The 72089-nt window shown below is 41.5% G+C and overlaps 2 long non-coding RNA genes across 2 annotated transcripts; one reads left to right on the top strand and one right to left on the bottom strand.

Moving 5' to 3' along the window:
• Positions 1-24454: 24454 nt before the first annotated feature.
• LOC110367529 lies at positions 24455-29561 on the bottom strand. Its single transcript, XR_004929806.1, has 3 exons — positions 29401-29561; positions 29112-29264; positions 24455-25609 (listed from the first exon to the last, which is right to left on the bottom strand). It is a non-coding gene; the product is annotated as an uncharacterized LOC110367529 (long non-coding RNA).
• A 3160-nt stretch (positions 29562-32721) lies between these two features.
• On the top strand, positions 32722-52288 carry LOC110367528. The gene is made up of 3 exons (XR_002427529.2): positions 32722-33074; positions 51017-51176; positions 51934-52288. It is a non-coding gene; the product is annotated as an uncharacterized LOC110367528 (long non-coding RNA).
• The last annotated feature ends 19801 nt before the right edge of the window (positions 52289-72089 follow it).

Raw genomic sequence — 72089 nt, 5'->3', positions numbered from 1 at the left:
TCCAGCCTCCTCCAATAAACCTAAAAATATGAATGTTGGGTTCATTGGTTCCAAACTGACTGTAAGACTTGTTTTGTACTAAAGCATTAAGATGAAGACAGAAATGGTCTTAAAAGTCACAAACTAATGTCATAGCTGTCAAGGTACAATACAAACTTCTATTGTACTCCTAGAAAAATACACTCCATAAAAATCTTAACCAACCATGAAATTGGATTATATAATTACATAAACCACGTACCTGTTTCATCTAAGTAATGAGGTGAGTGGATAATAACTACAGTGTGAAATTATTTGTCAATGAGGTGTGTATGTTTGTTATACGTAAATGGACTTAATTTATGAAGTGCTTTTTTTAGTCATACTGACCAGTCAAACCACTTCACACTACAGCCACATTTGTCTAATCACACTCATCTAACATGCACACATGTTAGGCAATTTGGGGCTAAGTGCCTAATACACTGACACGTGAAAGGGGACGATTGAAACTGGACCCACAACCTTTCAATTGCAAGACAACTATGCTACCCACTGAGCCACTGTCATCCATATTAATGGCATGTTACTGAAAAAGAAGTTTGAAACAGCTGAGAACAGGTTTCTTTGAGAAAAGTAACAGATTTGCATTGCCTCTGTAAGAAATACTAAGAAGAGGGAAAGAAGAGAGATGAGGACTGGGTGAGATGAACGTGTGGTTATTTATGGGTGTTTGGTTGGAGGTGCTTAAGTCCAGGCCTGCTTCTTTGATTCAGTTCAAACTACGTCAGACACGCACTTCAAATCACTTTAAAATATGGACTGACAAATAAAGGGTAACAATAATCAAAACCCAAATGTACTTCTTTTATTTCTTGTCTGGTCCTTTATAAGACCAAGGAGGTAATAATAGATTACAGGAGGTCCAGGAGGACTGAACACGCTCCTCTCTGCATACAAGGGGAGGTGGTGGAGCGTGTGGACAGCATTAGGTTCCTAGGCATTTACATCTCCTCCGACCTCTCCTGGACTGTAAACACCTCCCACCTGGTGAAGAAGGCCCTACAAGGGTGCCTCTTCCTCAGGAAAATGAAATGGACTGGTCATTCCACTTAGCTGCTAAAGAACTTCTTTAGCTACCATAGAGAGTATGTTATGTGTCAGTATAACTGTGTGGTATGGAAGCTCCACAGTCGTGAGAACAGCGCAGGGAATTGTGGGATGCCACCATGCAAATTATGCATTTTATTGTAAATATAAAATACTTAAAAACAAGATAAACATACAGTATACAAATGTTTACAAATAATTATAAACATTGTTTTGCTTTGAGTCAAGCTCCAGAAAAATATTTTACAATTCTTTTTAAATCTTTATTGTGCTCTGCTCCGGCCTATTGGCCACCGCAGGGGTTCGCGCACCGCCAGCCGCCAGCCACGGCAGAAGCTGTCACGCATTTTCCCCGCCTGTCCACCGGGCAATACACACAAAGGCATTGAGCAGCGCTACCCCACGACTCGCAAAAAATCTGGTGCAGATCAGTTGATGCAGTGATGCATTTGGCCACCGGAGGCAGTGGCGACCCACCAGCTTAAAATCTATGTATTGACATCTTAAAAATGGTCTTATAGCTTAAAAGATCATCCTGTTTTGGTTGATTGTGTAGCCGAATAGAAGAGATATTCTCAAAGCATTAAATAAGCCCTTTGACTTTTAAAAATGTTGTCCTTTTAAGGTAATTTTAAGTTACTTTTTATTAAATTTGTCAATATCCTATGGAAGTCTGGACATATGGCAGCGGCGTTTAAGGTGACTTTGCCACGCCACCACGCTACCCCGCTCCATCAAATCCAGTTGATTTTGTAGCCGAATAGAAGAGATGTTCTCAAAGCATTAAATAAGCCTTTTGACTTTTAAAAATGTTGTCCTTTTAAGGTAATTTTAAGTTACTTTTTATTAAATTTGTCAATATCCTATGGAAGTCTGGACATATGGCATCGGCGTTTCAGGTGACTTCGCCACGCCACCACGCCGCACTGCTACATGGAATCCAGTTGGCCCTGGAATCCACAACACACTAACATGTCTTCTGTTTCTAAACACAGTCTCATGTTGATTAGCTCAGAGGGGTAACATAGCGACTGTTAACAATAAAACATGACACTTCCTGTTGTCAGGGGGCGTGGCCTAAGCAATGTCATCATTTGACCATTGGATATTGTAGGAGACCCGATGATGATCAATCACAGAAAGTTTGGTGCCTCTGTGTGTGTCTGTGTAGGAGATATAACAGTTTTATTTTTTGTGGCGAGTAGGTGAACTTTGACCCCTGCTAACGCCCCTTCAAAATGCTCAAAAACTCACCGTTTTGATAACTTTTAATTGGGCATGCCTTATGATTAGACTGACCGAGTTTCAAGCCGCTCGCAAAAATCCCTAGGAGGAGTTCGGTCAAATACCAATGCTGTAAACGTCAAAAATGGGGTCAAAATACGACCTTCAATCTAAAATGGCCAACTTCCTGTGATACTTGCACTATGACATTAATTGTAAATTCTGAGCGTCTTGTTGAGTTCTACAACTATACCAAATTTCATGTCTCTACGATGAAGTAAGTGAATAGCAAAGGGTCCTTTGAAAATTGCTAGGTGGCGCCGTTGAGGCATTAGGTCACGCCCACCAAAGTTTGTTATGGATTCCTGTTGGGGGCTAGATAAGAATGCATCCAAGTGAGTTTTAAGCAGCTCGGCCGAAAAATGTGGAATTCAGAGCCAAACGTATGGCAGCGGCGTTTGAGGTGACTTCGCCACGCCGCCACGCTCCCCTGCTCCATCGAATCCACTCGGGGCTGGAATCCACAACACAACAACATGTCTTCTGTCTCTGGACACAGTTTCATGTTGATTAGCTCAGAGGGGTAACATAGCGACCGCTTACAGCAAAACATGACACTTCCTGTTGTCAGGGGGCGTGACCTAAGTGATGTCATCATTTGACCATTGGATATTAAAGAAGACCCAATGATGATCAATCACAGAAAGTTTGGTGCCTCTGTGTGTTTCTGTGTAGGAGATATAACAGTTTTATTTTTTGTGGCGAATAGGTGAACTTTGACCCCTGCTAATGCCCCTTCAACATGCTCAAAAACTCACCGTTTTGATAACTTTTAATTGGCCATGCCGTATGATCAGACTGACCGAGTTTCAAGCTGCTCGCTCAAAATCTCTAGGAGGAGTTCGATCAAATACCAATGCTGTAAACGTCAAAAATGGGGTCAAAATCATCTGCCAAGTTTGGTGAGTTTTTGAATATGATAAAGCCCTCAAAAAGGCCCCTCTTTGGGGTGGCAGATTAATAATAATAATAATTAAACACTACAGATACAATAGGCCTTCGCAGCGCTTAGCTGCTCGGGCCTAATGAATAATATTGATTGTTATAATAAAACAAGAAAAGAATAATGGTTAATCAAGTGTCACTATGAAATTGTATTGGTCAATGTAAATGCCCTAAGAGGCGTTGAGTTCTACTGATCAACTTAAAAATATTTCATGGCTGTGTGAAAGAGAAATGTTTGACTGAGCTATATTCTGCAAGAGAAATTACATTTATATTAAGGTATATGTATTACTCATCTTGGGAAGCTATTGATAAAAGTTTTTTTTGTTTGTTTTTTTCCAGTTGATATATCATGATTGTTAAAGTGATCTTGTGTATTATTTGGTTGACTGATTGTACATTTTGTGTACATTGTGGCATGTTCTCATGTGTTTAATACTTCTGTGCTTTTAACATAAGAGAGTTTGAGATTTGGGCTTGTTTTTTTCTTTTTAGTTGGGCTGGTTTTATGCTGGGTTTGGGATGGAAACTAACACTGAAATACAGCAACCTGTAGAGCTGTGTCTTGACTCAAAAGTCAAGCATTAGCATACATAAACATGAGCACTGGTGTCAGGCTGAACACTGACTGAAATAAAAATTCACACTAGAAGAGGTTCTGTAATTACAGCAGCTAGGGCGCACAAGGATCAGAACAAAGCAGAGTTCCCTTTTACCTGAAGTAACCCAAGTTTCTTCAGTTTGGCTGTGTTTTACCGCTTGGTTCTGCTCCTTGTGCTCCTAGCTGTCTAGCTAACCCTCCTAGCGTCAATGTTTACTCCAGTGTTGACTTCAATGCTGATGTTTCAAACAGAAATTAATAGCTGCTTCCAGGTCACTCTTGCTTGCTTCTTTGTCTCTTCTTGTAATTATTTGGTAATCAGACTGAATATCCATCCCACACTACCGACACTGACGGTGACCACAGCCGAACCGCGGCTTCTCTCTGAAGGCTATTTGTATGACCAAACGACCCGCCCCTCTCCAGCTGTAATTGGCTAGCATGATGCGAGGATCATCGCATCAAGAGAATAACAGACACTCTTGTATGAACTAAGTTGATACAAGAGACAGAATTCAATACTGTATTGTATTTCAGAGGTGTATGAAAAGACGAGGGAAGTGTATCGTTTGAGACAACTCGTTTGAGACAACTCTACTAAATCGCTGAGAGCTACTGTTAAACACTGTAAACCACTGAATAAAATTGTTCTCACCCAACATGATTGTGTCATTATTTAAGCAGTAAATAAATTAAATATTTATTAATTGATCAGGTCTATCAAACTTGGATACTAGGAGTCACTTGGATATCAGGAGGTTCTAAACAACACTATATATTTCATTAGAAATAGAGGTTTTACTCCTCCAAAATCCTACTGCCTGTCTGTTTCTCATTCCTCCATCAAAATCCTTTTGTATGGGACTCTGTCACTGCTGTGGCCCAGCTGACTCCTTCATGATGGGGGAACAGGCTCTCGCGTAACAGGATGTGGAATTTCTTTGCTTACATATATAAACATATATGGTCCAAACTGGGATGATGAGGACTTTTTAAAAAAAAAAATTCTTCTCACTTCCTGATCCAAAGTCAGCTCATTCTTGGGGGTGACTTTAACTGCTGCCTTGACCCTTTACTTGACCGTTCCTCAAGCAAGTCACATTCAGTCTCTAAGTCATCCAAAGTTCTACATACATTTATGCAGCAATACGCAGTCTCAGACGTTTGGTGATATTTTAACCCTAACACCAGAAAATTTTCCTTTTTTTCTCCAGTGCATTCTACTTTCTCTAGAATTGACTTCTTTCTTCTTGATAACAAACTGCTCTCCTCAGTTAGGTCATGTTGCTATAATCCCATCGTAATCTCAGACCACTCTCCTGTCATCTTGGACCTCTCTCTCCCAGGCAGACCTGCTTCACGGCCACCGTGGCGTTTTAAATCCGTTTTACTCAATGATACTGTTTTTGTCAAAACTATGAATGACCGTTTAGACCTGTTTGTTTCCTCTAATGTTACCCCAGATGTATCAGCTGCAACAATTTGGGAGGCATGTAAGGCATATTTATGGGGGGAGATAATAGCTTACTCAGCATATCTTAGAAGAACAACCACACAAAAAAGTCTTACCCTATCTAATGCTATATCTGACTGTTATAAGAATTATTATTTTGAAGTCACTATGGCCTCACACCACTCGGACAGAGGAGGCCTGGAGACCTGAATGCATGTGTATAAGATCCACTATTTGCTGATTGCAAGGCCAAATGCTGCAGCTGCTGAGGGATACTGATTGTTTACGATAGACTGTCTTTGTTTTGTCTCATGGGAAGGCCACGGTGCAGTATTAGGGGAAGCTCGAAAAGCGAGGCAGGCAGAGACAGGGCAGACGCAGACCGCAGCGGAACCGTGGGGTGCGATTACTTTCCATCTATGTGAATCTCTGCTCTGTTTCTCAATAAAAGTGCTGGAACGTTATACCACCGTCTCGTCATTTAGTAAAGATGGGAACTAAGTTACTATTGTTTAATATTCCACCCAAAACTCCCATAACACTGACCTGCAAACAAAATGTGCAGAGTCCCCTGCTCCAGATCTTATAAAAAGTCTGTTGATAAAAAAGGCTGAATTTGACACTCTAGCCTCTGACACAGCTGTGGCACTATTATTAAAATCCCGTTATAGGTATTACGAGTTTGGGGACAAGCCCAGCAAAATTCTTGCTCATCAGATCCGACAGAGAGCTTCAAACCAGCACATCGCTGAGATTAACATCTCCAATGGGACTTCTATTAATCCACAAATTATCAACAATCAGTTTAGAGACTTCTATTCTGCTTTATACACCTCAGAGTGTTCACCCGATCAAGCTCAATATGAATGTTTCTTTGATAGTTTTACTATCCCTACGATTGATCCAGAAACTGCCTCTGATTTAGACAAGCTCTTTACACTCGCTGAGGTCAAGAGTGCTATATTATCAATGCAGAGTGGAAAATGCCCTGGACCTGATGGCTTCCCATCAGAGTTCTATAAGGTCTTTTCTGACAAGCTATCTCCCCTTCTGCTTAACATGCTTAAGGAAGCAGGTGAATTTGGTGCTCTCCCTCTCACAATGCGACAAGCTACTATCTCACTTATCCTAAAGAAAGATTAAGACCCACGAGTCTGCAACAACTACCGGCCAATTTCATTGCTCTGTACAGATGTCAAGATTTTGGCAAAAATGTTGGCAAAACGTCTGGAAGTAATCATGACCAAAATCATCGACTCTGACCAGACAGGCTTCATTAAAAACAGACACTCCTTTCATAATATTAGGCGGTTGCTAAATATAATGTATTCACCTACATCAGCTGATACCCCTGAAGTGATTATCTCAATGGATGCCGAAAAGGCTTTTGACCGAGTAGAATGGTCCTATTTGTTTTACACCTTACGACACTTTGGGTTTGGCTGTTCATTTATTTCTTGGATCAAATTGCTATATACTTCTCCATTAGCCAGTGTTCGCACAAATTATGACCACTCAGAATATTTTCATCTAGGCCGTGGAACCCGTCAAGGCTGCCCACTCTCCCCTCTTCTGTTTGCAATTGCTATAGAGCCTTTAGCTGCAGCCCTCAGATCCAGTCCCATGTGCGGCATCGCGAGAAGTGGGGTAGACCATAAAGTCTCTTTATATGCTGATGACCTCTTACTCTTTCTCTCAGACCCAGAGACCTCCATGCCTCTGGTATTAGACCTGCTTGAGAAGTTTGGACAAATATCTGGATATAAACTGAACTTTAATAAAAGTGAATTATTTCCAATTAATGATGCAGCTACAACCTATCCTCTCACCAGTTTACCATTCAAGATCTCGCTGCAAGCATTTAAGTACTTAGGAATTTATGTAACTAAGAATTACTCTCAACTCTTTAAAGTTAATTCTACTCCCTTACTTGACCAGCTGAATCAGGACTTACAGCGCTGGTCCATCCTGCCACTTTCTTTAGCAGGCAGGATCAGCTGTATCAAGATGAATGTTTTGCCGAAATTCTTGTACCTTTTTCAGTGCTTACCAGTATTTATCCCAAAAAAATTTTTCAGGACACTCGATGCCTCAGTTTTTTACTTCATATGGAACAAAAAACCTCCTAGAATACGAAAGAGTATCCTGCAGAAATGGAAAGAAATGAAATGGGAGGGCTTGCCATGCCAAATTTCTTGTGCTATTATTGGTCTGTTAATATTCGTACAATGCTATTCTGGAGCAATGTGAGCTGTGAGACTCCCAAATGGCTACCAATAGAGGAGGTCTCATGTAGCTCTGCTTCCTTGTACTCTCTTTTATGCCTCCCTCTTGCAACTTCTCCTATAACTTACACTAACAATATAATTGTTAAGAACTACCTCAGAATATGGGCTCAGATTAGGCAACATTTATGGATCCAGAGAATACCTCTTCTATCACCACTAAATTCTAATCCTCTTTTTCCACCTTCGCTCATTGATGATACTTTTTCAGTGTGGAAAAGCCATGGGGTTTTTTCTGTGAAAGATCTGTACTTAGATGGTACCTTTGCCTCATTTGCTCAATTATCTTCAAATTTGAACTTACCTGCTGCCCACTTTTTTAGATTTCTACAAGTTAGAGACTTTATTTGTCATCGTGTCCCAGGTTTTCCAATAATCCCTGCCCCCAACATGGTCAATCAACTGCTAGAAATCAGTCCCACTCCAAAGGGTACAATATCAAAAATATACATTCTCTTAATGTCCGATCTGTCCCCTGGGCTTGGCCACCTTCAGGCTACTTGGTCTGATGAGCTTAACATAGAAATTGACAATGAAATATGGGAAACTATTCTAGAACGCATTCACACCTCCTCAATTTGTGCCCGACACAGAATAATTCAGTGCAAAGTCGTCCATGGAGCACACTGGTCCAAAAGCAAACTGGCTCAAATCTTTCTGGACGTGGATTCAAGTTGTGTGAAGTGTGGTTTGGGTCCAGCCACTCTCAGCCATATGTTTTGGACCTGTTCCTCCTTATCTCAATTTTGGAAATCTGTTTTTGATTCACTTTCTGTAATCACCTCGACCACAGTACAGCCCTCTCCACTCATTGCTTTATTTGGGGTCCTCCCCAAAAACCAGTTACTGTCACCCCACTGTTCCTCACACTACTCGCTAGGCACCTTGTACTGATCCATTGGAAGAACCCTCTCCCACCCACACACTCTCATTGGATAAAAGACGCCCTTTCATTCATAAAACTGGAAAAAATTAGGCATACTCTCAAAGGCTCTGAAATCACATTATCAAGAATTTGGTCACCATTTCTGGACCATTTTAAGTCTTTGACATTCGATGTGACCCTATGAGTGATGCTCCCCTTACTTCTAAGTTGGCAAACACCCATTATAGAAGTTTTATTACAATTTTAGTAGCAGAGAATATATTAAGCCACTTAGGTGCCCCGTCTTAGTTGTTTTCTGGTTAATTTATATTTTATTTACTTTATGGTACCTCTGTTTGTTTATTTTATTATTATTATTTTTTTTTGTTTTGTTTTCTACCCTTTATCCACGTACTTATGGAACTAATTGCTAGGTTTTGTTTGTGTGCCTTGTTTTATTCTTGGTTCTTGTTTTGTCATTTATTGGTTTGTGCTTATTCTCAAAAGTACTGTCTCAAGTATGACTTGAATGTCTATGTATATTGCTCATTGTTTTGTAAAAATCAGTAATAAAAAAAAAGTCCACAGTGGATCAAAATGCAATAGTAAAAACATGCAGTAAAACAAGAGAAATCATGCACAAACAAATATTTACATAATCATCCTTTCAGAATAAAACAAATTTCCAGTGTGTGACATAGAAATGATGGACATTGGAAAAGAAAGTATATTGCTTACTGTTAGCACAGGGGTGTCAAACTCATTTTGGTTGAGGGGCCGCATACAGCTTGATCTGATCTCGAGAGGGCCACACAAGTAAACTCATTGCAAGATTAAATAGAACTAATAAAAGTGGACTTGTTGTTGATTTTTATATTAAATGAATTTCACTTTTACACAATATATTATGAATAACTGCAGCATTTTTAAGAAAAGTATGTGCAATTTTAACAATACTTTTACTCAGTCAAACATTTACTTAAGTGCATTATGCATAAGAATTCATCACAGTGATTATACAAAGTTGAAAAACATTTATTCACATTTTTGGAACTTAAAAACACTGTCCTGCATGACAAAATACATCAAACAGATAAAAATTAAGAAATGATTTAAAATCAATTTTCCACATCTGACGCTCAGGGCTACCATCTGCTGATTAAAACACAGCACCCCTCGTGGGCTATATAGGAACTGCATATTTTCAATTAAACGAAGTACATGTTTTTTTCAATAATTGTTTTATCATTCTCTCCCTTTTATCTCCTCTTTCTTTCACCTTTTCTTTTTTTCTTCATGTTCTTCCTTTTCTCTCCTACTTTCCCATTGTAGTGTCCATATCATTTGAGATATTCCCCGCATGAATCATAATAAAACTATTCACATTCACTATGGCAAAAGCAGTGCTGCTCCACTTGTGAAAGTCAAATCTGACGAGCTCTTTTTGGCATTAAGACAACAATTCTTATTGCCACATTGCCAGACAGGACACTGGGGGGAGGAGGAGGGGGTTCTTTCTTTTTTTTTTTTTTTCCATAATGATAATCTATTTGGCCAGCGGACCCTAACCCTAAGCTCCATGCACATTACATGTCACAGGGAGGGAGAAAAAATGTAAAGCGACTAAGATGTTATGTTTGTTAAATTCTTTGATATCTTAACTTAAAAAATGTAGACTTATATATAACTTAAAGATCCAAATAAGTATTTTTTGAGAAATGTAATGGTGGGAAAGGATTGGATAAAGGCAGTCTGTCTTCAACTACTATTCAATTCAATATAAATAACATTTTATTTATATAGTGCCAACTCATTAAACATGTCATCTCAAGGCACTTTCCAAAGTCAAATTCAATTAGATTATACAGTTTGAATTTGTAATTTGTCTATGTAAGATTGAGATTTTGCATGCTTTCCAGCAAAATATGTTTATTGTGTTAAGGAGCAGAAGCTGACTTCCTGGGCCATGTGACTCATGTAATTATCATGGTGCAAGGAAAATGTAGACTGTTTGTTTTCCAACACTTTTAAATTAGTCTTTATAGTGTTTAACATCACTATACAAAACCAATAAGACACCGAAACCTTTCCAGTCTCACAGTTTGGAAAGACCTGTAAGATAAGTCTAAAGTAAATTCACAAACACTGTCTCACATTTTACCTAGTCCCTTGTAAACAGGTTTTGGCAAAGTTTTTTGAAAACTTCTGTGTTTTTATCTTTCTTCGTTGTCGCAGTTGAGAAATTCAATTAGAGGACGTAACCGATTAGGCAGCATTCTCCGCCTCTGCTGATCCATTCTCCACGATTTCACCAGGTTGCATGTGTGATGGTGATGATGGTGCTAGCGATAAGGAGGTAGAGGACCAATGCAAGTAGAAGACCGGTGAAGGGTGGTGGTATGGTCCCAGATTATAGGGTTCAGAACCTGTATATTCGGACTCTGTATTCTAGTATGCAGGCATCATCTTGAAGAATTTAAAGTCTGTCTTTTCTCAAGTAGAAGAATGAGTGAAGAATCAGTGTAAAGGATCCTTGTTTCACCCGATTTAATGGGTAGAGGGGGTGAGTCTTAGAAGACGATTGGTGCTAGAGGCGGGTCCTGATATGTCAGTGTTTTTGTCATAGAGAAGGGGATATGTCAGCAACGTGAACTTCTAAAGAGCTGTAAACATGGCTTCAATTTCATACATTTCTATTGCAACTGGTCCAGTGACTGCTTCTCCAATTTGTGGTGAGTCTTTGATGTTTTTAAAAAGAATCTTTTATTGAACACAATTTTCAAGAGGTGGTGGTTAGACGGTTAAAAAAGACAGTAATGTGGTAAACATAAGGACGCCAATGTCTCAAAATGGCTGCTAGCATCTGGTCATCTTTATGTCAGTCATATGATACAGGTCTTAGATTACATGTCAAAAATGGTCATAGGTCTTAGGCTACAGGTCCTGCATCTGGTAGTCAAATCTTAAGTCACAGGTTACACATCTGCTAATCATAATTCATAAGTCATAGGTCACTCACCAAGAAAGCCCAGCAGATGATGTACTTCCTGCGGCAGCTGAAGAAATTCAGCCTGCCAAGGACAATGATGGTGCACTTCTACTCCTCTATCATTGAGTCCATCCTCACCTCCTCCATCACCATCTGGTACGCTGGTGCCACCGCTAAGGACCAGAGCAGACTGCAGCGTGTCATCAGGTCTGCAGAGAAGGTGATTGGCTGCAATCTTCCATCTCTCCAGGACCTGTACGCCTCCAGGACTCTGAGGCGTGCAGGAAGATTGTGGCTGATCCCTTCACCCCAGTCACAGACTATTTCAGTCACTTCTCTCTGGCAGGAGGCTGCGGTCCATCAGGACCAAAACCCCACGCCACAAGAACAGTTTTTTCCCATCTGCTACCAGCCTTATGAACAAGACCAAGAGACGCCCGTGACACTGGACACTGTCTCTCTCCCCTGTTCAAGACTTACAAGCTTCTGCGTTACATTAATGCACAGTTTACTGAGTGTATATAGCTTCTGTGTAAATATATATATCCATTTTATTTTAATTTTATTGTATTTTTATTTTTTGTCTGCACCATCAACACAAAGTCAAAGTCCTTGTAAGTGCCAACCTACTTGGCGATTAAACTTGATCAGACTTAGACTTAGACAACTTTGTTTGTCATTTTGTATGCACAGAGTGCATACAGAACAAAATTTCGTTGCATACAGCTTGTAAATTGCAGTAAAATTAAATTACAGTATAAGGTGCAGCAGTGATTTAAAAGTAAAACAATTGAAATGTAAACAGTGCAGGAGAAAGTCACAGTGTACAGGTGAGTATTTGTAAAAACCATTTATATGTACAGAATTTGACTGCGCAAAGGGCATTTGTGCAAGAATGCATTTAGAAACTAAGAGTTTGGCAGCATTTGTAATGCTAGATGGAGATGCAATGATGCAAAATGTGCAAATATGCGAATGTTGTGCAGAGTTTATGGGTTATAGTTCAGCAGTTCAACAGCAGTCTGATGGTAGCAGGGAAAAAGCTTTTGCAGAACCTGGTGGACCTGCAGCGGATGCTGTGGAACCTCTTCCCAAAGGGCAGCAGGGAGAACAGTCCATGGTGGGGGTGTGAGGGGTCCCTGATGATGTTACGGGCTTGGGCCACACAGCGCTGGGATGAAATGTCCTTAATGGAGGGAAGAGGAGCCCCGATGATCCCTTCTGCTGTCCTCACCACTCTCCTCACGTTCTTCCAGTCGGAGGCACTGCAGCCTCCACACCACACAGAGAGACAGCTGGTCAGAATTCTCTCTATGGTGCTTCTGTAGAAGGTTGTGAGGATGAGCGGGGGCAGGTGGGCTCTCCTCATCCTCTGCATGAAGTACAAGCACTTCTGTGCCCTCTTCACCGGTGACGTCATGTTCGCACACCAGGTGAGGTTGTCTGTGATGTGCACCCCCAGGAACTTGATGCTGCTGACCACCTACACAGCTGAGCTGTTGATGAGCAGTGGAGCATGGTGAGGCCGGTTCTTCCTGAAGTCGACGATGATCTCTTTCGTCTTCTCCACCTTCAGGATCAGGCTGTTTTCTCTGCACCAGCCCACCAGCTGCTCCACATCCTCTCTGTAGTCCTGGTCGTTGTCGTCACTGATCAGGCCCACCACCGTTGTGTCGTCTCCAAACTTCACGATCTGATTGATGGTGAACCTAGGGGCGCAGTCATGAGTCATCAGGGTGTACAGCAGGGGGCTCAGGACGCAGCCCTGGGGGGAGCCCGTGCTGAGGGTGATGACATCAGAGGTGTTCTGTCCGACCCGGACTGACTGAGGTCTGTTGGTGAGGAAGTCTAGCAGCCAGTTGCGAAGGGGTGTGCTGAAGCCCAGATGTTCCAGTTTTTCCACCAGGCACTGTGGGATGATGGTGTTAAACGCTGAACTGAAGTCCAGGAACAGCATCCGCACGTGCGTGTTCTTCTCCTCCAGGTGGGTCAGGCTCAGGTGAAGAGCGGAGGAGTTGGCATCCTCAGTGGAGCCGTACCGTTGGTAGGCAAACTGGAACGGGTCGAATGTTTGGGGGAGACTGTTCTTTCACCAGCCTTTCAAAGCACTTCATCATGATGGGAGTCAGTGCAAGAGGCCAGTAGTCATTGAAACAGGTGACTTGAGGTTTCTTCGGCACCGGAATGATGGAGGCAGACTTAAAGCATGCTGGCACTGTGGCTTGGTCCAGCGAGGTGTTAAAAATGTTTGTGAGGACACCAGCCAGCTGACCTGCACACTCCTTGAGAACCCGCCCAGGTATGTTGTCGAGACCTGGGGCCTTCCCCGGGTTGACTCTCCTCAAAGTCTTCCACACGTCAGCGGTGTCAAGGCGGAGGACTTCCTCTTCCTGATGGTGAATAGCTTTCACTGCTGGAGTGCTGTTTAGTGCCTCAAACCTCCCAAAGAAGTTTTTCAGTCCATTTAGGAAGTCAGCATCAACTTCACCCACCGCGGGGCAGGGCGTGTTGTATTCTGTTATTGCCCGTATGCCTTTCCACGTGCTCCTGGTGTTGCTGACGTCATGGAAAAGCTCCTTGATTTTCTGACTGTGGTTCCGCTTCGCTAACCTGATGGCACGGTTCAAGTTGGCTCTCAATGTCCTCAGTGCCTCCTTGTCACGAGACGTGAAGGCTAAGTTCCGAGCTTTTAGCGCTTGACGGACCTCTTCAGTAATCCAGGGTCGTTGATTCGCTTGGGTGATGATGGTCTTTGTGGTGCTGACGTCCTCAATGCATTCGTTGATGTAGGCTGACACAGTCATGGCGTACTTATAAATGTCAACCTTGTCCTCATAAGTTGCTACAGCTTTGAACATGTCCCAGTCAGAGCACTCAAAACAGTCCTGGGGCGCCTCCATTGCTCCCTCAGTCCACACCCTCACCTGCCTCACTACAGGTTTAGCTCTGATCAGCAGGGGCTTGTATGCAGGAATTAGCATAACAGAGAGATGGTCTGAAGAGCCCAGGTGGGAGCGGGGGGCTGCCTTGAATGTGCCTTTAATATTTTTGTATAAACTAAGCCTAGAGTGTTCTCTCCCCGAGTTGCAAAATCTGATCTGATTCTGACACATCTGGTAGTCATAAATCATAGTTAATACGTAGGTCACGCATTTTGTAATCATAAATCACCGGTCACGTGGTAATGTCATACCGGAAGTGGGAGGAGGCTAGGGGTGGTACTTCCGGGGTGGGGCTCCCGGGGGTGGGTCAAGGAGTGGGTGTGGCACCTGTCAATTTGGGAAGTGGGTGGGGTTTCAGTTTGAAGACTAAAGGTGGAGTTTACTACTCTCTCTTATTGGACTTGTAATATCATCATCCTTTAACTCTAAAGTGAGAGCAGTGGCCAGCTTGATGAATAAGAACACTCCCATAACAATTGGAGAAACTGCTGTTGATACAATGTTTTAGTGAATTGTCAAATTTACTCAGAGTCCTGGACACAATTTTTATGCACCCAAACATGAAGATGAGTCATTTGTTCAAGACATATTCTTGAAGGTGTCAGGAGGACGACCAAACATTCTTATAGGGGGTGACTTTAATCTCTGCCTCGATCCTGCTCTGGATAAGTCAGCTCTATCAGTATCCAAATCTAAAGCAGCCCAACTTACCATAGAATTCAAGAAGGAATTAAACTTTACTGATGTGTGGAGACAAACGCCCCCTCAAACCCAAGATTATTCCTTCAATTATTCCCTCGGATTCATATTTTCTGGCTGTCAAAACAGCTGGTTCACAGAGCAATAGACTCCTTATCAATTCTATTCAATTCTGAAAAAACTACTAATATGTTTAGGGGGTGTCAGAACACTGTTCTCCTTTGAAAACCACATTTGTGCAAATTTATAAAAGATCAGATTGGGTTTTTATGTGAGACAAACTGTGCTTCTTCCCCCAAACAGTTTTATATTATGGGACACACTAAACGCTTTTCTGAGGGGACAAATAACATCTTATACCAATGGTGTTAAAAATAAATGGTGGTGATGTTAGCTAGAAGCTTGTAATGATTTATACTACCGACGAGGTTTATCCGGCAGACTGTGAGAACCCCAATATAACTGCAATTAGAGTTTAAATCCTTATTCCTAATCACCAATCCAATAATAATGTCTCTGTATTAATATCAGATGTTAACTTCCAAAAGGAGGTAGCTCTGAATTCTGAATAACCATGCAACAGTGAATTGGATTGAACACAAAACAATGTCTATTCCGCAGTCGTTGGTTTTATTGAACCAAAAGCAATTCCCTGTTACAGTAATTCTCTGATTCAACAACCTTGGAAATCTTACTCACTACTAAAACTAAACATGCAAAATATATATGGAAATAAAAGAACAAAACAAAAAAAACAAATGGATTAAAATGAGCGGTTAGCGAATCTAAGTCCAGCTCACGGTTGTTTAACACCACCTTCAAAACATTGGCATTAGACGTAGCAGCATTGATAGACAGAACAGCTTTGAGAGTCCCACTGGACGCTTTGATGTCTTACACAACTAGTTCAGCTAAGCTGAACATCACCCTCCCAAGATGGCGACTATGATGATGTATGATCTACAAATTCGCGTGATGCGTGAGTGAAGGTCCTGATGATGCAGTCAGCGCTTACACTAAAGCAGGGCGGTGCCTCGGCCAGAGGGGGGGGCGGCTGACCAAGCAGTTTAAACAAACCGAGAACTGAGCTCTAACAAAGGGAATGCTGATAAGCGGGAAACAAAGATGGAAACCATTAGAGAGAGAGAAAAAAGATGGAAGAATTCGGAAAAAGAGTTACAGCAGGACCCACAGCGGGGTCTTTACGAACCACAAAATCAAACACAGCCAAAGTCGCTTTCACAAACGCATGCACATACAAAGAAAATATTCAGCGAAAATAAACACTCCGTCTTGGAGTAAAAAGCATTTACTAAGTCCCTAACACATGCCCAAGCACAGCTTTATCACCATAAGGCGAAAAAGAAATAAAAGGGGAGAACCCCGTTACTTTGAGGTGATTCAGGAGTCCCGGCTTCGGGGTCCACGAGTGTCCTGAAGCTCTTGGTGGTCGCAGGTGCGCGGTTGTAGGCAGGAGCAAGCAGCAGCGGGGACGGGGTGAAGAAGCTCCTTCGTCTCTTCCTCCGGGCTTACAGTCGCTTTGTTGGCCAGACAAAGCGGGGTCCTCTTTAGATCACTGGGAGATAAGGCGGCTCTCAGTCTTTTGATCAGAGGCAATTAAAAAGTACTTTTAAAGTCGACCTCCTGTGTCAGTAGGGAATAAAGTTTGCTTCAAAAAGTCTCGTTCCAGCAAGAAACTGGCGTGGGGGGAGGGGGGGGTTTGGAGTAGCAGCTGCGTGACTTCTCAGTTTGGTGGTGTGCCAGGGAAGAAGGGAGATTGTCGTGCGTGACCGCAATAAATACATTTTTCCTAGTAACGTTATCTCTCCGCTCCATTGTTAGAGCGGCGGCCATTTTTGGGCCGATTTGCATGATGGGAGTTGGTGGCCATTTTGACCACATTGCATCATGGGAAATGCAGTCTGTCACGTCCCGAATTAATGCAGTTTCATCACGTCTGAACTTGCATTACATTAGGGAACTTTACATGTATTTGCCATTTTCTAATCAATGCACAACTCAAGTCCATTGAAGTTGCTCTATGTGTAGATAAGAAGTGTGTTGCAGCTTCATGGAAATCTGTTGTTCTACTGTTAAAACAGTAAAACATTCCAAATTAAAGAAAATTATTACATCCACATTTCTTTAACATATCCCTTCTTTTAATCATTTTATTTACAATTGGAGCTAAACTTAACCTACTTTGAGCACTCATTTCTGGCATATTGCATTTTTAATGAGATTGTCATTTTGTTAAGCATTTAACATGGGAAAACTTAAAATACGGGTTGTATTTCTTTAAGAAGGATGCGTGAAAGCATTTGATATTGAAACATTATATTTTACATAGTTTTAGCGATCATAGATTTTAGGCATGGGATTACACAAGCAGTAAAAACACAAATAATAATAATAATAATAATATTGAGTGTCATTATTTTCAGCAAGAGGTGCCACCAAGATCCTGAAAAGAACCAGGAGAAGAAGTCCATACTTAGAGGAACAGCATCCTGGGACGTTGCTTGTTGCAGATTATTTAAAGCAGACATAGCTTCAGTAATATGAGTTTCATTTGCATTAGAAATATATGTACAGCAGGATGTTCCAATCATTACGCATACACCACCTTGGCTGGCAGTTTACATGTCCAAAACCATTCTGTTTTGCAGTACCATTAAATGTATTTCACTTAATTGTTTGTTTTGTCCTTTGTTGATGTCCCTCGTCATGTTCACAGGGGTTTTTATTCTGTAGCCCAGTGTCTCAATCATCAGCATAGATTTACCAACTCCAAACCACAGGAGAAGTGAAAGTCCTATTTTATTCGCTGTGCTCCAGTGCTTATGTTCAGAGGGAATGTTGGAACCCCATATGGGATAATGGGGTTGGAAACCTGAGCTGGAGCTGATCTCTCTTCTCCTCCTATTAGCGGAGTGATGGTCCTTAACAGCCTGAGCTGAGATGATGATAGTGTGGTCAGAAACAAACACAGGTGCACATGTACCTGTCCAGCTGAGGGGCAGTGATGGCTAAATGTTGTTTCCACCACACAGGAACCATCCTCCTTCTGTAGGTATAGATGCCCACGCTACGTAGTCCCGGGTTAACGTGGAGTTTGGAAACAGATCAGTGAGGTTAGCCAGGCACCCTTTTACCTGGCCTAGTTTCATGCAGCCATGTTTGATGGGTGACTGTATGCACACAGGATGTTTATCACTGCGATGCACCTGAGCCTTCAGGCTTCCTACGTAGTTTCTGACTTTCTTGGTGAAAGGGAAGATCCAGGTGGTGTTGTTGCAGGTGGAAAATAACTTCACATCACAGTATGATCCATTCAATGAGCATATGCATGCCGTGCGATTTTTTTTTATGTAGCCAGGTGCAAACACAGGTACGAGGGCAGTCCTCAGGAAACACGTTCCGTCTCCTGCCGGCATGCTCTTAGCATACAGGGTGGGTTGTCTGGTGGATTTTGGCATCATTGAGCATACGTAGCAGTTACTCATGTTCTTCTTTTCAGCCAACATCGTCACATTCATCTGCCACAAGGTCTCTGGGTGATGGTCTGGGAGATTTCCCAGCCAAATCTTCATGGCAGTGGAGGGGATGAACTTCTTTCCTCTCTCACTCAGCGGATCTGGACTCAAACAGATAATACGCAACAGCCACAATGCAAAAGAAGACCCATCTCCATGGGAACCCAATTTTTGCTAGGTTAGCAGAGATGTTAATTTTACCCAGGACTCTAAAGAACAGGGATCAGTTGGTTTCTTCACAGACGTTGAGACGAGTGGTCCTAAAAAACCAAACCCCTTTGTAAATCGGACTTCCCCACTGTTCCAACCTTTTAGGTATTTAACACTCTCTGTAACTTACAGTGGCTGAGGTGAATCCAGGAAGGTCTTTCAGCGATGTTCACAGCTGTTGGCATGGTCAGGAGCTCTTGGGATGGTCCTTCCCAACTTTGGCTCGCCCAGTTAACACCCAGTCTCCTGGTCTCACTGCTTGTGGATCCTGTGGAGACAAAGGTTCTCCTGGCAGTAAATTTGCATTGGACACTTATTTAGACTGCAACATGTCTCTTATGTAGTCTGCTTGAGTTTTTTACTCTTCCTGTATCTTTTTACCTTCTTCTGAGATAACATGGCCTGTAACTGTACTTGTTTCTGCACCCACTGGGCATGGTCTAATTATTCCTGCATCCTCCATCTAGTTTTTTTTTTTTTTTTTGATTTGGGCTGAAAGCCCCCTCGGTCGCTAGGACCACCCCTGCCTCCTCGTAAACCTTCTTGACACCGTTGAAGGGTCCGGTGGCATGGAAAGGAAATATTTCTTCTGAATCACACATAGGATCTGCCCAGAAAATGCGTGTCCCCCGTCCAGATGCACCAACTCCCTTTTTTGCATGTTTCTCTTTTTTGACGCACATATTCCATAACTGTGGTTACATTAGACCAGGGGTCGGCAACCTGCAGCTCCGGAGCCGCATGCGGCTCTTTGATGCATCTGATGCGGCTCAGCTGTTGAGACAATTATGTCGCGGAGCTGTGTACCTCTTGCAGGCAGTCGTCAATGCTGGCTGACGAACACTCCTCACCAGTTGGTGGCAGTAATGCGCACTGAAAAGATGTTTGCCAACTGCCAATAAACTCAAGAAGAAGAAATAATGCTTGCCGAGTATAAAACGAGAGTATGGATACCCAGTTTTAAAAGATGGACAAATAATAGCAGTGAGAGATGAGGAGAAGGCAGAGATGCTGGCTAAAACTTTTGTAAAAATTCACAGCTCAGATAATATTAGTGAAGAAGGAAAAAGAGGGAGAGAAAAAACTGTAAGGGAGAATGAAGAGTTACAACAAGAAGAAAATTATAATGATTTATTAAACAAACCTTTTACAATGATAGAACTTTAACGTGCTATCCAGAAATCTAAGACGTCAGCACCAGGAAAGGATCAAATTTGTTATGTAATGATAAATCAACTCAATGAAAAATCAAAGGAAGTATTACTAGAATTATATAATAAAGTATGGGAGGATGGGAAACTGCCACAGAGCTGGAAGGAGGCTGTGGTGGTGCCAATACGCAAACCAGGAAAAGATACTACTAATCCAGGAAATTATAGACCAATTGCTTTAACATCTAACATATGTAAGATAATGGAGAAAATGATAAATGAAAGGCTAACATATTATATGGAAAAGAAAGGATATATAGCTAAATACCAAAGTGGTTTTAGGAAAGGGAGAAATACAATGGATCCAGCTGTATGTTTAGAGCATGAAATTAGAAAAGCACAGGTTAACAAAGAAAGTGTGGTGGCTGTCTTCTTTGACATAGAGAAGGCGTATGATATGATGTGGAGAGAAGGATTGTTAATAAGACTGTGTCAATTAGGAATTAAAGGACGAATATTTAGATGGATTAAGGATTTTTTACAAGGGAGATTAATACAAGTTAGAATAGGGAAGAATTATTCGAGGAAATATAGGGTAGAGAACGGAACACCTCAAGGGAGTATAGTGAGTCCTTTATTATTTTCTATATTAATTAATGATGTTTTCAAGGAAATAGGGAATGGGATGGGGTTTTCTCTTTTTGCGGATGATGGGGCAATTTGGAAGAGGGGGAAAAATTTGAAATTTATTATTAAAAAGTTACAGGATGCAATAACAGAAATAGAACAGTGGTCATATAAATGGGGTTTCAAATTCTCAGTAGATAAGACAAAGACAATGTTTTTTACAAAGAAAAGAATTAGTACAGAGATAAAACTAAAAATGTATTATCAAGAATTAGAAAGAGTAAAACACTTTAAGTTTTTGGGGTTATGGTTTGACGAGGGGATAACATGGAGTGTACATATACAGAAAATACAGGACAAATGTAGGAAGGTGTTAAATGTTATGAGATGTTTGGTGGGAAGTGATTGGGGGGCTGATAGAAAAGCATTGAAGGCCATTTACTGCGGATTAATTAGGTCAGTATTGGATTATGGTTGTGTGGTGTATGGATCTGCATCGAGTTCATCTTTAAAAAAGTTAGACAACATCCAGTTTCAGGCTTTGAGATTATGTACAGGGGCATTTAAAACAACTCCAACAGCAGCACTCCAGGTGGAAATGGGAGAAATGCCATTAGAGCTGAGAAGAACTCAGTTGTCTTTAAATTATTGGGCTAATTTAAAAGGTCATAGTGATAATCATCCAGCACAAAGCACTTTAAAGTCTTGTTGGGAAATGGAGAAAAGGGAGAAAAATAGCTTTGGATGGACAGTTAAACAAAAAGCAACAGAGTTAGAATTAGTTGATTTAATTTTCAGTCCGACAGTACCAATGCCAGCAGTTCCACCTTGGTTAGTACCTGAAGCAAAAGTAGATTTGAAATTATTAAAAAAGAAAAACAAAGATAGGGAGTTTATTTTGAATTCAGATACAATACAGAAATATATTAACAGTTATTATAGTTTCATTCAGATATACACAGATGCATCAAAAAGTTTAGTTAATAAGATAGGAGTATCAGTTATTGTTCCAGAGTTTAAAATTACAATAGGAAAGAGGATCAGTGATAACATATCAGTATACACAGGAGAAATGGTAGCAATTCTGTTGGCAGTACAATGGGTAGAGGAAATAAGACCACTGAGAGTAATAATTTGTTCAGATTCATCTTCATCATTAATCAGTTTACAGAGAAGTCATTCAGATAGTAGACCAGATATTTTAATAGAAATCCAGCAAACATTGTTCAGAATTCAAATGATGGGAATTACAGTTATATTTTTGTGGGTACCAGCACATATGGGAATAAAAGGAAATGAAAAGGCAGACAAGGTTGCAAAGGAGGCTACAATTAGAGAAAACATTGATATCTCAATTAAAGTTAGTAAGATGGAAGTAAAGAGCATTATTAAACAGAAGATGAAGGAAAGGTGGCAAAAGCAATGGGAGGAAGAGAGGAAAGGACGGTGGCTGTACATGATTCAGAGGAGAGTGGGAGAAATGAGTTGTGCAGGGAGGAGCAGAAGGGAAGAAACAATCATATCAAGACTTAGATTTGGGCACACTGGATTAAATGGAACATTATTCAAAATAGGGAAGCATAACACTGGAAGATGTGAGTATTGTGGGGAACAAGAAACAGTTGAGCATATTATGATGTACTGTAAGAAATATGAAGAAGAAAGAAGGGAAATGGTTAAAAATTTAAAAAGGAAAAGAATAAAATTTGATTTAATAGAAATGCTTAGAAGTAATTCAAGAGATGAGTGTTATGGGATTATGTTTCATTATCTTAGACTAAGTAATGTAATTGATAGGATTTAATTTTTATTTTATTTATTTATTTATTTATTTATTTATTTTTTTTTTTTTTATTTTTTTTTATTTTTTTTTGGGTGTTTGTTTTATTTTGGTAGGTTGGTTTAATGTATTTTAGGTAGTATAAGTCATTCTGATCCACACTCCAAACCAGTTGGTGGCGGTAATGCACCGTTTCGTTGCGTGCCAACCGCCAGAAAAAAACATAAAGAATAAAGAAGAAATAATGCTTGCCGAGTGGCTGCAGAGCGAAGTAAACACAGTGAGCGCAGAGAAGGCGGTATTTTCAGTTGCTGTTTTTTGTAGTAAATTCTACAAATGACAAGGGGACCACAGTGACACGGGACCTAAAATAACACGGAGTCATTGATGAGGGTGAAGAGAGCTAAACAGCAGGGTAAGAGTCGTTTCTATATCTGACGTTTGTTCATTTTCAAAGTGGGGAAAAGCAAACTGCTTGGCTCGAGGCTGTGAGCGGAGTCCTGCGCAGCTGAAGTCTAATGCAGCTGTTAGCTTGTTAGCTGGTTAATGACAGGAGCTCATTTACATGTGTAACTTTCCCGGATGTGGTTAAAATGTGTACAGATTAAAAAAAAGTATTCCCAAAGTACCGTTTATATGGGATGAAAATCAAATAATCCAACCATGACGTGCATTTACTCGCACCAAGCTTTATTCAAAATAACAACTCTGACATTAGCAGATTTGATGATTTCCATAAAACAAAAGAAGTTTTGTACTTCTACAAAAAAAATAGAGGCAAAGATGCGTTGGTTCTGCTCCCAGTCCATTGTGTCGCAAAAAAATGTGTTATATGCAGTGTGATTTAATTTAAAATTTCAAAAGGGTTTTATGGCTCCCAGTGTTTTATTTACTGTGTGAAACGGGTCCAAATGGCTCTTTGAGTGGTAAAGGTTGCCGACCCCTGCAATAGACGTTGCCAGTGTAACTAAATGTTTTTTAACCCACGCATAGACATATGGCTGGAAACCTCCCATCAACATTTTTTTTAGCTGTTGCTGATATGGTGTTTCATCTCTGTCAGTGGGAGGGATGCCGCTGTGAAACCTATATTCTTTTTTAAAACGTATTTTGAACTCGTCTACGTCTTCCCCTATACGTCCATAATCCGCTCTCCTGCGGAAAACTGTACATGCTGCTTTTGCTAGAGCTGTCCATTTCTGCCTTTGTTCGATCCCCATTTGCACTCAATGTTCAAATGTTCCACCTTGTGGGGTTCTGCCTGTATAATTCGCCCTTACTTTTTCCCAATGTTTTCCCACTGACGACTGTAAGGCTTGTTTGAACTCATTTCCATTTAAACAATATGAGTTATAAATTCCCTCCATGCCTTGGGTCCATATTTCTGGATCTTCCTGTGGAGAAATGACACCTTCTACAGCCTTTCTGGTTTCCTCTAACGACCACGGACGGAAAACTGGGATTGTTTGAGGCTGCTGAGCTCCTACATTAGGATTTGCGGTCTGCACTATAGGATACAAGCCTTTGGACTGGTCTGTTGATAACGAATGATCTGATTTACTCAGTCCATCCAGGTCTGGGTACAGATTTGAAACATCCTTGGGGGGTTTAAGGGATTATATGGTGGTAGTCTGTTTTCTTCAGTTGCCACCATAGTTTGCGTTACTGACGTAATGTTCTTGTTCTTTTTGTTTAGAGCCTAAAATTGTCCATCCATCCATCCATCCATTTTCCAAACCGCTTAATCCCTCAGGGGGTCGCAGGGGTTGCTGGTGCCTATCTCCAGCGTTCACCGGGTGAGAGGCGGGGTACACCCTGGACAGGTCGCCAGTCTGTCGTGGGGCAACACAGAGAGACAAACAACCATTCACACCTAAGGACAATTTGGAGAAGCCAATTAACCTAACAGTCATGTTTTTGAACTGTGGGAGGAAGCTGGAGTACCCGGAGAGAACCCACGCATGCACAGGGAGAACATGCAAACTCCATGCAGAAAGACCCAGCGGTGTACTCGAACCCAGGACCTTCTTGCTGCAAGGCAACAGCGCTACCCACTGTGCCACTGTGCAGGCTGCACAGGCCTAAAATTGTAGGGGACCAAATAGGTGATGAAGTGGGGCTTTGACGCGCCGCTCCATCGGCCACCCCACCCCCTCCTGCTGGTCGGGGCTGTCTCTGCCTACGGCCGTGCGGTTGCGTTTCATTATCTTCAGGGTGCATGAACATTACAGTTGTCTGACGGTCTGCTTTATTTTTTGCTCACACATCCTGCCTTTTTTGTGCTTGATTTAACCAACAGCACGTAATTTCAAGCTCTTTTATTTTTTTCAGTTTTTTTCTTCCTGTTTTTGCACCAGTGCTTGTTTCTAGCCGACACACAACATTTTCCGATCTATTCACTTTCAACACACCATCTATATTATACTTCTTCTTCCACTTCTCCAAGTATTTTAAATTACTTGGATCAATCAGATACATAAATTTTTCATCCCCTTTGGGATTTCCCTTTCTACTTTGTCCTGAACCCCTATTTTACTTTTCTGTTGTGTTTATATAATTTCCAGGACCTTAATCCTCTTTTTTTTAGCTACCTTTTAGGACTTTAACCTGAGTTTCCCCTTTTTTTCAGGACTTTAACCTGAGTTTTCCCTTTTTTTCAGGACTTTAACCTGAGTTTCCCTTAACCCCCCTAGGGCCAAAACTAAAATTTTCAGAGCAGGCGGGCGTAACGCGACCCTCCAGTACGTACAGCCCCAATGCCAAATATGACGGACTTAAACCGTTTTGCTTCGAGGGACTCAGACTCTTGATTAACTTTTCGGAGAACTTTTAATCACCCGTAACAAGGGACTTAAAACGCTTGCACACCTGTGCGGGGAACTTTTAATCACCCGTAACCCTGAACGACGGACTTTAACCGATCGCTTTAAAATGGACTTGATTTGTTTGGCTTTCTTACCCGGTCGGATCCCGTCAATCCCTTGTTGTCGAAATGACGCTGGCCCAGCGAGGAAATTACCTCCTGGGACTTTCAACAGGTCCTTGACTCAGACCTCCAGGGGTTTTCAGCGCGTTGCTCCTCTCATCAGCGAGTCGATATGTTGGGATCCACATCACGGCACCAGCTGAGTTAAGTTTAATAACCCTTTTATCCTGGAAAGAAAACCAACACAAACACAAGTTTAGACTCTTCTCAAAGAAAGAGGGCAGAGGGCCAGAAATGTGAGGCCGATTTGATCACAGTCTCAGCTTCATCTGCAATGGGCTACCTCTGTCTCTTTGCCTTTATTGTCAGACATCAAAGAAGGGACAGGAGGAGTCAGGAGTTCACAACATGGGGGTTAAGAAACAAAAGTAAGGACAAGGAGGGTTTTATAACATGGGGTTGGCATACAAAGAGGTGTAGGATTAACATATACAGCAAAAGATTACTTGTCTAGGAGAAATATCTGATTCTTCCTGTGTGAAGTTAAAACAATAGAAAATTCCAAATAAAAGAAAATGATTACATTCACATTTCTTTAACACCATTGGTAGGTGGTCTGTTGAGATGAACAGTTGCATGCCGCTGGAAGAAATACATATTGTCTCAGAAAACAACATAAAACCTTTCTGAAAATTTGGCAGCCATATTTAGACCATATTGGTACATCTCTCGCACCAAAAACTGTAAAAATGTAATTATTTGTATTTATCTTGTACACTGACTTTTTTCATAATGAGCGCTTTGTCCTTTGTTGTGCCATGTTATGTTAGTATACTGATGTGTTTGTATACATTGCAAATATAAAAAAACTGGAAAAAAAGACAAAAAACAACAAAAGCCTTCTTGCCAAGCTCAGTCCGAGCATAAGGGGCAGAAATAAGCAATAAATTGTGAGAACGTAGGTTATACAAGTTGATATTTCTTACTGCAATTGCAGTATAGCTATAGGGTAGCAGAAGTCCAAGTTATGCCTAATAAATAAATGTTAACCAATGGGAATTCCTTTAAGCTGCCATAGCTGGCAATCCCACCCATGAATATAAATCACAATGGTGTGTTGACATTTTGCACTTCTCTGTGATGAAGCTCAGAGAAGAGATAGCAAGAGCATGCTATTTAAATCTACACGTCAGGCCAGTGATGAACTTCATATTATGTTAACTGGGATGAAAATTGAGCAAGTGAAAGAGGTAAAACTCCTCAATAAGTAATAGTAGATGAACAGATGTCATGGGAGAAACACATCAGTTCGATTGTAAAGAAAATGGGTAAAAGTATGTCTTGTATTAAGAGATGTAGCTGTCACACTCTCAGTCATCCTCCCCCTGAGCTTGCAGGAGGAGTTTTAAAGTTGATAAAAAGGAATGTCTTGGTAAAACTTACTTCAGACAGACTTCTCGACCGGAAATCCTCTTGATTGGTAATGTAAACTCTGTCTCCATGTTTAATTTCTATGAATTAAATATGCATATTAAACTGTTCTACCTCTTGATTAATGTTTTCTCACCTGCGGCCAAATCTGGAACCGGGGTAAGATGGGTTTCAATAGATATGTAGCAGCAGGCCGGTAAACCCAATCTTTAACACTTGATAGCTTGTTCTTGTTCAATCCTAGCCTGGACCTAACTCCGTGTTCCTGCTTTTTCCCTACCTCCTAGAAACCTGGACTCCAGCCTCAGAAACTCCAAGCCGGACCTCCAAGAATCAGATCTATTTTCTGGTTAAGTCCTCCTGCCTGTGCTGACTTGCCTGTCCATACTTGAGAAAACTCACCGAACCTGCACCTACAGCCTGGACCCTGGACATCACCCTTCCTGGACAAATGCTAGCCTCGATCTCTGTGAGTCATATGCCCCCTCATTATCCTCATCGGCACCTTTGCTCACCAGTCTCCCCAGCCACCTCAAAACAAACCACACCTGTTTTCAATAAACTCCCTTTGTTAAACATGACAGTAGCTCCCTTCTGACCCCTGCATCTAGAGTCCTGGTGGTTCAGTCTTTGGTATTGTCCTAGCTGGACTACTGCTGTGTGGTGTATTCTGGTGCAGCTAAAAAAAAGCACTTGTGAAAACTTCAGACTACACAGAACAATGCTTCCAGACTGGCACTGGGTTCTCCATTTGACTGGAGACTGAACTTAACTGCTCTTTGTGAACGTCTATCATGGTTCAGGGTGGAAGAGAGACTTTTTTTTTTAGCTTTACTAGAATTTATGCAGGGAATATTCATGTTAAATGGACACTGAAACAAGAAAGTAGAAGAGGAGAGAAAAGGGAGAGAGCAATACAACGTCCTCAGTCTGCTTCTTCAACTGCAAAGAGACAAAACTATAGCAAAACCCGCTGATAAAGTATTACAGGTACAAACAAGCAACACCTTGATACCATCACTGACGAATATACAGTATTATTTAATACGAAATGTATAAAGTGATAGCTGCAGATAATATGTGTTTTCTGTATAGAAGTGAATCTGTAAGTAACTGGATCCAAGCACCTGTAAGTGCTTGTGAAAGTTGTGTATGTCAGGTTTATCCATGAGAAAAATGCGTAATAGTGGTTGTGAAAAGCTAAAGACCTGCCCCCCAGAGCACCGAGGAAGACACCAGGGAAACCAAAACCCCAGATGCCCAAAGCACCTTAAGAACAAAGGTTCCCAAGAGGGGCCAACACAGGGAAACTGCCTCTAATATCAAGGGAAGAGGAGAGACAGCCCCAAGAAACTCCCCCAACAGTCACAATGCCGAAGCCACTGGGAGCCGCGGGGACAAGCCTGTGGGCTCCACCAGCAGCTAGCTACGCCAAAGCGGATCCAGCTACCTCAGGTCCCTGGGGCAACCCGCCGCTTCGAGGGGCCAGGCCCCTTGAAGCAGCCGGCAGGAGCAAGCAGGCGCCTACCCGAGCACCCAGCCCTGGACACCGAGGACCACTGTGAGGGACCGAGTCAAAATGCATGAGGAGTCACAGGGATTAATTCAAAAGTTGTTTTTTTATTTTAATCCAAAAACAAATTTACAAAAACTGTGGGCTCCAGAGCCATAAAAAATTTAAAAAAGACAAAATTTAACTGAAGCCAAACTGTGCCCAAACAAACTGACTGCAGAACCAAACATAACTGACCTCTGAAAGAAATGACACACAAGGGATATATATATACACTGGCTGATCAGACCAATAACACAATAATGGTAATTAAAACCAATTAATCACAAATTACAAAACAAAGCAGTACAGTTAAGTTTGGCAATAAACTAATCTAAGAACAATGAAAACACACCAACCTCTAAATACAAACCCTAAGTGAAATGCAAAAAAAAGAAAAAAGAAAAAAATACAAATTCATCCAGTAACAGCTGATGGAATAGACCAATGACCCCTCCATGTATTTAGGACACCTGAGCTCTGGCTGCCATCTTTTGTCTGGCCAAACTCCCAGGCACCATGGAAGGTAAGAAACAAAGATTAGTCACAAAAACACAAACAAAATATGGATAAGTGGCTATAAGTACACAAGTGAACTAAATGTGCACACTTTGTACATGTGCACATTTGTACATGTGTTCAAATAGAGTTATACACATGTACTTAAACTAAGAATAAAGATTTATTGCAAACGAAAATGTACCGATTTGTAAACAAAAAGGTGAAGGTGCATGTGTGGTACCGACTTTTAAAGTGTGGCCATGGGTTTGGTCATCACAACCACTAATGCACCGGCTGGCCAAGGCGCCAGCCAGCAGAGGGGAGCAGGACAGGGGTGTGGGCCCCACACTTAGTGGAGATGTGAGATATCCTGAGAAAGGAGGGAGTACAAACCCAACCTGACAAATAAAAAATTAGACAAATATGTACACAGTCACATTCATTTGTTCCCACCGTAGTGCCCCCACATTTCCTTACAGAGGATAAAAAAAAGTTTTAAAAAAAGGGGGGGACAGTACACACACTCACACTCACCACACGCATCCTATATTCCCAGGTCCAGGCACTACCGCAACCTGACCTACCCGGTCGAAGCTCCAGTCCCAACCCCCATCCTGGCCCCAGACCAGACGACCCACGGCCCCACCCACCGGGAGATGGGGCCAACATGAACCGTACGGGCTAACCAACCAGAGTCGTCCCCGCCACAAACCCTGGGGTGCTACTTGCTTATTTATGGATGCTTACATTATGTGAGAGATCAGCACAGTTATTTTACCAGAGAAGCTTCTCATGGTCATTTTGTTCATCTGAGACTAAGGACTGAGTCTATTTGTAGATCTTTTCTATTTTTAGAGGTGTAACTATTTGGAACAAATTTCCCCCTGGAGTTACAGAAGCATCTGGAAAAGCTTCTTTTAAGAAACACCTGAGAAATGTTTTGCTTTCTGAGTCATAGGTGATGTCTGCAAAATACTTTTCATATTGATCAATTGCAAATGTAGTGCAATTGTTTTATGTAAATGGTTTGTAAAAAGGATTTCAGGAAGAGTAGCTGTAAAGATTGTGACAGCTTATTAGGATCCCACAAATACACAAATAAATTAAAGAAAATACATTGAAAAAAACCTTTTTACAAGATTTTACACATGGGGTTGAAATGCGAGGGAGTCTCCCAGATATGCCCAGACATGCCCAGATATTTTCATGTATATGTGTAAAAACCAACTGTATTTATTTTCCTTCAAAGGGCCCCTGGATCTCAAAAAATACATACATTTAGGTGTAGCTGTATTAAGAACAAGCTCCAAAATTAATACATTTGAAACAATCACACTCACTAACACACACATTCATAGGCAGAGACAGATTTGTAGGTTATTTGGGGTTAGGTGCCTTGCCCAGGGGCACATCAACATGTGATGGAAAATGTAAGCTTTCCGATTGCAAGACAATTACTCTACCCGCTGGCAGAGGGAAAGATTTAGAAATTTAGAGAAAGAGGGTGTTTCAGAGGAGTTGGAACCTTGTTATGCTTATGCTGTCTCATTCCATGTAAATTAAATGGAAAAAGTTGAACAGGAGTGAAAAAACCCTAGACAGGAGAAGTGAATACAAATGCAAAGATAAACTGTATTAACAGTAAGTATTTAGGTTGTGGTGGTATGTCAGACATGGACTGCTCCTCTGCACAGGCAAAACCAATCTCTTTAATCCAGTTAGTCCCCCCCCCCCCCCACCCCCCACCAACAGTTAAAGAAGTGGTGGTGGGTTGTTTAGCCCCCAGCTCAACAGCAGGCCTGCTCAGAGGTCATTGAACTACCCTTATTCTCGTCCTCACTCCCTTACACTTACACCCCATCCTCTTCTTCCCCTTCACCCCTGTTACATCTCTTCTTTTGCCTCTTGAGAAGGGTTACCAGAAACCAGAGGTTGACAGATAAAGAGCAATTCAAGAAAAGCTATCAATGTTTAATTTTTTTTACAAAGACTTAAAAAACAGCCGTATTTGATCATGCAAAGATCTGTTGCATGGACACTAAAGCCTAATTCATTACTGAGAGACATTCCCATGGAAGGTTTGCTGTTGATACTGAAGTTGTGGCAGAATTTCAAGAGGGAAGAAATCCAAACTGATGTGTGCTCTGCAAAGGAAATGTCCTCGTCTTGTTTAAGGCTTAGAAAATTGTTGTGAAATTGTGGAGAGATTTTCAAAATTATACCCAGATGCACTGATGTACTTCAAAAGTCACATCAAAATACATATAATTCAAAACATATATCTTTTAAAGTTTGTAATATTTGATATATGTGCCTTTAGCATTCATGTAAACAACACAGATGTGACCAAAGCCGCGTGATACCGGCCTTTGATCCCAGCGTCTTTACTTTGATCTGGCTCTCAGGGTAAAACATGTATTTTCCGAAGGGGAATATAGCCAGGCACCACAGTGAAATGGCCCTTGCAGCATAAGCCAAATCTTGACTTAGGCTGCAAACGCAAAGAGCTTCACAAATTAACTAACATACTTACTAGTTTCATATGTCTGGGGTTGAATGCCCTATGAGGCATACAAAATTGTTGCAGCTCTTGTAGAAATGCATTTTATAAACCCCCCCCCCCCCCCCATGCCCTGCATTTGAATTAATGGAACGAGGTTTATGCTGATAGCCTATGTTAACAAATAAGATCTCAATAAAATCCAAGATGTCATTTACAAGGGAAAAGCTGTTTTAATAAAGTAAATTAAAAAAACAGCAAAGAAATAAAAAAAAAAGTAATGATAAAAATAAACAAGAGCTACAGAACTGATGCTTATGACTTTCTCAATGCTTTTAATGTTAAGTTTTGTATTTTTACCACCAGTGCCATATCAAATAATTTGTACTTATTAGCACTCAAGCCAATTATTGCAGAAGCAGACACAGTGGAGTTATGCTGGGAAATGTGGTGAAGGATCAAATGCATATTGATGGTTAGCATCAAAGCATGCCTCTTTGAAGTGCTGCTTCGGTGCCAGCATGGTATGAGAGAGCTGATGGAGGAAACTGGACATGAGACATGTTTTTCATAAACCCGTGGATGGCTGCTAGAAGAGGTCATCTACCCCATCGCAGTATTGACTTTAGACTTCTGAACAAAGTTGTCGTCTTTGAACCAAAGTCTCTGAAGAACAGATAGCTTAGTGAGTATTATTCTGGGTGTATTAACTTGACCTCCATAACCTTGGTGTTATCTTTGATCTGTATTATCCGATGAGTGGTGGCTAAGTGGTTAGAGCTGCGCACTTGTGCTCTTGGACCTTCACAAGTACCCGGTTTGATCCATGTAGACTGCCACTCTGGGTCCCTTCGCAATACTCTTAGCTACAGATTGCTCCTCGGTTGCCACTCAGTGTAGGCAGCCCACTGATCCCTGAGGGATGAGTTTAACACAGAGAAATAATTTATCCTCTGTGGGACTATAAGGGAAATATTTGCATTAAACAAGCTAGATTTCTTCAGATGGAAAACTTTTCTTACCAAATTAAATAATACACTGAACTGGACTCTGCTGTTCTTGAACTAGATTTAAAATGGAGTGTACTTGACTTTGAATTTTTTGGTTTGAATGAACTTAATTTTTCACTAAATAGATTTGATGTTTTTTTGAGTGTTTTGTTTTCACATCAACACATTTTAATTCAATACCCTTATTATATCTGTCATGGTTTTGATGGCTGTTGCCCACATGCAGAGAACAGCCAAGAGAACTGGTGCAGATTATGCAGAGTTTATTTAAAGGGAAAAGGGGAAGGGACAACGGGGCTGAAAGCAGTGTCGGCCGGACCTCCTTGCAAGACTCAGAGGCACAAACACACGGATGAACTTTGGAGAAAGGAGAGGTTAGACGCCGGCAACGGCCAAGAGCGTGTAGCAACGCTTACCACTTACCCTTGTTTCCCTCACAAGGGGATGAAAGCCACCAGAGAGGTGGCAGAGAGTGGGTCCAGTGACGGAGTGCAGCCGGTGATGATGCTGCAGCGGGCCAGAGGAGCAAGTGGCAGTGTGGCAGGGGGACGGGCCAGTGGAAGGTGGAGAGATCCCACGGAGCAGCTTGGAGACAGAGCGGCCTTGCTGCCAGCTGAAGGGCCGAAGGGTTTCTCGGCAGGACTTGGAGCTGGGCTCGGAGAACGAGAGGCGCTGCGGAATCCGATCCAGAGCACGAGGTAACCTGAGACACAGGAGAGGCAGGTTAGGAGACAGGCTGTCGTTAGACAGTGGCCAAACAAGGCATACCACACTAGGTTAAGGCTCTGGCGTCGTTCAGCTGGCAGCCTGACGTTTAAATGCTCCACCACTGCGCCGTGGAATGGGAAACAGCTGTGTGCCATGCCCGCCTGTCAACTGAAGCCACCTGCAAAAAGGGGAGAGGGGGGAAAAAAGGCCACAGTGGCCTGCCAGGTTCTGCTTGCTAGACCCAGACAATATCTCTATTTTGTAGGGCTCATTATTAATAAGCATCCTCGTAATTTATATTAAAAAACCTGCATACTGAGAATTCAGTTATATAGAATATAATAGTCATATTGTTCTGAACAATGGTTAGAGCAGGGCACACAAACAGGAATTATATAGTCATAAGTGCTCTTCTTGATTTTTTTTAATCAAACAGAATCACTGATTTATTGCATAGCTGTATCCAAAATAAGTTGGCGCACAATGTTGAAATAAACCTGGTCAACTAAACTATGCATGTGATTCTGATCGATCACCTGCTGGGGGTTACAACTCCATTGATCCAGCATGTAGTTAACTATCAGGAAGCATTCCATCATCACAGAAACACTAGTATCAACATGTCTCTCTTTATTTATGAGAAAGAAAATTTGAAATTCTTCTTCCCACATATTAGAGTCTCTAAAAGTAGTATGGGAGACAGATCCTTTGGTTATCATTCTCCCCTCCAATGGAATCAGCCCCCAGTTTTGGTCTGTGAGGCAGACACCTAATCTTAAGACAACGCTTAAAACTTTCATTTTTGAAAGCTTATAGTTAGAGTGGCTTAGGTAATCCTGAGCTATCTCTGTATTTATGCTGCTATAGATTTAGGATGCTGGAAGACATCAAGATCTATTCTTCTCACTCTGAGTTCTTCAACTGTTCTCCAATTTGCATTCTTTGTTGTTATTTCATCTTTTCACTTTTTGTTCTCTCTGTCTTGTTTCTCTTCATAGTAGGTACACGTGGTCTGGCATTCTGTTAGCTGTGACACCATTCAGGGGGGGAAATCTTCTTCCATCACCTTATAATGTTGAAAGGATTCCTGGATCAATGTGTGCTTCTGTGCTTTCTTGTATCTCTATCCCCCCATGGGTCGAGGCAGATGGCCGTTCACACTGAGCCTGGTTCTGCTGGAGTTTTTTCCTTCCTATTAAAGGCGAGTTTCCTCTTCACTGTTGCTTCATGCATGCTCAGTATGAGGGATTGCTGCAAAGCCATCCACAATGCAGACAACTGTATAGGAAAATAGGAAACTTTTTGACCAAACTGTCTCTACGATTCCATTGAATTTGACTTTGTAAAGTGCCTTGAGATGACATGTGTTGTGGATTGGCATTATATAAATAAAATTTAAATTGAAACAATACACTTTTTAGAATAAAGGTGATATAGGAAATTGTCAACATTGTGTTCAAAGTAAAACAATAATAGCAATAACCTTAGTACAACTGAGGATAAAATAAAAAACAAGGAAAAACAATACAATTTAAGATAAAAACATAAAGGAAACATCAAAAGAAACAATATAACTTTAGGCAAATATGCTGCCATAAGCTAAAGTGAAAAAGTGGGTCTTTAGTTTAGCTTTAAAAACGTCCTCAGAACATTCCTGCTGAATGTCTTGACGGAGATTGTTTCACAAAGATGGGGCACGAATAAAGTACGCTCCCCAACAGTTTTTCTTTTAGCTTTAGGAACTTTTAAATGGCCTGTATTCTGAGATTGGAGAGCAAAGAGAGGAACATAGAGAAAGATGCAGAAGGTTGGAGAGATAAGAATGTACAACATCATTTAGTGCCTTGTAGGTGAGTACCTTACAATCAGCTCAAACCTGACAAGGCAACCATTGAAGAGATGATCATTACTGGAGTACCATGCTCATATTTCCCAGTTGTATTACCCAGTATCCCCTTCTGGAAACCCAGACAGGAGAGCATTAAATTAATCAATGTGCTAACCTCTGTATTTTCAAAACACAAAACTTGTCTGATTTTGGTAATGTTCCTAAGGTGATAAAATGCAGTCCTTGTGATCTATTTAACACGAGATTCAAAAGAGAGCACACGCCTGTTATGGTTTGTTTATTTTGTGTAATCTTTTGCTGGAAGATAAAGCTTGTCTAATCAGACAGGGGCTGTGTGGAGTTTTTAATGGAACAGCTCTCCCTGTGAATTAAAAACATACATTCATTAAGTCAGATCATAGACACCCAAAGTAACACATTCTTGAAAACAGATAATGTCTCCATGTGTCATGTTTTACAAAGTGTGACTCAGAATGAGGGCAACCACGGAGACAGACAGTATGGTGAGAGAGTTTATTGAAAACAGGCGTGGTTTGTTCTGAGGTGGTTCTGGCTGATCGAACTGTCCGTTTTGCGCTAGGGAAAGATGGGGAGACTGGTGAGCAAAGGAAGGTGCCAATGAAAATAATGGGAGGACATATGACTCACAGAGGTTGAGGCTGGGTTATGTCCGGGGAGGGTGATGTCCAGGGTCCGGGCTGTAGGTGCAGGTCCAGTGAGTTCTCTCCAGTACGGTGTTGTTGGAGGGTGGACAGGCAGGTGAGCACAGGCAGGAGGACTAAACCACAAAAGTGATCTGAAGGATTTCTCTGATTCTTGGAAGTCTGGCTTGGAGTTTCTTTGGCTGGAGCCTAGGAGGGGGAAAAAAACAGGTACACAGAGTTAAGTCCAGGCTAGGATTTAAACAAGGTCAAGATATCTAGGTTGGTCAAGTACCACGCTGGAAGCGAGAAAGAACTGATGCCCTCCTGCTGGATTCAGCTCTTTATTAAGGGCTCCAATTAGTGGTGATGTGGAGCACCTGCCCATCACACCCTGCAGAGGAGAGAGAGAAACCCAAACCTGCACCTAGACCTGAGAGTGTGACACCATGATGACACATTTCTTCTACAGACATCATGTGAGGGGACCACTCCCTTGGAGGGGTGTGTCTATTGTTATGTCATTGCGCCATTGGCAAAATTCAGAGTGAATTTTTAACAGCATGTAACCGGAGGAAAAATCAAACGGGGGTTGTGAGCAGAGAAATTTCAGACATCCAGAGATACAGCCCACTCAGCAGGGTGCAATCAGTGCTAAAATGCTTGCTCCCACAGACCACACCCCTCAGTTCCTTCTCTTCACTTTTTGTCTGGGTCCTGGAGGAGGGAGGGTGGCTGAGGGACTAGCCGCCCTGCGAGACACACAGACAATCTCTGTCAGTCTCCACTGTTATGCCAGAAGCTGATTGAATATGATTATTATTATTAATTAGGCGCCCGCCTATGCATTGAAAATGCATGGCGGAGGCCTTATGTTATGCACCTAATAAGGATTTCTTTATTATTAGGTGCCCGCCTATGCATTGAAAATGCATGGCGCAGGCCTTATGTTATGCACCTAATAAGGATTTCTTTATTAGGCGCCCGCCTATGCATTGAAAATGCATGGCGGAGGCCTTATGTTATGCACCTAATAAGGATTTCTTTATTAGGCGCCCGCCTATGCATTGAAAATGCATGGCGGAGGCCTTATGCTATGCACCTAATAAGGGTTTCTTTATTATTATTATTATTATTATTAGGCGCCCGCCTATGCATTGAAAATGCATGGCGGAGGCCTTATGTTATGCACCCAATAAGGATTTCTTTATTATTGTTTATTAATATTCCGTCACCGTTAATACAGCCCGAACCGTAGGCTGTACCCCCACAAACTATATATCAAAACGTGCGTCTCGACGCCGCGATCAGGGCTTTTTGTACTTGACGCCGTTTCGACTTACAGTTGGAACAGAATTCGCAAAAAACACTTCTTAACACAATTGACCTCTCAATAATGCTCGGCTGAGCACGACACTGGTGTTTTGGTCGGGTGGGTTAGGTGTCGGGCTGCGAAGCAGAAGATCGAAAGTTCGAATCCAAGCTGTGCCAATTTTAGAGAATTACATTTTCACCCAATATTTCATTTCCCTTTGGCTTTAAAAAACGATTTTTCTATTTAAATCAATACAGTTCACCTCATGCCTTTAACTTTTTTATTCACATATTTTATTTTTTCATGCTACATTGAAGTATTTAATCATGTTTTAATAACACCAATTTTCCATGCTGCTTCGATGCAGACCTTCTCCTGTTGGCTGTTGGCTCATTAGCAGCCTCATTTGTTGTGGTTTCTTGTCATTCACACAGAACAATAAACCGTGCCAGCCGACATGAGTTTTACAAACGGCAAAGCTTTGTCTTAAGCAGAAACGTGCCTCTACTCCGCGCTGCGTTCTCAGACCAGTGTGATGCGTTCCCGAGCGTCTGAAAGCTGCATTCAGGAGCATGGGATATTTCTAATTTACAATAATAATTTTATTTTTTTTTTTACAAGTAACAATTAAATAACTTGGTATAAATGAATGATGATAAAGGAATTTATTTAACATGTTTTGGGACAGTTTGTATTCAGACGTTTTAAGAAAACAAAGTATTTTATGTATTGTTTATTAATTTATTTTATATTTATACTTAATCTCCTCCTTTTCCTGTCAAATCCTGCCTCAAGCATTTCGCTAGCTCTCCTTATTATTGTAAACTTTGTAATGTAACGAGAGTTCAGGGACATCCTACAATCAGGCTTAGGCTACTGGAGGACATCAGGGCCAGTTTTTCTCACTCTACTGATTTCTACTGTTGTCCAGTTTTGCATTGCACTGCACTGAAATGAAAGTCACATTTCCTGCCACAGTTGTTTGCTGCTTCTCCACCGAAGCCAGGCCTGCAAGCTCTCCACCATCTGCCATCACTTATCAGTTACCCTCCTTCACTGCCTCGAATTTTAGTCATGCTGAAAAACTGCTTGTTGAAAGAATAATTAATTTCATTATTTTTTTCTGTTTAAATATCCAGTCATATTCACTGAATTAGAACATCTTTTTAGAATGTTTTTTAGTCTGAAAATGACAAGTACCTTTTGAAATTAACCTTAATGCAGGTACCAAACTTGTCCTTAAACCACAATAATTGTATTTATTTTACTACTATAATGTACTATTTTAATCTTAAATCTTATTTTTATTAGTTGGGATGGCTGCCAGCACAACACTGCATTATGTCCTCGTGACAGAAATCATCACTAGAAAAATGCATTATCATCATTCAACAATGATTACTGAAAAAGACGTACTTCGTTCCTGCAGTTCCTATACTGTCCACGAGTGGCGCTGAGTGAGCAGACAACAAACAGTACTCTTTGAGTTCCGAGTCAGAGGTGAACTCCTCCATCTTGTAGCTGCTATTGCTTGCTGTGCTGTGCTGCCGTTTTTCCTAAATTACTAAAGGATATTGTTGAATCAAGTCCATTACGAAGGGTTCCATTGGGTGTTTTCCTTGCAACTACGTGACGGTGAGTCGTTTATTTAATGTCGGTTTTATATTATGGTAGAAATGCGGTTGCTAGTCTACACGCCACTGAGCTATATGCTACACGTATTTTTTATTTTATTTTATTTTTTTATTAAGCAATTAACATTGACATGAAAAAAGACTCTCATAGAGGATGGCAAAATGTACATAAACAAATGAAGATTAATTACAATACAAAAGTGCAAATACAAAACAACAGGGGATTTATGTCAAGACAACTATCGAAATCAAAAATAGGAGACATTGAAATATAAACAACAAAAACGGTAGGTGCAATTAGAATAGCAGAAGTTGGGAGAGGTCAAAACTCAATTTTTTGGCATGTCTGTCTTTTTTATCTTCTTAAGAGATGAAAAAAAGGTTTTAAAGTCATTGATAAACCAATGAAAGGAGGGTTGAGCATTTCTCCATTTAGCACAATGGATATGATATATACCCAACAGCAGGATGATGTTAATAGTGTCAGAAACAGGCAAAGGAAGATGGTCCATATAAAAAAAGACATCATATAATGTAAATGGGGGCACATCATTCATTTTCAAAGAAAGCCAATCTCTCATTTCATTCCAGAACTGTTGTGTAGTAGGACATTGGTAAAACAGATGTTCAAGAGTTTCACTGTTATTATTACAAAAGGAACATTGATCCACCTCAAAACCAAATCTTTTTTTTTAAAAGTTCTGCCACAGGATAAATTTTGTTTATGATTTTAAAATGAGTTTCTTTAACTTTAGGTAAAATGGGCCATTTAACAAATTTTTGGAAAGGCTTTATCAAGCGTTTCTCCGAATAAATCTAACATAATCATGAAATTTTCTGGCTTTGAAAAAACTACTAATTAATTTATTATTGCATTTTTTATCAAGCAGATTGCATTGTGCAATCAACAATGTGGGCAGTAATGGTGGAGAATTATTATATAACCTAAAATTTTTGATCAAATGAATTAAAGGCAGTGGAATCGATTTACACAGTTTGTTATATTCTCTTAGAGAACAATTAAGATCATATTTTTTTTAAGTCGGAATAATTTAGAAAATCGCTGTTATCATCCATTAAATCAGTAACATAAATAATGTCTTTGTTGAACCATTCCTTTTTGAATATAGATTTACAATTAAGTGTTATTACTCTATTGTTCCATAGGGTTGAATTATGGGGAGTAAAGCTGTGGGTGAATATCATTTTCCAATAATGCAAAATCTGCTTGTGAAAGTTGGACAGTTTGATTGGAATCCGGTTTACCTCAAAATCACATTTTAGAATAAAGTCTAAACCTCCTAATTTGCTAAACAAAGATCTTGGAATGTGAAACCACATAGAATTCGGATGCAACATATACGATTTTATCCAGTAAATTCTGAAGGTGCCAATCATTGATTCAATATCTGGAGCTTTAATACCACCTTTATCATAGTCTTTCACCAACTGAGACTTTTTGATGTAATGCGTTTTATTCCTCCATAAAAATTGAAAGATTACTGTGTTTGCTTTATTTATGTTTTTAGAGGATATATACAAGGAGTGGCAGGGATAAATCAGTTTGGAAATACCTTCAGTTTTGGATAGAATAGTTCTGCCAAAAATAGTAAGATCTCTGATTAACCAGTGACTAAGGGATTTTTTTATATCCAAAATACGATTAAAAATCTTTGTATCTTCTCTTCTAATTAAGTTTTTTGATATTGTCAGCCCTAGGTATTTTACTTCAGTTACAACTTTAATTGAGGCAATGGAGGGGTCAGAACATGTATGAATAGGGAGTAGTTTGCATTTTTTAATATTAAGGGTTAAACCAGACGCTTCAGAGAAGATGGAGATATTATTGAGGGTTTTATCTATCATTGATTTATCTTTTAAAAGGATGCAAGTATCATCCGCAAATTGACTTATTCTAAATTCTCTATCGAAAATTGTGATACCTTGTATATCATTGAAGTTTTTAATTAATAAACAGGCAATTGTGTCGCTAATATGAAAAGCTTCGGGGAAATGGGACAACCCTGTCTGATTCCGCATGATATCTCAAAACCAGGAGTTATTCCCGGGTTTAGAGAGACCATGCTACTGATGTCGGTGTAGAGCATTTTGACTAAGTCACAAAATTTGCTTCCAAAGCCCAGAAACCGTAAAGTTTCAAGCAAAAAGTCTAAGAGTAATATGTAGCTGTCTGTAGGAATAAAGTCTCTGTAATCTAACAGGTCAATAATTAATCTAGTATGGTTATGTATAACTCTACCTTTCACAAATGCTGACTGACACTCATCCACTAGATTTGATAATCCCTTATCCAGTCTATCAGAGTAGATGTGAGCTAGCAGTTTATAGTCATTACATAGTAGTGTTATAGGCCTCCAATTGTCTAATAACAATTTATCTTCATTGGGCTTTGGAATTAGGGTAATAATACCTCTTTTCATTGTAGGGGACAAATGGCCAGATGAAATACATTCCAAAAGGGCATTATAGAGCAGTAGTCTGATATCATTCCAAAAATGGATATAGAACTCTACTGTTAGACCATCTAATCCAGGGGATTTTCCTTTTGACATTTTTGCAATTGCTAAATCTAACTCTTCAATTTTGAGGTTGTCATCCATAAGTTGCTTAAAATTCCCATCAATTATTTTCCTATATTTCCCAATTTTATCAAAAAATATTTGACAATGCTCTACTGAAAATTTGGTTGTATACAGTTTTTTATAAAAGTTTATTATTTCCTCCTTTACTTCGTCCTGGTTATCAATACTTTTATTATCAATAATTAACTTATTAATTTTCTTTTTCATTTGTCTTTGTTTTTCTAAACTAAAGAAGTAGGAAGTGTTTTTTTCCCCTTCTTCAAGCCAGCGAGCTTTAGAGCGTATAAATGCTCCTTTTGCTTTCTCTAAATATAGATTGTCCAATTGGGTTTGAAGACTATTTAATTCAACTTGTTCATCTAAAGATAAGTCTGTTTTACATAATCTGTTTATATTCTTTATAATGTCCTGTTGTTTTTGCTTTTTTATTTTAGAGATATATTTGCTCCTAAGAATGGCAATATCTTTAATTTTGAATTTAAACCACTCCCATTTATTTAAATGAGACATTTCTAATTGATTAATTCCATGTAGTAAGTTTTTAGTTTCATTACAGAACTCCTCATTGTCTAAGAGGCTATTATTGAACTTCCATAAAGAAGGGGGAATCACCTTCATCCTGTCAAGTTGAAAGAAAATTGAAATGCCACAGTGATCTGTTAAAGGTGATGCCAAAATTTCACATTTATGGACTGCATTTATCAGGTTGGTAGAAATTAACCAAAAATCTAATCTTGAGCATTGGCCATTATTGGCTGAACTAAACCTTGTGTATTGTTTGGTATTGGGGTGTTTCATTCTCCAGTAGTCAATCAGATCTGTTTTCATCATAAAAATGACTGACATCTTGGGGGAAAGCGATCCATCCAGAGGTCAGGAACCAAATTAAAATCACCCCCAGAAACAACTTTATCAGTAGTATAGATAATTTTCCATTCTTCTATCATCTTGCTCAAGGAAGCATAAAGTTGTTTGTTTTGTAACCTTCTGTTGTATCCATATACACATATCAAAATATAATTTACATCACTATATTCAATCACCATCATTATCCAGTGACCATTGATGTCACTTATGTGGTTAATCACATTTCCAGAAAACCTATTGAACATAATCATCACTCCAGCTGAGTGTGAAGTGCCATGGCTGAAAAAAATGCTGTCTCCCCATTGTTGTTTCCAGAATTTTGTGTCTGCCTCCACTGAGTGAGTTTCTTGCAGGAAAATAATATTACTCTTTTGCTCCTTACAAAAAAGAAAAGTTGCCTTACGTTTCACATTGTTTTTCAGTCGCCTTGTATTTAAAGAAAAAAAAGATAACATTTACAAAGTACCAAAAGTGCGCTGAAAAGGATTTGCGCAGGAATGAGTAGCTTATATCCCAAACAGAACTTAGTAATAACATTTGCAACAACCCTTCGGGTAATCAAACATTTAACTAACAAGGTAAATTCACAGTACCTGTTATAGACCAATATAACTAAAGAATGTTGGTCAGTTAGGGTCCACACGATGATTGTCGATCAGAGCATAGCCCTCCTTCAGGAACGCTCTTTTCCCCTTCTTCCTGGCATCCTGGACCAGAGGCCACAGCTTGGAACGCGCATCCCGATCTTCTTTGGAAAAGTCCTCTTTGAAGTGGATATGCATCTCGCTACACACCCGCGCGTCCTTCGACTTTTTCCACACTTCATCTCTGACGGCTCTCATCCCGAACTGGATGATAATCACCCTCGGCGTGTTGTTGGAAGTAGCCACGGAGCCACGTTTACCCAGGCGGTGAACCGTGTCCACAGTGTCTCGCAGCCGGTCCACGGAGAGGGGAACAACTCTGGTAAGTATTCCGATGATGACTTCTCTTGTGTTTTCAAGTCAATTTCAATTCAATTTTATTTATATAGCGCCAAATCATGAAACATGTCATCTCAAGGCACTTTACAAAGTCAAGTTCAATCATATTATACAGATTGGGTCAGATTATACAGATTGGTCAAAAATGTCCTATATAAGGAAACCAGTTGATTGCATCAAAGTCCCGACAAGCAGCATTCACTCCTGGGGAAGCGTAGAGCCACAGGAAGAGTCATCTGCATTGTCCATGGCTTTGCAGCAATCCCTCATACTGAGCAAGCATGAAGCGACAGTGGGAAGAAAAACCACCCATTAGCGGGAAGGAAAAACCTCCGGCAGAACCGGGCTCAGTATGAACGGTCATCTGCCTCGACCGACTGGGGTTACAGAAGACAGAGCAGAGACACAACAAGAGAAACAAAAAGCACAGAAGCACACATTGATCTAGTAATCTGTTCTACATTAGATGGTAGTAGCGGGTGAGCCGTCTTCTCTGGATGATGTCACAGTTAACAGAACGCCAGACCAGGTGTACCTACTATGAAGAGAAAAGAGAGAGAACAGAAAGTTAAAGCAGAAATGACAACACATAATGCATAATTGAAGAACAGTAGAACTCAATAGAGTGAGAAAATTAGATCCTGATATACTCCAGTAGCCTAAGCCTATAGCAGTAAAACTATAAAGGTAGCTGAGAGTAACATGAGCCACTAGTTATAATTTTTGTCAAAAAGAAAAGTTTTAAGCCTAGTCTTAAAAGTAGACAGGGTGTCTGCCTCACAGACCAAAACTGGGAGTTGGTTCCACAGGAGAGGAGCCTGATAGCTAAAGGATCTGCCTCCCATTCTACTTTTAGAGACTCTAGGAACCACCAGCAGACCTGCAGTCTGAGAGCGAAGTGCTCTGTTAGGAACATACGGGGTAATCAGAGCTCTGATATATGATGGAGCTTGATTATTAAGGGCTTTATACGTTAGAAAAAGAATTTTAAATTCTATTCTTGATTTAACAGGAAGCCAATGAAGGGAAGATAAAATTAGAGAAATATGATCCCTCTTGTTGATTTTCATCAGAACTCTTGCTGCAGCATTTTGGATCAGCTGAAGGCTTTGAACTGCATTTTGTGGACTTCCTGATAGTAAGGAATTACAATAGTCCAGCCTTGAAGTAACAAATGCATGGACCAGTTTTTCAGCATCACTCCTGGACAGAATGTTTCTAATTTTGGCGATATTCCGGAGGTGAAAAAAGGAAACTCTGGAAATCTGTTTAATATGGGATTTAAATGACATGTCTTGGTCAAAAATAACACCAAGATTTTTTACTTTATTACCAGAGGCCAGGTTAATGCCACCCAGATTAAGTGATTGGTTAAGAAGTTTATTTTTTGAGGACTCTGGCCCAAAGATTACAACTTCGGTCTTGTCAGAATTTAGATGCAGGAAATTTAAAGTCATCCAGCTTTTGATGTCATTAAGACATGACTGCAGTCGAAGTAATTGATTCCATTCATCAGGATTTATGGATAAATATAGCTGAGTATCATCAGCATAACAGTGGAAATTAATCCCATGCTGTCTGATAATTTTGCCAATCGGAAGCATATATATAGTAAAGAGAATTGGTCCAAGGACTGAACCCTGTGGTACTCCACAAGTGACCCTAGAGTTTGAGGAAGATTTATTATTAACATGAACAAACTGGAATCTGTCAGACAGATAAAATTTAAACCAGCCTAATGCTTTCCCCTTAATCCCTACAGTATGTTCAAGTCTTTGTAGGAGAATATTGTGATCAACTGTATCAAACGCAGCACTGAGATCTAACAGGACAAGTATAGACACAAGTCCATTATCTGAGGCCATGAGAATATCATTAGTGACCTTCACCAGAGCTGTTTCAGTGCTATGATGAGCTCTGAAGCCTGACTGAAACTCCTCAAGTAGGTCATTACTTTGCAAATGTTCACAAAGTTGATTAGCAACTACTTTCTCAAGAATTTTAGATAAGAAAAGAAGATTAGATATAGGTCTGTAATTTACTAACTCATCTTGCTCAAGAGAAGGTTTCTTAAGTAAAGGTTTTCTCCCTCTTTTTCTGGTAATCCTGTCAGCCTCAAATTCCACCTTCTTTTGTACCGAGCCTGGTCCTCGGTTGCTCTTTTTAGCGTGTTGTTTTCTTTTTGAAGCACGTCGATCTTTTCTTGGAGCTGAAGAATTTCTTGTTTGTTTTCTTTTGTAGCCATGGTGTTAGCTTCAATGCGTTTTTTCAAAACTCTTTAACAGTTCAGTCTGTTCATCCATTTTCTCGGTCAACGCCTGAACAGCCTGGAGAATAGCGGCACCGATATTTCCATCACCTTGGTCTTTCCCCTTCATTTTTTTAGGTTTAGGGCTCTTTGTTGGCGTGTGGTCCAGATTAATCTTACTTTTTTTGGAAGAGGCTTCGTCGACATCAATGTCTTCAATGTCGCTCTCATCACAAGCCTCGCGGAGAGCAGTGAAGTTGTAGTTATGGTCTGTCATGTTGGCAACTCAGACCGAAAGACTCAAATAAAAAGTGCTGAAAAAGCAATAATTAGAAACAAGGTTGCAAATAAAGTGTAAGGTTGAATTCTAATGGAGGTTATGGAAAGTTGCAAAGGAATTCGCTATCTTGGGATAAAACAATACGTTTTAATCAGAGCCTGCAAAAAAGCTGCTTCTCACACCGCCATCTTGGGTCCTCTCTTATATGCTACACGTATTGGCATCTTAAAAATGGGCTTATAAGCTTAAAAGATCATTCTACTATTGTTGATTTTGTGGCCGAATACAAGATATGTTCTCAAAGCGTTAAATAAGCCCTTTGATTTTTCAACATTTTGTCTTTTAAGGATAATTTTAAGTTACTTTTCATTAAATTTGTCAATGGCCTATGGAAGTCTGGAGGGAAGGCAGTAAAAGCCTAACAGCAGCGCGATCTCTCCTCGGCTGCAGCGCCGGTAAAGAGCTGCGTGAAGCTGACACCCCACCCACAGAAAAAACTGTTAATTAGACGGAATGGTTAGTGCTTCGCTTGTGCAGGTTTGTGCCGTTAAAATTAGCGTTTGTGCTGTTTTGGTTTTGAAGATATTAAAGAATATTTCTTAAGGTCATCCAGAATTCACCATCTCCCCATTTTGCTTCGAATCCGATCAAACTGGGCTACTTTTTTTAGTGCTTCGTTTGTGCAGGTTTGTGCCGTTAAAATTATCGTTTGTGCTGCTTTGGTTTCGGAGATATTATGAATTTTAATTTCAACCGATGACGTCATCCCAGCCCGCCGCTTCAAAATAAAGTGCTACGGTAAATCATATGTTATTGCCAACACTGGAAAAAACGTAAGTCTTTTTAATATATTTCTACTAATAAATCAGTAACATTACTATGAAGTTGTGTCATCTACCGAGCCTCCCCCCACCCCACCCCCCCTACAGCATTCTTATAAAATGATTTATATATTCCTGCTTATTGGCAAAGATCTCTTGGGACACATGTTTTTGTTTGTTTTTTTAGTTTCCTGACTGAGGGGAGAGGCTGGAACAGTCTCTGTGCAGGATGGCTGGCGTCCTTAATGATGTTCCTCATTTGTGTTAAAAGATGTGGTCAGATCTACCGTTTGGTCTCAACACTTTTCTCAAGAAAGCAGTTATTAATTTTATATTTTTCTTTTATCATGCAAGTTGTTTTAGCTGCTATTGTAAAATGTGTGTTATATTGTTTTGTACTTTATTCCTGAATAAATATTGCGATTTATTTTGTCTCATTTAAAGAACTTTACTTTAGATAGCAATGTCAAGTGAGCCACCAAAAAAGGCATTTCATTTATTAGAATGTTCAACTGTTTTCATAAAGTCTATTTTTCCTAATCAGAAGGGTTTATTCTTCTTCGAGAGTATAATGTTTATAACATTTTCAAACAGTAATTGGTTATAGTTGATCTTAGAAGTCATAGTTCATTACTCCTCTGAATTAATTAGAATAGCAAACCTTTATTGCTCTACAATAGGGAGATTTGGGGGTGTCTGCACCTAACAAAAGGGCAATTAAAGTATACAGGCTTATATAACGCAGAAAACATACCCAAACTAAAATCAATAACAGAAAAACTGCAAAAAATAAATCACACTGGTCAGCCTATAAAGTATAAGAACACTGTAAGGAACAATCTCCTAAAACGTTCCTAAGCTAAACCTTTAATGAGGCTGAAGGACCATTCCACTTTTTATTGGCTTTATGCATGAAGTGGGAAATATTGTTCAACTATGAATATATTGACTGTGTTATCAGCTGAAAGTATAAAGCATATAGATTGAATTAGAAATGCCTGAAAATATAGACCAATTTGGTTTGTTGTGTATTGAGCTCAGCACAAAATATTAAAAACTTAACGCTCCCCAAAAACTATTGGGCTGGAAATCTTAATGAAAACTTTGTTTTATTTTATTCCAAGGTTGTTGTTGCACAAACAAAGCACTGAAAAAGTAGCCCACTGTGGTTTGCTTTGGATCCAGCTCAGTACCAGCAAAGAAAGAAAAACGTAGCACTTTATTTTGAAGCGGTGGTCTGGGATGACGTCATCGGCTGAAATTAAAATTCATAATATCTCCGAAACCATAGTAGCACAAACGTTAATTTTAACGGCACAAACATGCACAAAGCACTAAAGAAGTTGACCACTCTGGTTTGCTTTGGCTCCAGCTCAGCACCAGCAAAGGAATAACAATGTAGCGCTTTATTTTGCAGCGGCGACCTGTGGTGACGTCACCGGCCGAAATTAAAACTTATATTATCTGCGAAACCAAAGCAGCATAAACGCTAATTTTAACGGCACAAACGAAGCACTAAAGAAGTTGACCAGCTTGGTTGGATTCAAAGCAAAATGGGCGGATGGTGAACTCTAGATGAACAATGGCCTATGGAAGTCTGGAGGGATGGGAGTTCAAGTCTAACAGCAGCACTTAGTGTGTGTTTTTAAGTCCCAAAAACTGTGAATAAATGTTTTTCAACATCTTACAATCACTGTGACCAGTTTCTATGCATAATGCACTTAAATAAATGTTTAACTGAGTAAAAGTACTGTTGAAATTGCAAATACTTTTCTTAAACTCTGAGGTTATTCATAATGTTGTGTAAAAGGGAAATCTTTTTATTATAAAAATCAACAACAAGTCCACGCAGTGACGCACCCATCTAGCACACGTATGGGGCCAAGGGAATGCCATGATATGGCAGCCCAAACCATTACTGCTTCACTCTGGGCATGCAAACGTCTGAGTGGTACGCTTCTTTGGGGCTTCTCCAAACCGTAACTCTCCCGGATGTGGGGAAAACAGTAACGGTGGACTCATCAGAGAACTATACATGTTTCACATTGTCCACAGCCCAAGATTTGCACCATTGAAACCGACGTTTGACATTGGCACGAATAACCAAAGGTTTGGCTATAGCAGCCCTGCCGTGTATATTGACCCTGTGGAGCTCCCGACGGACAGTTTTGGTGGAAACAGGAGAGTTGAGGTGCACATTTAATTCTGCTGTGACTTGGGGAGCCGTGGTTTTATGTTTTTTGGATACAATCGGGGTTAACACCCGAACATCTCTTTCAGACAGCTTCCTCTTGCGTCCACAGTTAATCCTGTTGGATGTGGTTTGTCCTTCTTGGTGTTATGCTGACATTACCCTGGATACTGTGGCTCTTGATACATCACAAACACTTGCTGTCTTGGTCTGGAAAGTTGATACACTGATAACAAGTCTGTAATGTATTTAGGTGCTAAGCCATTTAGGGATTTATAAACTAACAGAAGTATTTTAAAGTCTATTCTCTGAGATACAGGGAGCCAGTGTAAGGACTTTAGAACTGGGGTTATGTGCTCTACTTTCTTGGTCTTAGTGAGGACGCGGGCAGCAGCGTTCTGGATCAGCTGCAGCTGTCTGATCCACTTTTTAGGCAGACCTGTGAAGACACCGTTGCAGTAATCAATTCTACTAAATATAAACGCATGGATTAGTTTTTCCAGATCCTGCAACATTTCTTCACGAACCAAGTCGAATTTTTATGCTAAAAATACAGGGGTGGAATTTGAAATTGAATTTACATGTTGAATTTATTTCAGTCATATTGCTCTTTCGAAATCTCTTATCTCAGTTTAATTTCACTTGCACTCATCACAAACACAATATCATATCATCTACAAGGATTCTAGAGACGAACACAAAATGCATCCCCTGAAAAACTTCGATAATTTGCTGCTGTAATATTATATTATATTATATGTAGGGCTGGGCAACGATTAAAATATTTAATCGCGATTATTCACCCTGATTAATCGCGATTAATCGCATTGTATTTACAAACTCCAAGAATGAATTCAAAAGTAGTGTAAAGAGCACTTTTATTTTAATGTTCTGCTGCCATATGAACAAAAGTGTTGTAGCACTTATCAGTAACACATATTTAGTGTAAAGCTCAACTTAAACATGTAAAACAAAAAATAGCAATAATAATAAATTAAAGCTTATTGCCACTGACAGGGAATTCTCTTTATAGGGAAAAATCTACCAAAAAAAAGCAATTTCTGAGGTAACAGCAGGGAGCAGCATTACCATTTTATGTTCAATACCAAAGTTTAACTTGGCAGTGGTTACAACTAACTTGTTTCTGTCATATTCCATGCTGGAAGAACTTTAAACTGAAATGCTTGCTAACTCGATATGCTTGCGTTGCTTGCGTTTATTTGACGTTGACACGCGGCTTTTTGTTGTTGCTTTCTCGCGTGCATAGTGAATGGCAGGGAAAAAACTGGCAAAAACACATGGATACTTTGAAACGAGAAGCGACTTCACCGACGGCGTCTAAGCAGACCCCCCCGCTCCACACAAAACTTGTTCCGGCCGCCCACTCACCGCCTCGCCTAAGCAAATTCCTGCGGGAAACACCGCCTTCCGCATGTCGGCTTTGTTTTTTTCCGGCCAGCACCTTTCTTACTCTGAATCCGAGGTTTGGCTGACAGCGAGGTTATTGGCGCATTATCGCCACCTACTGTTCTGATTCAAACCCGTACACCGCAGCAACAGACCTTCACAAAATAAAAGCATGTGAGCAACATGCGTTAACGCGCGTTAAAGAAAATATCGCCGTTAATAGTCTAATGAGTTAACGCGCAATTAACGCGTTAACTTGCCCAGCCCTAATTATATGTAATATTATAGATTTTTCAGAATAAAAAGCTAGCAGATGTGCATAATCAAAAAATATCAGAAATACAATTATAGAGCATTCAGTATTGCAAGAAAGCCCACACTGTTTCTGGATAAATACATTACTGTATGAGTAAAGTTCTATTCCGTTTTATGCCGCTTTCCTTGTAAGTTTGAAATGTCCCATGCTCCTGAATGCACCATAGCTCTCTGACGCTCATGAATGCATCACACTGGTCTATGAACGTGGTGCTGTGTGCTGTGCACGATTGATCTTCCTCTTAAGACAAAGCTTTGCAGTTTCAAAACTCACGTCGGCTCTCACGGTTTTATTGCACTTTTCAGCATAACACCGGTCTGCGTTTTGATCGGAAAAGTAGGATCTCGGTTGGAACAAGGAACCCAATCACTCGTTAATGTTGCTCTCAGTGGAGACAGATGCTAAGGTGATTCTTGGGATGTATAATCAGGGAAAAGTAGGCGGCGGCAAGAGCTGCTATAGACGGCGATTTGCCGCCGTTGACCGGCTACTTTTGACTGCCCTGCTGTTCACTAAAATCAGACACATATAGACAGTAATCCTATAGTGAAGGAGGATTTTGCTTGATGGGTTTTGCTTGATGAGAAAATTAAACTTTGCTTCTATATTTTTGGTTTACAGCATGCGATTTGCTTTTGTGTTTCATGTTCCACTAATAAAACACACAATAATGTAATAAACCTCACGTCTCTACAATAAACTATCTTGTTGCAATGTAAAACTGTCCTTTTTTTATTCAAAAGACATCTCTACGCTTCATTATTATTTTTTCTCCAGGCTTCCATTATGTTACATCGTCATGCGTCACCGGCAAATCTTCACAACTATTGGACAAGGGCTGGCTCCCGGGAAACGACCCTCATCAGAGCAGACGACAGGCCGCTTTCCCAGAATACACCGCGGCCGCAGCTTGATTCTGGACCACTGAGCTCTCAAGGTGCTAAGTTAAAAATTACCTTTTCTGCTGCTGCTGCTGCTGCTGCTGTTGTTCTTTAAGAGTACATTTTCAGATCGTTTGAGGCAACAACATTATACTTTTAAGCTTTACTATATGGTCAGTTTAGTGTGTTAGTGTTAGTTAGTGTGTATAGGGGCTAAACAAGTTATGATTAAATGGAAACAAGAAGCATGAAAATAGGCATTATTTTCACATTATGTATTATTCACACCACATTTCAAGTATTAACAGAGAAAGCTCAGGGTTGAAAGATATTGTACAGATTAACTAAAATGACAAACCATTTGACTTGATCTGGTCTCAGCTTGACCTCAAGCTGGTTTGAGGTCACTGGTTTATTTCTGTCAGACTGGTGAACTAGTAAAACCCCGTTTTGGGACCGTTTCCTCCTCCTTGCTGCGACATATTCATGTGCTCTGTGTTGTGGTTTGAGAGGGCGGTGCTTTGTGACGACGTGCCTGGGTCCGCGATTACGATTGGTCAAGAGGAAGTAGTGACTGTAGCATCAACTAATATGATAGGCTGAAAGGAAGGAAGGAAAACTGTTTCTATATCGAAGTTTTATCGACCAAATTTTTTCCTATCGCGCCACGCGTCTATCGATCAATATATATTGTTATTGAATTATCGTCCAGCCCTAATGTAAACATCTTTCCCCGCGTGTCACACACACCCTACAGGATGATTGAAGGGAAGAGTTTTCTGTTTAATTAACATTTCTTTTGTGGCTCTGCAGGTGAAAGGCCTCGTTCCCGACAAAGCAGGCAAAACAAGCCTCTACTCCCCCCAAATGTTGTCTTTTTGGGAAGAAGATTATTTTTAGAATGATGTCCATCAGGGAATTTACAGCTCTGTGCACCACCTGGCACACAAGGGCATGTCGGCTGTTTCCCTACAGGATGGACTGCAGGCCAGCCAGTAGAGGCTCCGCTTCATTAAAAACAAGATTTGGAGGATTGGCACAGAGGTGTTTATCCTCACATATTTTGTTGGTGTTTCTTCCTGTAAATAAAAAATGCCAAATTTTACCATAATTGGTTTTTAATTTCTCACCTTTTTACATCATAAAACTATACCTGGTTAACATGCAAATTAATATAGTTCTCAAGGAAGAAAAAATAAAATGCATAGTCCTGTAAAACTAGTCAATTATAGTAAATGTAACAAATGGTTTCCTTTCTGTGTGTTAACTATAGTGTTTTTATAATGTAAAGATTCTCATTGTAAGATGTATTGATTATTTTTGCCATTTCACTAAGAGAATGAACTGTACTGACTGCACACAATTTATGGATTAATCACTGCAAAGGTGGACAGACATAAAAATGACTTCCTTTCTTAATGATCAATGCTGTGGTCAGTAGGTACAACAAAGTAGCTTAACCCTACTGCCATACTGTTAATAATATGTTAAAATTGTGTTTTCATTTTAATGATTTATAGAGAAATTGTCACAATTTCAACCTTATCACTTGTTTAATACCATGCTCAATGCTTTTTTCTTAAAGATAAAAGTAGGAAGTGGCTGTCAATCTTAAAATGCCTACCAGTTGACAGATGGGCTTGCAAAGCAACACAAGTCAGTCAGATAAACACAAAACAAATGAGCGTTTTGCCGAATTAAAACAACAAAAGCGCCATCAGCACCAGCGGTACTTCACACAATCTAGGCTGAGAGGTTCTGCGGATCACTGGTCCTCTCAACGTTGGACTTTTTTTTAATTACACACTAACTCTGTAAACGGGCCATATAGGAAAGCTTAAAAGTATAATGTTATCGCCTCAAATGATCTGAAAACGTACTCTTAAAGAACAGCAGCAACAGAAAAGGTAATTTTTAACTTAGCACCTTGAGAGCTCAGTGGTCCAGAATCAAGCTGCGGCCGCGGTGTATTCTGGAAAAGCGGCCTGTTGTCTGCTCTGATGAGGGTCGTTTCCGGGGAGCCAGCCCTTGTCCAATAGTTGTGAAGCTTTGCCGGTGACGCCGCCCCCTCCCTCCCTCCCCCTCCCTCCCCGGCATCGTTTTGACATTAACAGCTGCAGTCAGACGGACCAAGTAGAAATACACGAAGTGGAAATACAGACGGAAATAAAAAGGGCAGGCAAAAATACGTTGGGTAAAAAAACAGTTAGAAATGTTAGAGGTAGAAATAAATAATTGTTTCAGAAATAGAAGGTTAAAATAAAATGGAAAGAAATATTTATGGTGGAGTAAAAACATGCTTTAAAAATGTTGCTTTAAAAACACGGAGTACAAATACACTAAGTGGAAATACAGAAGGAAATGAAAAGGGCAGACAAAAATACGTTGGGTAAAAAAAACAGTTAGAAATGTTAGAGGCAGAAATAAATGATTGTTTCAGAAATACAAGGATGTTAAAATAAAAGGAAAGGAAATATTTATGGTGGAGTAAAAACAGGCTTTAAAAATGTTGTGTTGTAAATAAGAATGAAACAAAAATAAAAACATATTTAAATAAAAAAGGTTGCAGTGGAAATACGGAACCAAAAAAACCCGCTTGAAATAAATACACAAAGCCAAAATAAAGACTTCAATAAAATTGTATAACAGAAAACAAGTGGGTTAAAAATAAGTCAGCATAAAAGCAAGAAGTAAAGTAAAAATAAAAGTGTAAGTTAAATTATATTTTTTTGATGAATAATTGATCAATTGTTGAATAAATATCTTCTTATTATTATTTTGCTGCATTTAATGGCACACAAATTCCTATTATTAGCTACTTTTTCAAGCCATTTTATATTATTAAGTCCTTCATTTATTTCTGTGTGTATTTTTAATTATGGCAGGATTGGTCCTCCATACTCCCGTTTCCCCGCTGTCCAACGCAGAAAGAAAGATTTCCCCTTTTTTTAATTTCTCTTTCACCCATTAGGCGATATTATTTAAGTGTGCCTGGGCAGTATTATTAGGATTTAGTTTAATGCTTAATTACTCAAAAACGGAGTTTTGTTTTAACTGCTGAATATTTTTGAGCATTTTGTAAATGATTTTGGCTGTTTTGATTTATGGTTCATAAGTGACTCCGCCGCGGGTCGCTTTTCCCATTCTTTTCCCCGATTCTCTCTTTCCTCTCCTCTTATCAGTGAGTTAAATATTTTTGTGAACCTCAGTTCGCGCTCTCCCCTTGAATTTCTCATTCAGGCCACCTCTTAATCAAGGTAACACCCCACATTAGCGTAAGCATTGATTATGTCATTAAGACCTCCCCATTTACATACCACGCAAGGTTGCTGGTCCTGTGTCGTCATTATGTGGGAGAGGATAAACCTAAAAAAAAGACATAGACGAGACCAGACACCGCAACTTCTCTCAGCGACCAGCAGGGGATTCTTTTATTCCAGACTTACAGTCATCTTCATTTCACAGCAATCCCAGCAGTATGGTGTAACTTTCAGCCTTTATAGGGATGCAGTATGACGTAAATAGGAACATGATATCTTACTGTGCCCAGGCGCTGCTCCGGACCAAAGCCCTCCCTCCCTACTTGGAAGGGTGTGTGTGGTGTGTGTGTGTGTGTGTGTGTGTGTGTGTGTGTGTGCATTCTTCCATTTCTGGGAAGCCCTATTAACAGGCCTTTGGAAAAAACAGAGTAGGAGCCAATGTCATGACTGGCTTTAAATGTTTGGCCCACATGCAGAGAACCACTCGGCAGCAGAGATCAGTTCAACAATTTATTTGCGAGGAAAGTGGTGTGACAGCCCAAATGGCAAGGATGTAACAACGGGAACGAGGCCCGGTGTATCACTGAAAGGTAAGGAGAGATGATTAGACGGGGAAAGGCTCAGGGGAGAAGGATCTGAGGCGCGTACGCTTACCACCGGGCGCGGCGACCGGACCGGGAGGGGACGGTAAGGACTCAGCGTGATGTGCTCCAGGGATCGGGGGAGGCGTAGGTGGAGCGGGGGTCTGAGCAGCGTCGTCGATCCAACGATCTGGGACAGCGGAGGAACCAGAGGAGCTCGGGGTGACAGGTATACTCTGAGAGGGAGTTCCATAGGGGGAACTGACGAGAGCACTCGGGTGAAGCCTGAGGGACACAAACAAGCGGTTAGCTTAAAGAGATCTATCTCGTGACTGAGATAGTGGCCTGCAGTCATACCACGACTGATAACATTCTGGCATCCTCCTGCTGTCCGCACGCAGGAACACCTGCGGAGAGGTAGAGCCAGCAGAACAGCCTGGCTCAGCTGACTGAGTCCTGACACCACCCCCCCTCAACGGTCGCCACCCGACGACTCTGAGGAAGAAGTGCGAGGGCAGGAGGAGAGGAAGGAGTCAATCATGGACTGGTCTGGAAGGGAGGAACCGGGAACGCAGGAGCAGTCCTCCGGACCGCAACCGACCCAGTCAACCAGGTACTGGTATCCCCTACCACGCCGACGGGAGGCCACAATACCACAAACCTGACGTCCCAGGAGGTCCAGGGCAGGTGGAGGGGGCTCAGCCGGAGGGCAGAGCTGGCTCGTGAGGACAGGCTTGATCTGAGACATGTGGAAGGTAGGGTGAGCTCTGGATTGGGACGGCAGACGGAGACGGATGGTCGTGGGGCTGAGGACAGAGATGATCTTGTACGGGCTAGTGAAGCGTGGCGATAATTTCCGACAGGTGGACCTGGATGGGAGGTGTGGGGTGGATAACCAAACCATTTGGCCGGGACGGTAGGTGGGAGCAGGGATTCGTCTCCGGTCGGCGAACCTACGGTTCTGCTCTGCAGTTCGGTTTAGGGCCTGGATGGTCTGGACCCAGATCTCTTTGTATTTGCGGACGTGATGGTCGACGGGTGGTAAAGCTATCTCCTTATGGTCATCAGGGAGGAGAGGAGGTTGATACCCTAGAGAGGCTTCGAAGGGGGAGATCCCGGTGGCGGTTGAGACGTGAGCATTATGAGTATATTCGACCCAGGAGAGGTATTGACACTAGTCGGATGGATTGGAGGCAGTGAGACAACAGAGAGCAGTCTCCAACTCCTGGTTTAGCCGCTCTGTCTGACCGTTGGTCTGCGGGTGATAGCCTGAGGTAAGGGAGTATCTGGCGCCGATGGCAGTCGCAAACTCCTTCCACACCCGTGAGGTGAATTGCGGACCACGGTCAGACAGAACGTCCAATGGGATGCCGTGCAGGCTGAAAACGTGCTTCACCAGGAGTTGGGCCGTCTGGTAAGCTTTCTGAGGGGATTAAGATGGCAGGCTTTAGAGAACTGATCAATTACTGTGAGGATTGTGGTCATACCTTGGGAGGTAGGCAGGCCGGTGATGAAGTCGAGTGCTATATGGGACCAAGGTCGTTCAGGGATTGGTAGCGGCTGAAGCAGGCCCGCGGGGGGTCTATTTGAAGGCTTGTTCTGAGCACAAACGGGGCAGGATTGGACAAACTCCTTGACATCTGTTAATAAGGTGGGCCACCAGAACCGTCGGGAGAGGAACGTGCGGGTTCTGTGAACACCCGGATGGGCCGAAAATCTCTCTGAATGTGCCCACTGGTGGACACGGGGCCGGACTGCGGAGGGAACATAAGTTCGGTTAGATGGGCCCGTACCAGGATCAGCAGGGTCAGCAGGAAGGGCATCAGTAATTAAATTCAGGATCTCCCACTGGAGAGCGCCGAAAGAGCAGGTGGAAGGAAGGATGTGAGCGGGTTCTTTGTCAGAATCCTCAGGTGCGTACTGGTGGGACAAGGCGTCGGGTTTCTGGTTCTTGGAACCTGGTCGGTATGTGATGTTTAAGTTAAAACGAGAAAAGAAAAGGGACCACCGAGCCTGTCTGGGATTCAGCCTCTTGGCAGTTTGTAAATAAGCCAGATTCTTGTGGTCTGTCCATATTTGTATTGGCTGCTCAGACCCCTCAAGCCAATGACGCCACTCCTCCAGGGCGAGTTTGATGGCTAGGAGTTCTCGGTCACCCACATCGTAGTTGCGTTCTGCTGGGGTAAGACGACGGGAGAAGAAGGCGCATGGGTGTAGTTTCTGGTCCTGATCGCAACTCTGAGACAATACGGCTCCTACTCCTGTGTCAGAGGCATCGATCTTGACAATGAACTGCTTAGAGGAGTCAGGGTGCTCAAGAATCGGTGCTCTGGAGAACCTGTTCTTGAGATTACTAAAGGCTGGACCTTGACTGACGTGAGAGCGTGCAGGGGGGCGGCGATCTGACTGTACCCACGAATGAAGCAACGATGGAAATTCGCAAAACCCAGAAACCGCTGGAGTTCTCTACGGGTCTTGGGCACAGGCCACTCCAGGACAGCCTTGATCTTTTCAGGGTCAGACCGGACTCGCCCCCCCTTCTAGGATGAGACCCAGAAAGGTAACGGATGGTTGGTGAAATTCGCACCTCTCAGCCTTCACAAAAAGTCTGTTTTCCAAGAGCCGCTGGAGGACAAGGCGGACATGGTGCTGGTGTTCAGTAAGAGTGCGTGAGTAAATGAGAATGTCGTCCAGATACACGAAAACGAAGAGGTTGAGGAAATCACAGAGGACATCATTCACTAGGGACTGGAAAACAGCTGGAAAACAGCTGGAGCGTTGCAGAGTCCGAAAGGCATCACTAAGTATTCAAAGTGACCCAGGGGTGTCTTAAACGCAGTCTTCCACTCGTCCCCCTGGCAGATCCGGACCAGGTGGTAAGCATTACGCAGATCCAGTTTTTAAAAGATCGTTGCTGACTGAACCAGCTCCAGAGCAGAGGAAAGGAGTGGAAGGGGGTATTTGTTCTTAACTGTTATGGCATTAAGCCCGCGGTACACGGGCGAAGGGAGCCGTCCTTCTTCGCAACAAAAAAGAAACTAGCCCCGAGTGGGGAAGAAGACGGTCTAATCAGCCCAGCTGCTAGGGACTCTTTAATATATTTTTCTAAAGCCTGTCGCTCCACCTGGGAAATGTTAAACAGGCGACTGGCAGGCAGCAGGGCACCCGGTAAGAGGTAGATAGCGCAGTCATAGGGACGATGGTGGGGGAGCGAGCTAGCTTGAGACTTGTTGAAGACCATCTTAAGGTCGTGGTAAACCTCAGGCACTGAGCTCAGACTCTCCGGGTCGGTCTCAGTTGATGGCTGAGTGGAGACCAGGCTGGCGGGGACCGCAGATTGTAGACAGCCAGCATGGCACTTAGACGACCAGGCTTCTATGCGCCGGTCAGCCCAATTTACATGTGGGTTGTGCCGTTGTAGCCAGGAGTAACCCAAAACGTGTGGTGCCTGTTTAATAAGAAAAACAAAGAACGAGATTTGTTCCCTATGATTTCCCGAGACTACGAGCTCGAGGGCTCTAGTTTGATGGGTGATCTGAGGGAGACCCCCGCCATCTAGGGCTGAAACCTGGAGCGGAGTAGCAAGGGGGACCGTGTCGAGCTGGGCACGGTGAGCAAAAGAATAATCAATCAAATTAAAGTCGCACCCCAAATCAATCAAGGTGGATAACTTAAAAGTTTCGCGGGCGTGACGATTGCAGCGCGTAAACATAGACGCGGAGGAGCAGGGACGGTCGATCTGGTGTGGTCCGCCGGTCTCCCTGCTACCGCCGACGGACCCGGTCTTTTGACAGCTCTGGGCATTTACCCATTTACTCTGGGCATTTACTCTGGGCATTTTTGGTTAGGAGAAGCGCAATAAATACATAATTTGTCGGCCATGCGCTTCTGCCTTTCCTCAGGCGTGAGCCGCAAACGACCCAACTGCATGGGCACAGGAGGGGACAGCGGAGAGACAGTGGGCTGACCCGCAACATGATCAGAGGGATGAGACGCGAAAGTTCTCTCCGTTCGGCCCCGAGATCTTCCCTTAAGGTGGTTATCGAGCCGGACAGTTAGAGCAATCAGATCATTTAAGGATGCTGGCTCTGCTGAACGGGCCAGTTCGTCCTTTAAAGGCTCATCTAATGCTTGAAAAAAATACAGTTTTCAGGGCGCGCTCTTCCCAGCCAGCGGCCGCTGCGAGAGTTCTGAATTCGATTGCAATATCGGCAACACGCTTTCCCCGCTGCCTAAGGGCGAGGAGGCGTTGGGAGTCTGTGGTCTCATCCGAGCTGACAGCCAAGAATAGTTCAACCTTAGTTCCTTTGGCCTTACTTTGCCTCTGTTGTGATTTAGTGAAAACATTCTAGAACTAATCATTCTTTGGGTAGTGATTTCAGTTATTAAACAGGGTCTAACTTTGGCAATAATAAAAGATCAGGCCATTCTCTTCAGTACCATACTGATGATTTCCTCCATAATAGTCGCCATCTTCCAGTTTCTCATTTTAATCCATTTTTGACTTGTTTATTTTCATATATTTTTGCATGTTCATTTTAGTAGTGAGTAGAGCTTCCAAGGCTGTTGAATCAGAGAATTACTGTAACAGGGAATTGCTTTTGGTTCAATAAAAGACAACCTGTGGAATAGTAATTGTTTGTGTTCATTCCAATTCAGAGTTGCATGGTTTTTCAGAATACAGAGTTGCCTCTTTTTGAGTTAACATCCGACATAAATACAGACACATTATCATTGGATTGGTGATAAGGAGTAAGGGTTTAAACTCTAATTGCAGTTATAATTTGACTTTTATTAAAATTATATTACCAAATTATAATTAATAATAATCATATTGAAACAGCTTCTGGCATAACAGGGTAATCGGAATCTTCTAGAGGTGGGCGATACCGGGAATTTTTAATCGATCCGATACCAAGTAAATACAAGGGGCAGTATCGCCGATATCGTTCCGATACCGATACTTTTAACATTTGATTTTTATTTTATTACTACAATTAAATAATAATAATAATGTTATGTTCAGTGTTTTTTTCCTAATCCACCTCATATCTTTCAATCCTCATGTAATTTTGTCTGTATTGTGTGCACCTGCTTGTTGCTTTAATCCTATAATTTTCCCCGTTGTAGGATAAATAAAGGATTAGCTAATGTTATCTTATCTTAAATAACACTTTTTAATAGGATATATGTACTGGGTTCTTTCAAGGTCTTAATTACATTTTCTGTGTGGGCTCCAGTAACATATGATAGATAATATCTACTTTGAAAATTAACATGAACTGCTGCTCTGATCTACCTGGATGTCCTCCGGAGGACTGAAACGCCTCAGTCAGTGACGTCAGTCTGTGGGTCTGGTCTGTCGGGGCAATCAGAGAAGTTTCCTCTGTCGCTTTCACTCTTTCCTCTGTTTGTTGTGTTTCCACTAAATTTAACCAGCTTTTTACTAAACATATTTCTCTCTTCAAGTTTTTGCGCTCTGGCGGTCTCTCTCTCTCTCTCCGTGTCTGAACAGGAGCAGCGCGCCGCGCGCGGCGGTTGTTTGTGTATGTTGAGTTGAGAGAGCACAGTGGGCGGGACAGGCTGAGCCTGCGTGCTGATTGGCTGGCGCCGCTGAGACATGTACGAGAGGGGAGAGGGAGCAGGCCAGCAGCCAGCAGAGCAGAGTGCCGGTGTTGGCACAGAAGGGGAGACTGGTCTGGTGAATCTGCTGCAGTCAGCGCGCGCGGGAGAGAATAAAAAGGATCGATCCTGTTAAAAGAATATTGTTCAATATCAATACCCGCGTTGGTATCGATAGTATCGATCCTAGGATCGATCCGCCCACCTCTAGAATCTTCCCTTGGGGTTGGGTTGGGAGCAGGGACGTGCAGAGACCGTTGAAGGGGCAGGTGCTCAAAGTTAAAAGAGGGCACATGGGGCACGGATTTAAAACATGATACAGAAACATACCTTGCTATACAACCGGTTGAAATGTACCAACCCATACTATAAAGAATGTAACATGGAATCAAGGGCGTAGGTTTGATTTGAACTTTGATTTGAACTTTAACCCTAGGGACACTATTGGCCCAAAGCTTCATTGGTCCTACGCAATATGCATGCTCCTATTTCTTTATGCTTGACTTGAGCGTCAGGACGTGTTTCTTCTGTCTAAAGAGTAAAGCAGTATTTCTTGCTACATTTATACTCCCACAGACTACCACTCGGGGTCCCTGAGCAAGACCCTTTACCCCCGACTGCTCCCCTGGCGCCGCACAGTGGCAGCCCACTGCTCCCCGAGGGGATGGGTAAAGATGCAGAAGTGAATTTCTCCATTGTGAGATCAATAAAGTTCAATTATTATTATAATTTATAAAGCAGCGCCCGATCTGATGAATGTGGAATTGGGACTTTTTTCCCACTTTGAAAAAGTTTGCATTTGAACTTACTAGCAACGGAGCCAGATGGTACGTGCCAATTAAACCAAATATATTCAAAATATGTCTGCTGTCTAGATATATCCTGTATTTTCTTTAGAAGATATAGAAATGTGCAGAGATAAACCCCACCGTTATTTACTCTGCATCATAAAACACAGCAAAGTTATACATTCAAGGGACTGCAAATAACTTTCTTGTATTTACTCAGCACTGGAAGTAGAAGTGTCACGGACACTGACAGCATTACAAATATTAAATTCAAACTTCAACAAGTGTACAACTGGGCTGTGTAGCCCATTTCATGTAATTTGTCTTAACATTCCAAACATATTTATTACATTATATATCTGAAGTGTAGATAACAGCTTCTCCTTACCTACATCCTCTCAGACAACTAATTAACAATAGTGTGTTGTCAATGTTTAAATGTGCAGTAAATCTTAATACATAAGGAGCATGGAGGACCCAATACTGTACTTTGAGTAAGTTTGGTGACACCAAAACTGAATTGTTACATGAGTGGTTGTCCATTTCATCATTCAAATGATGAGAACAATATACTAACTCCATCCCTGGTTTGCACTAATTTACTAATGAACAGAGTGAAAACATTTGTACAACAAAAACAATGCATATGGTATTTGTCGTAATTCTAATTCTAAAAGTACAAAGAGTCAAATAAATAACACTATCATATTTTAGAATCCTAATTACGCTATTATAAACAAGCAAAAGTCTAAACAAAATATAGCAGTTGTTTAGGCAGCATCTAGTGGCGTTGTGTTGTATATCATGTAAAAGAAATATCACCTGCTATTTATACCTGAACTGCATCAAAGGGTCAACAAAAATTAAAGCAATAATAGCAACCAAAAACCTCATGGGTTGAGGTTTTTTGTTGAGGACCAACGGCGCAGAAGAAGCGGTGAGGAAACATCGGTATGCAGGTAAGAGGTTTTTTAATCCAGAAAGCACATCAAGGAGGTTACAAAGGGCAGGCTTCAGACTGGGACGGAATACCAAAGAGAAATTCTAACTGACAAGGAACGAACACTGACTAGGATGGAAAATAGACTAACGACCCAGCAAAGACTGAACAGAAACCCGGAACTTAAATACACAGGAGATAATTGAACTAAACAGGACACAGGTGTGGGATAATCAAAGGTAACAGAACAGCTGGAAGGCAACTTAAGAAGAGACGTGAGAAACGATCAATGAATGTAAACACAATAACAGAACAAATGCACGATCCCAAAGATAAAACTCAAACATAATCACAAATGCCTAGGGATCGTGACAAATAGCAACAAAATATGGTAAAAAGGAAACCCTCACCTTTTTTTCAGGTAGCTGTGGCTAAGAATCAGAATATTTAATAGCCTACAGTCTTTTCTTTTCCATCTTTCCAGCAGTCTTCAGAACTCCTGCTTGGCACAGAATATTTAGTTTTATAAAACAGATTAGGTTTCTATTGATAAATGTATTATAATTCAGAATTAGATGCTATTTTGAGATGCTAACGTTGGTTACTTACATTTCTCAAGTTCCACAAATCAACACAGTCTCTCCTGCTTCTTTAAAGAACTGCACTCAGCGGCTTTCCCCTATTTTAGTGCAGATAATATTTAGTTTCTTAACTGGCACTAGTTTTGTAGTCTAGTATTAATTGTGGTAACTGCAGTATCCCAGTATGAATCGAAACTTAAATCTTGCGCTCCTAGCAAGCACGCACACGCACGCACTGGAAAACAGCCAATCAGAAAGAGGGAAGGCAGAATTCAAAGCAGTATAACCTCTTTACACACAACCCAGCTTGTAATGGTGAGACTGGATGCTCCACAAGCACCGACTGACCAGATGTCGGCATTCTGGTACAAATGCAGCCATAAACAACAGCGGTATACATAGCAGGCATAAGAACTGGAGACTTATTGACTAACCTCACAACTCCATCATTTCCTTGTTGTTATTGCTGATGATGTGTCTGCAGTATTTTGAGTACTGCTTTGTAACCATTTGGAGATGGCTAGAAGTTAAAGCACTCACTCTCCATATACTGGCTATGTAGCGGCTCCAATATATTCATGCCTATCAGCACAGAAGACTGCTGAGTTCTAACATCTGGAACAAGAAGTACCAAAGTCTTAACATCAAACTCAGCTCCCAGAAATTCCCTGGGAAAAGTTATCACTACCTCTATATATCCCAGATAAGAACTTGCAAGAACTCACCCAATGGGTTAACTAGCCGGTTTGAAAAAAAAAAAATTATAAATTGAGACTGGGATGGTAGTTACCTGCGATCCAGTATCCAACAGACAACTAAGTTCTTTACCAGCTACTTTAACATTAACAGTACAGCGAGATCCAACCAAACCTTTTGGTAATGGATGTAAACCAACTGAAGTGATCTGAGTTACTTCTTGGCATTCAGAAATCTTAATGTTGGGACATGGCTGGCCCTCAACAGTTCCGGTTTGCCCCACAACGGGAACTGAATTTAATTTAAAGAATGTCTAGATGAAGTGTTGGACTTCTGCCAATTCTGCTGCTTTTCAGTGAACTGCTTTTTTTTATTGCAACAAGTTCAGAGTTTGGGGGGTTATCTTGAAATGACCATCTTCACCACACCGATAGCAGTAACCAGGCTTGGGGACAAAAGGCGGATTCTTTGTTGGCTTACTCACCCTCCGCCCCACTCCTAACTTAGAGCCAGGTGTAGACTTAAAAGGAACAGACTGATTGGAGCTTGACTGTGCAGCAGTGATAGATGCAAGCTGCCTTTGTATATCAGCTAGCTGTTTAGCAGGCTGCTGTGTGACATTAGTAAGAGCAGCAATCTCTCTCTTTTCAGCACTGTCAGTTTAAGCATATTGTGCATGAGTTGCTGCTCTAGGTCGTAATGAACCAAGATGCTGCTTCATGCTTAAGGCTTTAGCAGCTTTACAACCTCTTCTGTTCGCAATAGGAGCAAAAATTCAGCGAATGACGGATGATTTTTTCCCATTGATTTAGCTGAAGTTCCATAATGAGGGAGTTATCCCACCAGCCATGACAGAATTGGGTTAGTAGATGTTGATCAAAATCTTTGCTTGAAACTCCGCCTCGTTTTACAGCATGATTTAACACCACCTGTAAGCGTTGCAGGTAGTTTGAAGGTTTCTCCCCCACCTCTTGGAACATATCCATAAACTTTGTGAATAACTCATCCCCATCCTGAACTGTATCATAGGCAGAATCAAGTATCTGTAAATACATTGTTGGAGAGGTATCTGGCTTCAGGTCCTTCACCATATCAGCAGCAGGTGGTAACAAGCTGTCAAAGATCTTACGTGAGCACTGTAAGTCAGACACAGCAGGATCTTTTAATAGAAGTTCCACTCCAGAACGCCAGGTGTCATAATCAGACTCTGTTTGTGGTCTGGGAGATCTTCCAGAGAAAGTTCTAAGCCATTGTGTTTACAGATTCATGGCATTTTCGTCACTCTTGACAATATGTTCAACCACATAATGTTGAACTTCAGGTGGATTAAGTTCACTTGGCAACATAGCTGGCAAAGATTTTCTTTAGGGGGGTTGAACTGTGGGATCCTTCTGAACCGGTGAAGATGGCTCCTTTTGGTCAACTGAAGCCACAGGTTTAGGGATATGACCAGAAATGGTAGCAGTCTCTGAGTTGCTGTTATGGTCATCCAAAGGCGTCTTTATTTCAGAAGGAATGGGGGAAAGCTTAGAAACAGTCTGGCCAAGCAGAGACATCACCCCATTCAAAATAAGAGAAAAATCCTGCCCAGTCTGTTTTGCAACTTTCTTCAGTTTAGACGAATACTTCTCAGTCTGCAACTTCCCTACATTTTCTGCACAGACTACAGAGAGATCTAACATTGTATACACAACTTTGTCACATAGATGTGTATATGGCAAAAGTGGAGGTAATGCCTCCAACACAGTGCCAGAACTATAGTCTACCACCATTGAATGATGAAAACCTAATTGTGGTTTAGCAACAAGTTCACACTTTGAAATGGAACCATACTGCTTTAAAAAGTCAATTACCTCTTCATCTGTTTCTGTCTGTGTCACACCCTGTATTTACACTGCATTAGGGATCTTAATGCCAAGTTTCTCAAATATCTCCATTTTCCCCACAGATATACAATTATATGACCACCAAAAAACAACAAACAAATATAATATTCTAGCTCTTCTCTCCGCTCCTGGCTAGCTCGCCAAGTTATGTTACCTGTGCTTTACTTAATCTTAGGCTAACAACAGAAGATTGTCAAAGGTGGGCTCTGGGAGCAGAGTAAGAGACTGAACACCAGAAATAGATTTTTGTTGGTACCATAGATTGTGCAGAAAAAAACAAGACTAACAGACAGACATATCAAAACAATGGCCATTCAAATCTTACAGTTCATCAGTTCAGTTCAGACTTCTGCATATTCTGTAAAGGTCCAGAAAAATCCAAGTCCCAGCAGCAGTGGATGCCACATGCACTATCCCGTTCAACAGCCCAGCAGATAAAAGTCCAAAAGATTTAAAACGGATGGGAGGGTTAATATAGAAAGGCTGTGTATGTATATATGTATACAGATATGTAAATATATGTTTTTATTTGATAGTTTTAGTACATAACATAAAAGTATATGGCATTTTACATTTTAAATTTTTTAAGCCCCCCTGAACATGAGAAAATCCTCGTTATTCAATGCTGTAGCCAGTGGCGGCTGGGGGGAAAAAAAAATCTTAGTGGGGCTGGCCAATAGATTTCCCTGCCTAACCCAGTACATGCCATCAAATTAAAAGTCGGAAAATTACTACGATTCCACAATAAGCATTTAATTCCCTTCTCCGAGTCAGCAGCTTACAGATACATTCAACCATTTACAGCTATATTAGGTCTTATTTTGGAAAGGAACAGTATTAAATACAACACTAAAATTCACTATTTGTCACCAGAGTAGACATACACCATACTGTACTGTCATTATCTTCAGCCAAACAGTTTCACAATGACACAATGGGTTTCACAACACAACAGAAACACAATAGAATTTCAAAATATGAAGAAAAAAAAATTATCAGCTGACAAAATTATGTACCTGATACAATGTTCACAGCACCTTCCAAAATACTTTCAACATATAGCCCAATATTCAAACTCACTTACCACATGACAAAATGTGTGTGTCTCTCTCTCTGTCGTCGTCGCCGTAATCTCAACATCACTGCCTGACTGACTACTAGCTACATTATGTTAAAATGGCTTGCCATATAACCATATCATTGTGCAGCAAGGGCTATGATTCCAGTAGCCCCAAAGCCATTCATTTTGGCAATTTTTTTTTTTTTTTTCCCAAGATGGCGCTGCGCAGGCAGCAGCCAGTCACATCGGCGGTATCCCTTCTTTTCCTACTTTCTCCTTTTTATTGTGTTTTCTTGATTGCTTGTATATTTTTGAATACCGCGTCGGGTATTCTGAGCCTAGATGCCCTGAAGAAACCAACGTTTGGGACTCTAGTGATTATATTTTTGTTACTTTCGGCACTTTTCGATGCCGCGAGTGGAGATCCCTTTGTCCGCAACTCCGAGCGTCCCTTGATCTACACGAGGAACCAGCTTCTCGGACTACGTGACTCCTCGCGCTGCGGCCCCGTTCATCACCACGCTGAGAAACTATACATCCCCGCAGAAATACGGAGGAGGCGGAGAGGATGTCGGGGCGGGATGACGAAGTGGAGGAAAGGTTATTTACCATCGGTTGTCACTGGAAACGTTAGATCTTTACGGAACAAGACCGAGGAACTCACAGCACTAACCCGTTTCCAGAGTAAGTACAGAGACGCTAGCATTATGTGCTTCACGGAGACGTGGTTAGATGGATCTGTCCCGGACTCAGTGATCTCCACGGACGGCTTTAAACTTATCCGCGCGGACAGAACTTTTGCGGGGAGCGGAAAAAAGAGAGGGGGAGGGCTGGCGGTGTTTGTGAATGAAAGGTGGTGTAACGCGCCGCATGTTCACGTGAAGCAGCAGATATGCTGCTCGGATCTTGAACTTCTCGCAGTGAGCTTAAGACCTTATTACTTGCCGAGAGAGTTCGGCCACGTGATTATGCTCTGTGTTTACATCCCCCCCTCCGCGGACGCCGCCGCCGCGTGTGAGCGGATCCACGCCGCTGTAAACAAACTGCAAACACAGCACCCCCGCGCTCTCCTGCTGATCACAGGGGATTTCAACCATGCCTCCCTCCGTTCCACCCTCCCCACGCTCACCCAGTACGTCACGTGTAAAAATAAATAACGCTGGACCTTTTTTATGCTAACGCTAAGGACGCTTACACCTCCGCCCCCCTCCCCCCTCTGGGACGCTCAGACCACAACCTCATCTATCTGCTCCCCCATTACATTCCACTGGTGAGGAGACAAAAGGCACAGAAGAAGTCAGTGAAAGTTTGGTCAGACGAAGCCAGTGAGAAACTGAAGGACTGTTTCAGAACCACAGACTGTAGCATGTTCCAAAGCTCTCATGGAGAGGACATCAACAGCCTGACTGAATGCATCACTGACTACATGAACTTCTGTGTGGAGAGCATCGTGCCAACACGACGGCTACGATGCTTTCCAAACAACCCCCGCTGGGTGACCCCTGACCCAGTCGATCAACGACTGACCCATCCACACCTTCAGCCCTACCTTCCTCCCCTCTCACAGTCACACCAATGCAGGTGAGAGGACAGCTGACGAGGCTGAAACAAAGGAAAGCATCAGGACCGGACGGCATCCCCTCCAGGCTACTGAGGACCTGTGCAGATGAGCTCTGTGAGGTCCTCAGCTACATCTACAACCTGAGCCTCAGCCTGGGGGTGGTGCCCACCCTGTGGAAGACCTCCTGTGTGGTACCGGTTCCCAAAACACTGCACGCCAGGGAACCGGCCGACTTCAGACCAGTCTCCCTGACCTCCCACCTGATGAAGACCATGGAGCGCCTCATCCTAGCTCACCTGCGCACTGTGGTGAGCCCCACCCTGGACCCGCTGCAGTTTGCCTACCAGCCCAACATCGGAGTAGAGGACGCCATCATCTACCTGCTGCAGCGGGCGCTCACCCACCTGGAGACCACCAGGAGCGCTGTGAGAGTCATGTTCTTTGACTTCTCCACCGCTTTCAACACCATCAGACCGGTGCTGCTGAGGGGGAAGCTGGAGGATGCTGGGGTGGACAAACATCTGGCTGACTGGACCATGGACTACCTCACTGACCGCTCTCAGTACGTGCGGCTGCACGGCTGTCAGTCAGAGGTGGCACTTTGCAGCACCGGGGCCCCCCAGGGCACCGTTCTATCTCCGTTTCTCTTCACCCTTTACACCTCGGACTTCACCTACAACACGGACAGCTGCCACCTTCAGAAGTTCTCTGACGACTCGGCCATTGTGGGCTGTGTGTCTGAGGGGAACGAGCTGGAGTACCGGTCGGTCTTAAACACCAGTAAGACCAAGGAGATGGTGATCGACTTTATGAGAAGACCCCCACCTCACTCACCTGTGAACATCCAGGGGCAGGACATAGAAACTGTGGAGAGTATCAAATACCTGGGTGTTCACGTCAACAATAAGCTGGACTGGACACATAACACCGACGCACTGTACAAGAAGGGTCAGAGCCGGCTCCACCTCCTGAGGAGGCTGAGGTCCTTTGGAATGAGCCGGCCTCTGCTAAAAACTTTCTATGACTCTGTGGTGGCCTCAGCCCTCCTCTACGCTGTTGTCTGCTGGGCTCCTGGCAGTGCAGAGCGGGACAGAAAGAGACTGAACAAGCTAGTGAGGAAGGCCACTTCTGTCCTAGGCTGCACTCTGGACTCAGTGGAGGAAGTAGCTGAGAGGAGGGTGTTGTCCAAGTTCACATCCATCATGGATAACACCTTCCACCCCCTGCACCAGACTGTAGAGGAGCTGAGCAGCTCCTTCAGTGCAAGACTTGGACATCCTGTCTGTAAAAAGGAGCGCTACCGCAGGTCATTTATTCCTGCTGCTATCAGATTTTACAATGCTGCACTGTAACTGCAACTGTGACCATAACTGTAATAATTAATGTGCAATAACCAAGGTGCAATAATCTATTTAATACACTGTCCTACAACCCGTGCAATAATCCTGATGTAGTGACTTCTGCTGCTATCAACACTTGAACATAAGTCAGTACACATGTATGTATGTATGTACAAATGTATACAATGTATATGCACGTACATACGCGTAGGTGCGTATGTAAGTAGGCGCATAGATATATGTATATATTTAAGTATATAGATATGTTTATATATATATATATATATATATATATATATATATAGACCACTAAGAATGTAAATGAGACATTTACATTCCTATTTCCTTTTTTGTATTTTTTTTTTTTGGTATTCTTTTGATCCATTGTAGATATGAAGATTCACTGTATATAACTGAATGCACCTTCCCTACTCTGCACCTTCTTGTATGAGCCGATGTGACGAGTGAATTTCTCCATTGTGAGATCAATAAAGACTATCTTATCTTATCTTAATGCTGATTGGCCAAATATTTATAGATTTTCCCTAGCAACATTATACAATTGGTTATTTCGCTACACTTGCAGGGCTCCTTGAGTGACAGCCCTACGGGAGAAATACTACGTTCTGTCGGTGGAAATGCACTGTTAAATGAGAGTCAATTGGTAGAGTCAATTAGTAGAAGTGTTTTAATAATTCATATTACATGTAGCCACATACTATTATTAAAAACGTAAAAACTGACATTAATAATACTTTTAAAATCTAAATATTTTTGACTTTTCCCCTCCACATCTAGGGAGGGCAGCGCCCGAGCGCCCCCTATGGGCCAGCCGCCACTGGCTGTAGCGCACATATTCCCTAGTTACTGGGGGAAAATAGGGAGTACCAATATGGCGGCTGGTGGCTCCATGGTAGCTCAGAATTCTTCTCAGTCCTGTTTTGTGTTGTAAATACTGTGGCTATGCTGGAAAACTGTTGAAGTGCTATGTTGTCAATTTTGCAAAGTTATATGGAACATAACACTTAGTCTACAATACCCACTGTCTGATACATTTAGCTGATGATGCCAGAAAATATGGTGCCTTGGACAAGATTTCATGTTTTTCCTTTGAAAATTATCTTGGGACATTGAAGCGACTTGTACGAAGACCCCAAAACCCTCTCCAACTAATCGTCCGGCGTTTAGCTGAAAATCCAATTCTGGGAGAAGATGGAAGACTGAATAAAGCTCAAATTCCACATTCATGTGGTCCAACTCTCCCAGACTTTCCTGCCTGCATGCAGTACAGGCAGTACAGACATGAGGGAACTGTCATATCATGCTGCGTAGGAGATAACTGTTTTGATGTTGAGGGCAAGGTTGCTGTAATAAGGAATATAATATAGTTACATAAGAGAAATACCATAATAAATAAATAAATAAAAACAAAGTGACATATATTCACATGAGTGGTGACTTAGGGGTTAGAGAGGCTGGCGTTTGTGTCTTGGAGAAGTCCTGAAAAATGTGTCTGTCACTCAGAGTCCCTGAGCAAGACCTTTGCTCAGATTGCTCCCCGTGCGCCACTCAGTGTCTGCAGCACACCCTGTCCCTTAGGTATGGGTTAAAAGCAGAAAATGCATTTCCGCTCTGGGACTATTAAGGGAAAGATTTATTTATATTGGAAGGGCTGTGGAGCTTCTGGTTTTTGGTGCATCTAAGCAAAACTTTTCTTGTCAAGTGAGAAAACATATTATGCACCATCTTTTTGTTAATTCTATAACTATCTCCAAACTTTTTTATTTTGATATAAATATGTGTTGCTACAAGCCCATTATGTGGTCGTTACATTTCCCATTCTTCCAAACATTATGATATTAATTTTCTTTTGAACTGTTCTAAGATAGAACTGTGCTCGACCAATTGAAGCAGCCATTTCCCCAAGAGAAGAATTGCCTGGACCCTCAGTTCCACAATGGTCATCTGGTAATCTATGCACAAGTAGTTCTATGGTGTTGCATATTTGAACATTGTATTGATAAAAAAAAGTTGTATCAAGTCATTACTAAAACGGGAAATTTCCAAATAAATGCTTTTGAAAAATTATTTTAACATGTAGGGATTCCAAAATTTTTCTGCTGAACAAAGACATTGACCACAGGTCTCCCACAGGGGTCTTTACATTAATGTTAAATGTTTAGTTTCAGAAATATTACATTTCATATTATATGCAGATGATACAAATATCCTTAGTTCTGGTAAAGATTTAACAACCCTAATGGAGAAAACTGATAAATAATTAAATAGATCAGTGTTGCTTTGATTCAAAGAAACAAACCTTAAATCTTAAGAAAACTACATGTACCATATTTATAAATCTTGCAAATAATGTGAACACAAGACAGAAAATACATGACACAGAAGTCAAGAATAAGTGATGTAAAATGTATTGTTAACAATCGAAAATAATTAAAGTTGGAATCCACATGTTGATTATATGTATTTTTTGTGATAAATTACAGTGTTAACATTGACCAGTGAAACCGATCCCCAAAAAGCATGCCAGTTGTTCAGAGAAGACGTACTGAACTGCAACTCTGACAGCCCACGCCTCTGTCTTTCACTTGACATGTTTGAAGATGAAGAAGAACAAGACAGTGCATTCATCTCAG

Source organism: Fundulus heteroclitus, unplaced genomic scaffold, assembly GCF_011125445.2.
Source record: "Fundulus heteroclitus isolate FHET01 unplaced genomic scaffold, MU-UCD_Fhet_4.1 scaffold_57, whole genome shotgun sequence".
Lineage (NCBI taxonomy): Eukaryota > Metazoa > Chordata > Actinopteri > Cyprinodontiformes > Fundulidae > Fundulus > Fundulus heteroclitus.
This window is presented reverse-complemented; position numbering and strand designations above follow the sequence as displayed.